The sequence below is a fragment of the Vigna angularis genome, chromosome 11 (assembly GCF_016808095.1).
Source record: "Vigna angularis cultivar LongXiaoDou No.4 chromosome 11, ASM1680809v1, whole genome shotgun sequence".
Lineage (NCBI taxonomy): Eukaryota > Viridiplantae > Streptophyta > Magnoliopsida > Fabales > Fabaceae > Vigna > Vigna angularis.
The window spans coordinates 18,281,638-18,353,039 of NC_068980.1; the positions used below are offsets into that span (position 1 = coordinate 18,281,638).

A 71,402-nucleotide genomic window follows, 5' to 3' on the forward strand; every position below is an offset into this window, starting at 1 on the left:
AAACTTAACGCCATCTATTTCTAAAGACTAATACTAAGAGTTTCAAAACTATGAAGATTAAAAACCATCAAAGTTTTGAATAGGGACTAAAACCAAAATCGTGTAATACTTAAGGACGAAAAACATATTTAACCCTATATATATATATATATATATATATATATATATATATATATATATATATATATAAAGTAGAATCTACAATTAAAATAAAATTCAAATCCTTTTTAAAATAAAGAGCATCTTTTATCCACCCTCAGCTTTATTGATGGAATGAGTTTTAATTAAAATAAAACTTCAATTGAAAAATTTATAATAACTTACAAACATATATCTTCTATTAACGTAATTTGTATTGGTTTCGAGCATATTTATCAATTCACTCAAATTCAATTAGATATGGCATAAAAACATCAAAAAAAGTTTTTTTTTTTTTATTGATTACGTGTTTATATATATATATATATATATATATATATATATATATATATATATATATATATATATATATATATATATATATATATATATATATATATATAAATACGCGTACATATTTAGAAAGTAAAATATATAATTTGAGTTACGATTACATTAGTTACGATTTTATGAACTCTTTAGGATTTTAATCATAATTTATATGTTATCTACCTTAATTATATATATTAACGCTGATTTTTATTTTAATAAACACATGACATTTATTAAATACCCAAACATATTATTAATTACATTAAGTGTTCACAAACCAAAACAAACAAAATCATTAAATTTGTTGTAATAAAACTGAAGTTTTATTATTTTATATCCAAAATAAAACATTGAAACATGCCTTACTTATTATATTAAACGAATTATTTAAAAATAAGAATATAAAAGGCTTAATAATATTTTTGATTTATATATTTATAATAATAATTCAATATTTTTCTTTTATTTATTTTTATTCAATATGATCTTTATATATATTTTTTTTAAATATGATCCCTTAATTTAACATTACTACTATTTTTGTCCATTTTATCTTTAAGACTAAAAAATAAATATATAAAATAAAATGAATGATTGTATTAACAAATATTATTTTATTATCTTTAAATGATATTAAAATTATCGAACAAAAGAGACCTAATTAAATTTTTTATATAAGAAACAAAAATGATATCAAGTATATAAAACTAACAAGAATTATGTTTAGAGATAATGTGTTCTTCTCAACACATTTTCTTATTATCGTCACCCTGACACACGAGACATGCACAGTAAGTTTACTGCACGTGTTCCTATGCTACCACACAGAGCATTGCCTATTTATCAGCCATTTTCCTCACTCTTCTTTGTACTCAGAAGCTCTGCCTCATTTTCCTCACTTTTTTCACTTGGAGCTTCTTCATCCACCTACTTTCTTGTGTCTTTCAAGCTTCAAGAATCAAGCACCCCACAAGGTAACCACAACAAGTTCTTCTTTTCATGCAAAGTTGTCGTCCTTTTTGTTTTAAGGATCCCGTGTTTGTTCTTTTCCCTTAGTGGCAGACTGTTTCGTATGTTTATTTTGAGTGAAAAATGCTTACTTAATCTCATTTTCTTTCTGGGTTTTATCTGCAAATATTTTTTCTTGAGATCCTTGTAAATGCATGTCCCTTGTTTGCACTTCTGCAGAAAATGATGAAACTTTTCAATTTGGGTTTTGAAATGAAGTAGTGACTTTGATAATTGTGTGTAGGGTGGACTGAAGGGAAAGAGAAACAAAGGCTAAGATGAATTATGTTTGAGGGTGAAAAGGGGGAAGTTTGTGAAAGAAAAGGGAGGAAATTTTCATCTAGTGAAGGTTGATTGAAAGGGGTTCTGTAATGGAAGGAGGGACAAGGCAGACTTCAGTTCCTCTTCATGGTTCCATTGATAAGTCTAGGATTCTGGATGTTAAACCTCTGAAGAGTTTGATTCCTATTTTCTCTATGTCTTCTCAAGCTTCACCTCCTGGCCAGTATCCTTCTGGGTTTTCACCATTTTCCCCCTTTGGTGCACCTCAGCAAACTCCAACTGAGGTGACACCAAATGGTGCTTCCATACCTACTCCAATAAGGGTATATAGCAGTTCACCAGGGGCAGGAGACTCCAGTTCAACAATGGAGGGGTTCAGTGATCAACGTACTTCTGGGAAGAAAAAACGTGGATCACCAAAGTCGAGCAGCGCCAAATCATCCTTAGATAAGCCTAAGAAAACTCAAGAGCCCCCTGTTGATTTAAGTGTTTTAGTTGGTATTACCCCTGCTCAAAAAGAAGATGGTAGCCGTGAAGTGGTTAATTTTGTGCTCATGGCGTTTGATGCTCTTAGAAGAAAGCTCTGCCAACTTGAAGGGGCCAGGGAATTGAGCTTGGGTCCGATCAAGCGTGCAGATTTGAAAGCCTGCAATACTTTGATGACCAAAGGAATCCGGACAAACATGAGGAAGAGAATAGGATCAGCTCCTGGGGTTGAGATTGGTGACATTTTCTTTTTCAGAACCGAAATGTGTGTTGTGGGTTTGCATGCTCAGTCCATGGGTGGAATTGATGCCTTGCATGTTAGGGGTGAGTTTGAGGAGGAAACTTTGGCTGTGAGCATTGTTTCATCAGGAGAATATGATGACGATGCTGAGGATATTGATGTTATAACGTATACTGGTCAGGGAGGGAACTTCTTCAAGAAAGATAAGCACGCCATTGACCAGAAGCTTAAAAGGGGCAATCTTGCTTTGGATAGGAGTTCGCGACAACTCAATGAAATAAGAGTCATCCGGGGGATTAGGGATGATGTGAATCCAAATTTAAAAGTCTATGTCTATGATGGTTTGTATAAAATTCAGGATTCATGGATTGGAAAAGCAAAAGGTGGTGGTGATGTATTTAAGTATAAGTTGGTTAGAATGCCTGGACAACCTAGTGCCTATGCTGTTTGGAAATCAGTTCAGAAGTGGAAATCTGGCACTTCAAGGATGGGACTTATTCTTGCAGACATTTCCAATGGAGCTGAGAATATTCCTGTATCACTTGTCAATGAAGTTGATAATGTGAAGGCGCCTACTTATTTCAATTATTTCCATTCTCTTAGACACCCTAAATCATTCAGTTTGATGCAGCCTTCAAATGGATGCACCTGTACTAAATCATGTGTTCCTGGTGATTTGAACTGCTCTTGCATTAGGAGAAATGAAGGTGATTTCCCTTATATTGGAAAAGGTGTTCTGGTGAGCCGGATGAAATTGGTTCATGAATGTGGCCCTACATGTCAGTGTTTTCCTAACTGCAAAAATAGAGTATCCCAAACCGGTTTAATGCACCCCATGGAAGTGTTCAAAACGAAGGATAGAGGGTGGGGTCTTCGGTCTCTGGATCCTATTCGCTCTGGTACCTTCGTTTGTGAATATGCTGGAGAAGTTGTTGATAGGGCCAAAGTAAGTCAGCTTGTGAGGGAAGGAAATGAGTATGTTTTTGATTCAACCCGGATTTATGGTCAATTCAAGTGGAATTATGAGCCTAAGCTTTTGGAAGAAGTCAATCCCAGTGAATCTAGTGAGCATTATGCCATGCCGTATCCTTTGACCATAAGTGCCAAGAATTTTGGGAATGTGGCTAGATTCATGAATCATAGTTGCTCCCCAAATGTTTTTTGGCAGCCTGTGGTATATGAAGAAAACAACCAATCGTACGTCCATGTTGCCTTCTTTGCGCTCAGACACATTCCACCAATGACAGAGTTAACGTATGACTATGGAGTTGCCCGATCTGATCATGCTGAGGGTATCCGTGCAGTCAAAGGGAGAAAGAAATGTTTATGCCGATCATCGAAATGCCGAGGTTCTTATGGTTAAAGTCGCTCAAGAACAGCATGGTAACAGGTAATACTTTTACATTTTTAGTTCTCTTTCATTTCAAAAGTTTGTCACCCAGATTCAACATTGTGATGTGTGACATTGTTGCCCTATATATATAACTTTTTAAAAAAATCACTTTTGAAATTTACCCTTGTTTTGTTTCTTTCTCTTGTTATCCTAAATTTGGTGTAAGCAAGAATTTTATGGTTTCTCAAACTTAGGTATGCAATATAGATTAGATATCTTAGCTTCCAGTTTACCAATACACTTGAGTTCTAAAACAGAAACATGCATCATGGTTCACGGTCAATTTTTGTTCCTCTTATTTTCTGGAATTTTTGCATAAAGCTACTATTACTTCAAATTTTTGTTGTGCTTCTCTGGTGTTGTTGGCAATCTACATTTCCTGTTTGACTTCAAATTCAATAGGCATGTAAGTTCATAATCTCTTGAATTCTCTTCAGGTGGTATGGGGTTTCTTTATATGATATTATATACATAATACATGTTGATTAATAGTGTTATGTATGTTTCCTCTATTTACATGTGTATATGTGTATACGTTATCTGACCCAGGAAAGCTAAATAACTAATTGTTATTTTCATCTTTCTTATTTTTTTTAACAGAGGATGATGTTATGTTGGGAGCCACTTTAGGAGTTCGAGTTTAGTGAATGTGTGGTTCTAAATCAAGTGTAAGTGTGTTTGACTATAAAAAATGTGACTCTGGACCTGGCCTTTTTTTGGATCCAATAATATCATGAATTATCGGTTATGTGTAATGTTAAAGTTGGAAATGGCCACAATGCACCAGACAAGTATATAACTAGCTATGAATTCACTTGTTTATCCCTGCCTTTTTCCTTTGGATGTGGGTATGTTTTGTTGTTAGTTATGTATAAGAAGATTAGAATTTTCTTCTGCATTTTTGATTGTAGAAGTAATGGCATGGATCATATCCTATGCTAATTGCATTTGTATGAAATCATCTTCCTCTAGTTATGTTATTTATTAATTATTAGGGACAGCTTGATATCTGCAATTGCTTGTTGGCTGAGGGGTATTTGGAATCTCTTTTTCCATCTATGGTTTCTACTCTAAGAACCTTCCCCATTAACTTGTGATTTTGGCAAGTTGGGTGGGTAGAATAAGGAGATTTTTGTCAATGTCAAACTGTATACTGTCACCTAATAAAACTTAACTCACTCACCCATGCAAACGTAGGAGAATCAAGATAGATCAATTGACAAAAGTTTCCATAGAAGTTTATTTAGATAAGGTCTTATTGAAGTAAACTTCTCTATAAGTACCTCTATTTGAAGTAACCCATAAGTTAACTTTTCCAAAAGTTGATTTTAACTTATACATAAGTTAATTTTAACTTGTTGGATAAGTTGATTTTTTTTTTTCTTTTCATATCTATTATTAAAAAGTTAACCAATCTGAGCCTAAGTCACCTCTTTACTTTGTTAACCCGTATGGTGTATCATATTGTTGAACTTTAGTTGACATTTACTAGCATATTGAATATCAATAGACCAAAAATGATTATGAGCAGTTACAATATTATTGGTTTCTTTCTCGACCAAATATTTAACCATCTAGAGCATGTTCATTTTAGCCCATGATAGTTTTAACTTATTTTAGATAAATAATTGTTTCTTACCAGTTTTTGGATAAGCCATGTAGAATGTCAAACAATATGCAAATCCAATACTTGATATCATCACTCTTTAACTTGGAGGAAACAATGATCTTTGAATTTGGTTCTTTAGTATCTGCTGGCATAGGTTCTGTGCAAATAGTTTGCATACTGGAATTCAATGTAATGACAGTTACCTCTAACTTGTCATTGGTTACTGCATAATGGTTTTTGGGGCTTGGTTCCTCTAATATGAGATCAGCTTCTAAGCATGTCTAAATGTATCATCAATCACATTTGTTCATTATCTCACTACTGCATTTCGAATAAAGCCATTGTGTTTGTAAATTGTTTCTCATTGCATTATGTAACTTTAAACTTTGAAAAATAGAAGAAGCAATTATATCCTATAAAACAATCACAACCAAACATATGCTTGGGATACCTGTTGGGTTGGGCTCCCAATTGTCTCTTAAAAATTCAAACTTGTCAAATTCATTTTTGTCTCACTTAACCCTAGTGGAGGGGGAGGTTTTTTTGGTCAATAGAGAGTGCTAATTTCTCAACCTTTGGGAGAGAGAAAGAGAGCACAAGAACTGGTTGGCATATTTATTGAGCAGTTTCGGTAGAACTATGATTCCTACTTTGTTTGGATGAGACTGAAAATTGGACATCAAGTTCGCGTCATATTGTTCTTTGTTTGGACGGTTGGAATCGTGGATTGGACACTGTGGTTGGAGAAATCAGTTCTGCATTGTTGTTCTGTTTTAGGTTTCTTTTTCTTTGTTCTTCATCTGGGAAAGCATTACTGCTGTGATGTATTGGCTAATTGTAAGCACTTGGTTGCCGTGAACCTCCTGTCCAATTTTCAGCCTCATCCAATAGTAAATAAAGCGGGAATCATAATTTGACCGAAGTGGCTTGGTAAAAAGTGAACCAATTTTTGTACTTTTTTTCCCCAAATGGTGCAAAATTAAGACTCTATTAACCCAGAAGACTCTTCTCCACTTGGGTTAAGTAGCACAACTTGTTAAGTTTAGACTTTTTAGATACACAGATAGGAGCTCAACCCAACAATACCATCTAAAAACCTGCCTTAGGGAGCAGTAAAGGCTAATAGTTTTTTTATTTAGAACTCATAAATATGATGTGTGAAGGACTATGCTTAAACACATCAATTGCTCTCACTCATGTTTTGAGTAATTTTTTTTTGTCCTACCACTGGTTTTTTCAAGTTCACTATGTTAGAGACTGATCTCACTTGAATCTTTGATTATACTTGATTTAACATAGATAGTCTGCTTAACCTGTAAGTGCAGGGTGTCTAATAACCATGTTATCTCATCATGTCATACTTTGAGTCTTTGATTACTCCTCTATTGTCCCTTGCAGGGTATTGAGTAGGTTGCTTGATGAAACTAATAAGGTTTTGTGTGTTTGAGTTAGATTGAGAAGGTTCTGTTTACAACCAATTTATTTTGTGGTTCTTTCTTCTTTAGCAAAATTCTGCATTCTGGAGACTAGTTTCTGCAATGTTATACTTTTTAGAAACCAGTTAGTTTGCAGTACATCTGCAACCAGCAAAAGAAAAAAGTGAAACTTCACAAGAACTGAAGAATATTGTGCTGGTGAAGAAGACTGGTATGCAAACAAGAGAAAAAGATGACAAATTTTGTCATATAGGTATATGGTATTATAATATTCATTCCTTTTTTATTTAAATTCTTCTTTTATATTTAATTATAATAATGAAAGCCATTATAACAAGTTTTCTTCTCTGATTAAATTCATCAAATGAACAAAAATATCTTAAAGAAGTTCTAATTTACAAATTTCATGGATCATCATCTCTTATGATTAGGAATCTCTTATGATTAGGAATGGAATTGATTTGAGTATTGGAATCTTCTTTTCTATGAAAGAGTTCTATAAAAAAATTATGAAGTGAATAGCATGTCTTGCAATAATTTCTGCCTCTACTGTATGACATGTTGTCAACTTTCAAAAGTGTGAAAATTACTATTCATAATACTTTATCAGTCAATTTTAACTGCTTTGTTTGTTTTTTTTTTTCATTTACTTTTTCTAACATTTGATTTCTTTCATGCAAAATGAGAAGGAAAGAAAGGAAGAGTCAAAATGAGAGGAATATAAAGCAAGTCATTATTTGTTGGAAGAGGAAGTAGAACACATGTTTTCAAGAAGTGAAATAGTGTGCTTTTTTTAATCTCATTTTTTATGTAATAATATTAGAAAATAATAAAAATCCTAATATATTAATTTTCTCTTAAAATCTTTTTCTGTTTTTCCATCTTTATTTATTATCTCTCAATTTCATCTTATGTCCAAGTGTATTGGAAGATAATGTTAAATATGTTCTAGCCTTTTCATTTTGCTAAAATCCTTTTTCAAAGTCTATTAATTTTTGAATTTAACATTTAAACTTGAAATATTTAATTTTAATATTTTGAATTTAAAAACTTTCTATTATAATAATTTGGGTTAAATATGTTTTTAATCCCTCAATTATTAAGTGTTTTTGGATTTAGTCTCTCTTTCAATTGTTTCATTATGATCATTTTTCTTAATGAAAATATAATATTTAGTCTTCCAAAAGTAACGATACTAAATTTTGTCTAAGGTGGCTAACAATCTGTCACGTTTCATGGTAACTGTGTCTCACAATCGAAGCAAAATTAGAGTTCTTTAATTTTATCTTCAACGAAGCAAAATTAGGATTCTTTAGTTTAATCTGCAATCAAGCAAAATTATGTTTATGTGAAGCAAAACTAAGTTTTTTCTTCCATAAATTGTGGTAGTAGTGCTTGATGTGGTTGCGGTGATTGTTGCGGTTGGTGTGAAAGAAACGCATAGGCAAGTAAGGTAATTTTTTCCTTTTGTTTTTCGTTTAAAGTTGGTGTTATTTGGGCGTAAAGTGTTGATGTTACAATGTAGGTGTACAAATGGTTTTTGACGTTTCTTTGCATTACATAGGAAAGCTTGTTAAGAATAATGTTGAAGGAGATGTACACATTATAAAAGGAGTTGATCTCGATTGGTGGTCGTACTTTGAAGTAGTGGGAATTATTAAAAAATTCAAATATGATGCAAGAGTTCAAGCTATGGTGGAAGGGGTCCAAACAAAGGCTGCTGAACAATATCAAAATACTTATTGATGATAGGGAAGCAATTTACTTGGCTAACTACGTAGAGGAAAATAACGAAGAGGTTGAAATCTATGTGCAACATGTTCGTAGTGAGACAATTGAAGTTAACTTTATTACTTTTAGTGAAGAGGCAAAGTTAGGACACATACATGACATGGAAGAAGAGGTAAATGTGGGTCACCAAGAGGTTAATGTGGATGAGGAAGAGGTCCAAATGGTCCATGAAGAGGCTTATGGTGCTAAGGAATAGGAAGAGGGGAATGTGGATGTAGAAGAGGTCTACATGGTTGAGGAAGAGGCTTATGTTGTTGATGAACAGGAAGAGGGGAATGTGGATGTAGAAGAGGTCCACATGGCTGAGGAAGATGCTTATGTTGCTGAGGAAGAGGAAAAGGGGAATGTGGTTGACAAAAACTATATGTTGATGACAAAGAGGGGAATGTGGTTGAGGGGGAAGTTGAAGCTTCAGCTGAAGAAATTTGGATGACAGTGAAGAAGAAAGAATGGAAAATGATGATGATGGGTTTGGGATTGAGAATGAGAGGGTGGAGCAAGATCGTAGAAATATCAATCTTGTATTGGATAGGTGAAGTAGAATGAAAAGGAAGAAGAAAATTGTGAGGAGAAGAAGCAATGTTGGTGAAGGGTCATTTATCATTAATGAAGAAGTTGGAGACCATGACATAAATGAAGAATACAATGAATTGTCTTCAGATGTAGATAATGATGACAATGTGAGTTTGAATAGGGGAAAGTTTCCGAAGTATAAAGCGGATGATATGAACAAGACCTTCAAATTTAAATTGGGGATGAAGTTATGTTCATTGAAAGATTTTAAAAATGCGCTAATGAAGCATAGCGTTTTAAATGGAAAAGAAGCTCAGTTTGTGAAGAATGATCCGAAGAGAGTTAGGGCACTGTGTAAAAAGAAATGTGGTTTTGTAATTATGGCCAAACGTTTTAGGTGAAAACTCTGGTTGGGCATCACAGATGTGGAAGAATTTTTGGAAACAAAAGTGTTGGAATAACTCCTGGAAAAGCAAAGCAAATTGCAATGGATTCTTTAGTGGGTGATGGAGAACGACAATATGCTCATCTATATGATTATGTGGCTGAATTTTTAAGACTTAAGGTTGGAACCTTCAAGATTAAGGTCAATCAACCCCAACCCACTTTGACACCAAGGTTTAGGTCATTTTACATGTGTTTAGAGGGTTGTAAAGAGGGTTGTAAAGAGGGCTTCTTAGGTAGTTGTAGGCCCTTCATTGGGGTAGATGGTTGTCATCTGAAGACAACATATAGTGATAAGCTGTTAGTGGCAGTGGCAGAGACCTTAATGACTAATATTTCCCACTAGCTTTTGTTGTAGTTGAAAATGAATGCAAAGACACCAGGAGGTGGTTTTTGACACTACTGCTGGCTGATATTGGGGATATAGATTGTCAACGTTGGGTATTTATTTTAGATCAACAAAAAGTAATTTGTTTTGTTTTATTACCTAATTTCATTTGGTATAATTTTCATTATTTAATAAAAGGTTAATATTCTTTTTATTAGGGATTAATGACAGTGTTTGAGGAGATTTTGAATGGAGTGGAGCACAAGTAGTATTTAAGGCATTTGTACAACAATTATAAGAAGAAATTTGGTGGAGTGCTGATTAGAGACCTTATAGTGAGGCTTGCGAAGGCAACATTTTTTTTAGGAGTGGGAAAAAAATGGGTGAGTTGAAGAAAGTTAATACTGATACTTATAATTGGTTACTTGCAATTCCAACTAAATGTTGGTGTAAACATGCATTTAGTAGTTATTGTAGATGTGATTTCTTGATCGATAATTTGTCTGAGTCATTTAATAGTACAATTTTACTAGCAAGAGACAAACCTATCATTACTATGATGGAATGAATTAGGTCATACATTATGAGTAGGTTTGCAACACTAAGAGAAAAAGTAAAGACATATCCAGGAGATGTTATGCCTAAACCAAGAAAAAGGCTTGACATGGAAGTTGAAAAGAGTGAGAATTGGATTCCTGTTTGGGCAGGGGCTGCAAAATTTGAAGTCACTCATGACTTTACGATGGACAAGTTGGTAGTTGACCTAAGTAACCATACATGTAGTTGTTACTTTTGGGATTTGATAGGAATACCTTGCAGGCATGTTGTGGCTGCCATTCATTATAAATTAGAGAACCCTGAAGATTATGTTCATCATTATTACAAGAAACATGCTTATGAAACTTGTTATGGCCCTCAAATTATTCCAATCAATGGACAACAACTATGGCCTACATCTGATTCTACAACACTACTACCACCCATTTATAAAACACCTCCTGGAGGCTTAAAAAGCTAAAAAGAAGAGAAGCTGATGAATATGTTAGTCATAGAAAGTTGTCAAAGAAAAATATTGTTATTAAGTGTAACAATTGTAATGAATATGGACATAATGTTAGAAGCTGTAGAAAGGGAAAGAAAACCAGAAAGGTACAATTTAGTATTATGTTATTTACAGCTTCAGTTATTTACACCATATGAATTCTAATTACCTTACTCCATTGACAAACCAAAAGGGGAACTGCAAGTGGAGGAGGATATGCATCAACAACACAAGCTGGAAGAACATTAAGAAAGGAAAGTTCCACCGAAGGAGGATCTGCATCAACATCACAAGCTGGAACAACTAACGAAGGGGAAAAAAGAACATCCACAAAAATACTGACTACACAAGTTTTAGAGTCTCAAGCTAGTATCAATTAAAGTTTTAGTGTAGGCATGTGATATTTTTAATGTATTTTGTAATGATTGTGACCCACTAAGGGAACATCTTAGTAGTGGGTATAATAATTTTGGATCTCTTTTTTATCATGTAGTAACACATGTAATGTTCAGTAAAGTGTTAAGGGAGCACTTCAACGATGTAACTAAATTACTTCTCTTATTTAAGGCTAAAGGACCACTTTTTATTTGTTTATCCCTACCTTTATTTATTTCTCCATTAAAGATACATTACCATGGGTATTCTGATCAACAAAAGTTGATGTTATTTACAAAGTTGATGCCTTTGCATAGTCTAAATCATCCATGTTATTGGTTCTATCATAATTTCCTATGCAAAGAAATTTACTTTAATGCCTTAAACATTCTGGTTTTGTGCAGTTTGGATTGTCATTGGATTATAGCAATATTGAAGAACAAATTTGTGAATTATGTTCAATTTCTATTCCATGAAAATAGCCATACACTGAGACAATTCTGTTGCTTTGTGAATTATGCTTAAATTTTGATCTAAGTTAAAGTAACTGGGAATAACTACATCATGTTTCCTTCCCTTTCTTTATAGCAAGGATATCATGGACTGCTATTTCTTTACAACAAGGATATCTTGCATCAGATTCCATTCAACTAAAGAATACCAATTCATATTTTGACATTCAATTGTATTTTCATCATGAAATTGCGTGTCCAACAACCAAACTTTTTCCAAATAAGCAATTCCTTACATGACACCAATTTTCGTTTTTTAACATTAGAACATTCTATTCATTGCCTTTTGTTAGAGTTAGATAGCAAAATTTAAAATCAACACTTTCTCACACTCAAAACTTATAATCACAACATTAAGAGGATAAACCATAAGTTGGAGTCAAACTCAAGTACCAAAATTTTATTCAATTAAACACTTAACAGTACTATAGCAACTCAAAATTACAATATTAATTAAATTTATCTTCGATAAAAACATAATATAAAACATAAAAGTTAATACCTATGACAAAACAAACAACAACAATATAATTTTTCCAATTTTTTTCTATTGCTCTAATTTCCTCTTCAACTTCTCGTTTTTCTTCTTTAGACCAGTACAACCTTTTCCTTTTCCAAAAAGACTTCAACTTCTTCAAGTTTTCTTTGTAAGGTTCCTTGAATTTCATATTCTCCTTCATCAACCATTCAAAGTAGTTACAATTTGAATGCAATATAAATTACAAACCATTAATAAAAACTTCATCACCATAAGTAAAGCATTTTCTCACTTATTGCCCAATTTCTACGTCTCAAAAATAGTATTCCTTTTGTCGCAACCGGGATCGCGACGGGACAGCGAGTCGAACACAAACGGGTTTGAGAAAAAGATTTTGGGGGTCGCCACCATAATTTATTATGGAAAAACTATGGAAACCCAACAAAATAACACATGGTCTGCGAAAACTAGATTTTATGTTCGGGAATTGGTTACGCGTAAGGAAGGTGTTACCATCCTATCGCGCCTGCCCAAAGGCAGTACCTTTAATTAAATGTATAAAGTGACGTGGTTTTGCAAAATGTTAATTTTCCCTAAACAAAATAATAAAAAAAACTATTAGGAAACTAAAAAATATTTTTTGTTTTATGAACCCGACAAGGATTGACCTTGCTCATACGTATATCCATTTATGATGGACAATCAAGGATCGCATAGTTCTTTATCTAGAAAAATGTTTGCGAGTTTGTTTGAAAATTATTATAGATTGATTTAGATTTTTGAAAAGCGAACCTGACAAATATTTGGTTTAACAAGATTGACTTTTTTTGGTTTTAAAGATCTTGTATTTTTTTATTTAAGAATGATGGGAAAAAGAAAGAAACTGGCCATAGGCCGACGCATACTTATAAAAAAAATTATGATTTAAAAAAAACATTATTTGTGTGTAGGAAAATAATACCTTTAGTAAAAACTTCAGAGTATAATAAAAAGAGAAAAAAGAATGGTGTAGAGGTGACATACCTTTTTAGCTTTCAGTACTCTCCTATTTCTTCTTTGGTGAGTGCCGTTGACAGAACCCTTATGGGTGAGAACCTATTTTTCTCTATACTCTCTTTCTCTCTTTTTATTATTTCTGCATGTTTCTCCTTCTCTCCTTTTTTTTTCGTCTCCTCCCCTTTTTCTATCACATGGTGCGTATTTATACACAGACATTGTAATATTATGGTAATTTTGCCCTTAATTGTGAATTAATTGACAATGAAGAAAATAGGGAAAGAAAATGTATTGGTAGCCAGAAAATAAAATAAATAATATTCAAAACATTGATTATCATTATTGTCAGAAAATTTGTTCATTTTTAAAAATCATATTTTCCTCTTTAAAAGCAACTGACGCAACAAATTATATTAATATACTATTTTAAGTATTGTTTATAATTATTAGGATAATATTAATTCAAATTATTACCATATTAAACTAACATTTCAAAAATATTGTGTCCGGTATTATAGTTATTATTTTATCACTTTTTACCCACCATTAATTATTATTCTCTTATTCTTTATTTTTAATTATTTACTTACCCGGACAAAATTGGGTGTTGACAACTGCCCCTCTTTATTTGGATTTTGCTAGATAACATGAACCTTAGAGTTTTTGTGTTATCATAGTAAAAGCTAAATAAAGATAAAGACACTAATTTCGTTTGGGTCCAAAGAAAAGGAAATAGATTACCTCGAAGCGTACCTGGTAGAGCATGTAGAAGGCTTGTGGACCTTGCTGAAGAACCGTGACACCTGTGGAGGGTGTGTCATACCCTATGAACTTTGCTGGAGAGGTGTATGAACCTCGTGAATTGAAACCCTTTTTTCTTTTTTTTAGAGGCGCACGAACCTCGTAATACTTGAAGGTGAGACGCACGAACCTCGTATAACTTGATGGTGAGGCGTACGAACCTCGTAAAATTTGGTGGAGAGGCGCACGAACCTCATAAAATTTGATGGAGAGGCGCACAAACCTCGTAAAATTTGATGGAGAGGCGCACGAACCTCGTATAACTTGATGGTGAGGCGCACGAACCTTGTATAACTTGATGGTGAGGCGCACGAACCTCGTAAAATTTGATGGTGAGGCGCATGAACCTCGTAAAATTAAATGGAGAGGCGCACGAACCTCGTAAAATTAAATGGAGAGGCACACGAACCTCGTAAAATTTGATGGAGAGGCGCACGAACCTCGTAAAATTAAATGGAGAGGCGCACGAACCTCGTAAAATTTGATGGAGAGGCGCACGAACCTCGTAATACTTGATGGTGAGGCGCACAAACCTCGTAAAACTTGATGGTGAGACGCACGAACCTCGTAAAATTAAATGGAGTGGCGCACGAACCTCGTATAACTTGATGAAGAGGCATACAAACCTCGTAATACTTTTTTTTTTGGTGCGAGAATGAAAACTGGGCTTTGGTGCCAGGATGAAAACTGAACTTTTTTTTAATTCCTTGGTGCCAGAATGAAAACTGGGCTTTGGTGCCAGGATGAAAACTAGGCTTGGGTGTCAGTATGAAAATTGGACTTTGGTGCCAGAATGAAAACTGGGCTTTTTTTTTTGAATTCTTTGGTGCCAGAATGAAAACTAGGCTTTGGTGCCAGGATGAAAACTGAGCTTTATTGCCAGAATGAAAACTGGGATATAGTGCCAGAATGAAAACTGGGCTTTGGTGCCAAGATGAAAACTGGGCTTTGGTGCCAGGATGAAACTGGGTTTTAGTGCCAGTATGAAAACTGAGCTTTTCTTGTCTTTTTGAATTCTTTGGTGCTAGAATGAAAACTGAGCTTTAGTGTCAGGATGAAAACTGGGCTTTTTTTTTGGTGTCAGAATGAAAACTGGGCTTTGGTGCCAAGATGAAAACTAGGCTTAGGTGCCAGGATGAAAACTGGGCTTTGGTGCCAAGATGAAAACTGAACTTCTTTTTTTGAATTCTTTGATGCTAGAGTGAAAATTAGGCTTTGGTGCCAGAATGAAAACTGGGTTTTCCTTTTTTTTTTTTTGAATTCTTTGGTGCCAGAATGAAAATTGGGCTTTGGTGCCAGGATGAAAACTGGGCTTTCCTTTTTTTTTTTGAATTCTTTAGTGCCAGGATGAAAACTGAGTTTTGGTGCTATGATGAAACTACGCTTTGGTGATAGTCATGAGTGGGCACATGACCTCCCCATATGGGTATTGCTGATGTTGCATGCACTCCCCTTTCCTTCTCTTTTTCCGAATTAAAACGAATATTTTGGAATAGTGGCCGAAGATGTAATTTTCACATTCTTCAGCCCAATCTCGATTCTTTCGGTCTATGATGATGATACCAGCGAAATTGAGAGTCACACTTTCGATCATATGCTCATGAAAAGGTGGTTGTAGTATGCTTACAAACATTGCAACCATCTCCTTGTTGTATAGAGTTGGCTCCACCTGTTCTGTCAATTTTCTCTATAGTTGCGCATACTCCTTAAAAGACTCCTCTTCTTTCTTTGCCATGTGGTGCAATTGTAACCTGTCTGGCGCGGCGTTCATGTGGTATTTGTAATGCCTTACAAAGACATCCGCCAAATCTTCCCAAGAATAGATATTAGAGAATTCCAGATGTGTATACCAACTCAATGATGATTCAGCCAAGCTATCTTGAAAGAAATGGATAAGCAAATTTTCGTCATGAGCGTAAGCAACCATTTTTCGACAATACATGGTCAATTGGTTTTTAGGGCATGTGCTACCCTTGTATTTCTCGAATTTTGGCACCTTAAACTTATGTGGGATTATCACACCTAGGGCTAGGCTCAACCTCGCCACATCACCAAACCCATAACTTTCAGACCCCTCTATGATTTTCAGCCTGTCTTCAAACACTTCAAGTTTACTTTTCGCTTCCTCTATGTTCGTGTGCATGGTGGCCTTAGTCGAAACATCATGTGCAACAACTGTGTGAGGAGACTTGGATATTTCATTCACCTTCGTCTCTATCGTGTGGATAGGCCCTTAAGCTCTAGTACGCTATTGGTTATGGGAAATGCCAAAGAAGTGTGTTCTGCCTCTGAGTGATCTCCAATGGGAGGCATGTAACCTGGAGGCAAACCATACAATGGAAACATGAATTGTGTGCCCACAACGTTATGTGCTAGAGGATGAGCCTTATCCTCAGCCTTTATAAACGAAGTCTCTCTTGCAACCCTCATGGCTTTCAAAGCTTCCAAGATTTGATCGATTTGATCCTTTAGTTGGCTAATATTAGCCTTTACAGCTTCACGTTGCTCTTCCAAAACTTCCATAGCTTTAGAATTTGCTCGAGTCCTATAAGGATGTCGTGGAAGTCCCGCCATATTCTTTTACTTCTTATGCTTTTTGGCTTTTAGTACTTCCCTGCATTCTACACCATGGTAATGCGTGCTTGATGTATGGGTGGGAATTCGCGTGAGATCCTCATTCACCCTTTTTTTAGTTTTGAAAATTCTGAACTTTTTCACTGATGTACTTTTTGAAATGATTTCCATCGAATCATGAATTCTCGCTGGAGTTGGCGATGCATGGTGTGTTATGTTTTTCTTTGGGCCCTTATGATGATGCATGAATGATGCTGAATGCATGAATGTATGGACCTATAATGAAAAACCTAGATGCATGTTGATCATTTTGTATTTTTGAATGAAAGAGGTTTGATAACCACATAAAAAAAGTTCCAAATAAAGCTTCTCATTGACGAAGATATATACATGATAGTTATTTATGCAGATAAATGGTTATGACTTTTTCATGATGCAATACTGTGCAAGTAGTTTTTTTTTTGAAAAAAAGTAATGTTCTGCGTTTGATTGATTTTTTTTGTAATATTATTTTATTTTTGCGGAGTCAATTTGAAACAATGGATGTCAAAAATTTTGAAGTCGGATATTCAAAACAATGCTTGGCATTTTCTTTTGACATTGATATGTGCATGCTTGAATTCACAGAAAAGTTGAAAGTGGTAAGGGTTTAAAACATTTAAAGGACACTAGGATAACCACGTTGGCGTGTAATATGTGTACATATGAAAATGAGTATGGAAATATAGATCCATGAATGTCAAAGCTGCCCTAGTTTTTAGGCATGGGTTTTGTTCAAGATAAGGAATGGGTTTGGAAAGGATTTATCGAAAAAAGATTGTCCCAATTGGTTTGATTTTCTTTTGCATGCTTTTGGTTAATTTGGGAGTTCCCAAATAGCACAAGCGAGAATAACTTTGGCAAGACCAATATGCTATAGTTTGTGGGTAGTATTAGTGTTTGTTAGAGCCAAACTCTTTTTCTTTTGGGGAAGGCTGGAGGATGAGTGTTTTCAAGCAATGCGCACACACATATCACAACAGAAAATACTATCAATTACTTAAAATGTTTGATCACAAAAACATATGATAATGAATTACTCAAAATGTAATGATTTCCTTTTCTATGTTTTTTTTTGCGAAATGAAAATGATAAAACTTTTTGAGAAATAATTTTTTTTTTATATTTTTCTCTTACCACATTTGTTTGTTTTTTTTTTCAAGAAATTGAATTTGAAGAAAACTATCAACTGGGCCTAATGGGCTTAAAAAATGTTCTTGTTATAGTGAATGAAAATTAAGTTTGTCATTTTCATTTTTTCCTTGTGTTTTGAAATTTTGATTTTTTTTTCAAAAACAAATCTTTCTTAAATAACATGATGTCAACCTAACCTGTTCAAAAACGTTTTTTTATTTTATTTTAAGACTCAAAATAGGTTACATTAAATTATGATCGCCTTATTTTCAAAAATCTTAGATAAGTTGTCCATGTTTTTTTTTCTTTTTTTTCATTTTCAATTTTTTTATTTTTTATTTTTTTGTTAAAAAGACTGTTTGCGATCACTTTGAGGTAGTGCCCCTCATAAACTAATTTTTTTATGGATAAAATAGATGATGGAAAATGATGAAGAAGAAAACTATTTTCGTGATTTCATGTTATAAATGGTTCAAAAAAATGAAAGTTTTATTAATTCATTTGACTAAAAAGTGTTTATCTCGCCTTATTAATTTATTCATTAAAATATGACATTTTTGTTTGTTTTTTAAAAAATTGTGACACATCCACTATTATGTAAAACGAAAAATTAAGGGAGAATGATAAAAATATTACTAATGCATATGATGCATGTGCCAAAAAATAATTAAAAGACAACATGCTTTTTTTTATGCTTTTAAGGTAGGTCACATGTCTTAAAAGGTTTGAGCATTGTATATGCAATCTCACAAGGATGACTTCCTAAACCTAAAATAAAGGCCACCAGAGCTATGGTCCTTTTCACAGCGTTTTCCACAACAGTTGAGACGCAACTAGGTGTGGAATTGCATGTTAAGAGAACATACACTGGCTGAGGTTCTCACGATAGCCAAACTGGAAGTAGTCCAGACGTAACACCGCTATGCAACCCCTCTAATTCTATGTTACACTCAGACCCAGGTATAGGGTCCCACTCATGATATGTACAGTAATAATTATTACAAAAAAACATATAAAAAATTACCAAAATGAATAAAGACCAATCATATAGATAAATAAAGGGAAAAATACAATAAAAAATAAAATAAAGAGAAATCACATCAATTTGCACATTTAATTAACAAGGCCTGATTCTCTAACGTTCCCGGTGGAGTCGCCATTTGTCGAAACCAGGATCGCGACGGGACGGTGAGCCGAACACAAACGGGTTTGAGAAAAAGATTTTGGGAGTCACCACCATAATTTATTATGGAAAAACTATGGAAAACCAACAAAATAACACATGGTCTGCGAAAATTAGATTTTATGTTCGGGAATTGGTTACGCTTAAGGAAGGTGTTAGCACCCTATCGCGCCTGCCCAAAGGCAGTACCTTTAATTAAATGTATAAAGTTGACGTGGTTTTGCAAAATGTTAATTTTCCCTAAACAAAATAATAAAAAAAAAATATTAGGAAACTAAAAAATATTTTTTGTTTTATGAACCCGACAAGGATTGACCTTGCTCATACGTATATCCATTTATGATGGACAATCAGGGATCACGTAGTTCTTTATCTAGAAAAAGGTTTGTGAGTTTGTTTGAAAATTATTATAGATTGATTTAGATTTTTGAAAAGCGAACCCGACAAATATTTGGTTTAACAAGATTGACTTTTTTTGGTTTTAAAGATCTTGTATTTTTTTATTTAAGAGTGATGGGAAAAAGAAAGAAACCGGCCATAGGCCGACGCATACTTATAAAAAAAATTATGATTTTGAAAAAACATTATTTGTGTGTAGGAAATTAATACCTTTAGTAAAAACTTCAGAGTATAATAAAAAGAGAAAAAAGAATGGTGTAGAGGTGACATACCTTTTTAGCTTTCAGTACTCTCCTATTTCTTCTTTGGTGATTGCCGTTGACATAACCCTTATGGGTGAGAACCTATTTTTCTCTATACTCTCTTTTTATTATTTCTGCATGTTTCTCCTTGTCTCCTTATTTTTTCGTCTCCTTTCCCTTTTTCTATCACATGGTGCGTATTTATACACACATTGTAATATTATGGTAATTTTGCCCTTAATTGTGAATTAATTGACAATGAAGAAAATAGTGAAAGAAAATGTTTTGGTTGCTAGAAAACAAATTAAATAATATTCAAAACATTGATTATCATTATTGTCAGAAAATTTGTTCATTTTTAAAAATCCTATTTTCCTCTTTAAAAGCAACTGACGCAACAAATTATATTAATATACTATTTTAATTATTGTTTATAATTATTAGCATAATATTAATTCAAATTATTACCATATTAAACTAACCTTTAAAAAATATTGTGTCCGATATTATAGTTATTATTTTATCACTTCTTACCCACCATTCATTATTATTCTCTTATTCTTTATTTTTAATTATTTACTTACCCGGACGAAATTGGGTGTTGACACCTTTGTTCTTTAAAGTAGTTGCCTTCAACAACAACAATCTTTCCCTACAACCACAAAATTTTGATACATTGAGAAGAAGATTCACATGTTCGTGACATTCTCGAACCAATGCTCCTTCACGTGCGACCAAATCCTCCATTTCCAAAGTAAATAACCTAAATCAACTTAGTTCCCTCTATTCCCACCAAAATCCTATATCCTCAATCCATCCCTCTATTCCCACGAAAATAAACTTACCTCCCAAAGAAGACCAACTCCAACCTTTTGCTCTTCAACTTTCTTTCAAGCTTAAAAGATGATTTTGTCTCTGGGCAACTGCATACAAAGTGTAAGGACCTGCACGTTCTTTTATTTTTTTAAAAAAAAGAAAGTGGTGGGGGCGGGGCAGTCACTCATGGCTTGCATAATTTTATAGAAGCAGTCATCATGCGTGGAAGCACCAGCCGCCCCAATATCAGAAGTGGGTTTTCTTTATTGCAAATGGAGAATAGCACTCAGAGGGCCCCTTTTCCTTCAATGTGCATCGTCCAGAGAGCACAGCAAGGGAAGCATTACTGGCTTTAATTTACTGAGAGGAGGATTTGGGTTGGGTAATGGTGAGAAGAGAAATTCTTGCTGCCATATTTGTGAGAGTGGAGTCCTTGCTGCAAGATCGTTCAGGGAGGTGAAGTGGAGATTTTCTGGAGTTGCTAGGAGACCTTGGTACTACAAGTCTTGGGGGAGATAGATTCAAGATTCACAAAGGAAGTCTTCAAGAGGTAAGGGGAGCTAGATCTGTTTTTATAGATTGTAGAAATATTAAACTGTGTTTGAAATCTGTTATATTCTGCTCTTTGATACAAATCTGGGAATTTGGGGATGAAAAACTGGGTTTCTGGAAAACCTGGTGCGATTCTGCAGAATTTTGCAGAAACGCGCGTTCGTCCAAACAGTGCACGACCAAATAGTGGTCGGCCAATTTTGTGAACCTTCGGTCTTGATTCTGAGCGTTCGTCCGTATGGTGCTCGACCAAATAGTGATCGGCTAAAGTGAGCGTTCACTTTCGTATTGTTAGCGAGCGTCAGCGTTCGTCCTTGGTGTGCAATAGTGATATTAACGTTCGGTCGTTAGTATAGGTTAAACCATGATTTTTCTACCGTTCGGTTAGGTGTTAATTTGTGTTGATCGGTCAAGGTTTATTTTCTACCGTTCGTTTGATTTTTGATTGGATAGTTTTCTGTTAAGTATTGATCTGTTACCGTTCGGTCTTGAATGTTTAGTACCGTTCGGTTAAGAATTTTTAGTACCGTTCGGTCAGGCTTTGATTTATTACGGTTCGGTTAAGTGTTCTTTCGGTCAAGATTCTATACGGTCGTCCACTTCTTTAGGTGTTCGACATAGTACTTTAGGTGTTCGATTAATACTCAAACGTTCGTTCTAAGCATGGTTAGTTTAATAATGTTTGATCTTGAATGATGAGTTTTGGTGTACTGTTGATTGTAAGCATTCGGTCTTAAATTGATATTTTTAGGTTTCAATCTCGAGCGTTCGGTTTTGGGGTTATAGTGATAAAATACATTCGTCCTTAATTGATATTATCGGGTTGTAATCTTGAGCGTCTCGGTCTTAATTTGATATTATTAAGTTTTGATCCTGAGCGTTCGGTTTTAATTATGTAGTTTCTACTGGTGATCTAGAGCGTTCGTCTGGGTGTATTATTATTTTGAGCGTTCATTGTTAACTTGATATACTTAGGTTTCAATCTTGAGCATTCGATCTTGTGAAATAGTGACCGTAGGCCTTCGTCTTTAAAGTGGTATTCTCAGAGAGTGATCTTTAGCGTTAGGTATTGATTGTAAACGTTCGGTTTCGAGGTATTCTCAGGTTTAGCTTGTAGCGTTCGGTCTTAAATTGAATTCTTATTCTCAAATCTTGAACGCTCGGTTTTGGCGTATTAGCAAGCGTTCGGTTTTCATTTGATATTCTGAGGTTTAGTTCTTATGCGTTCGGTCGTTATTTTCTACTTATCGGTCAAGTATTGATTTTTAACAACGTTCGAGTAGGTGTTGAATTTTCTAGTACCGATTGATGATGTTATTCAGTAGTGATCCTTCGTAGTGAGCGTTCGGCCTTAAATTGATATTCTTAAGTTTGATATTGAACGTTCGGTCTGAAAGTGTTAGAAATTGTAATGTTCGGTATAAATTAGTATTCTCAGGATTTGATTTAGTACCGAACGGTCAGATTGGATGTAGTAGCGTTCGGTCAGATTTTGATTTAATACGGTTTGGTTAAGTCGTGATCTTTCGGCCAGTACTTTACGTGTTCGGTAAGTGATCTAGGTATTCGACGCAGAAAATAGCGTTCGTTCTAATAGTTTCCATCATAGCCAGCGTTCGGTCTCGAGGAAGCTTTATCTTTGAGCGTTCGTCCAAATAGCTTCGAGTTAATAGTATTGGGTTTAATGATGTTTTGGGGTCTTAGTGTCGAGCCTAAGAGATTGATCTCAACGTTCGTCCAGCCAGTACCCGATTTAAGTGAGGTATTCGGTTTTAGTGTTCGGCCTAATCGGGTTTAATCCAGTGAGGCGTTCGGATAAAGCGTTCGGCCGAATAGTGTTAATCCAGGTGTTCGGTTTTAGCGTTCGGTCAAATTGTGTTGAATTAAATATGATCTTCGGTTTTAGCGTTCGTCCAAATAGTGTTGAATATGTTCTGATTTAAGCATTCGACCTGATAGTGTATGATTTAATAACGTTCGTACAATTGGCATTCGGCAAACAGTATTATGCCAAATAGTATTCAGTAAATAGTGTCTGTCCAAATAGTATTAGGTAAATAGTGTCCGTCCAAATAGCGTTCGTGCAAATAGCGTTCGGTGAATAGTATTCTACAAATAATGTTGTCTAAGTTTATTTTCTCTTGAATTGAATTATGTGTACAAATGTTTGGAATGTACACTGTGATGTGATATAGATGAAAGTATGTGAATGTATGAGATATGATAAATTACCGTGATAATATGATTGTGAAGGTAAATGATGAATTTGAGTATGATTTGGACATCTCGGGGAGATATGGATGAAAATGTTATGTGGTGTTGGGGTTGTTCTGTATAACTGTAGTGAACTTAGGATCGGTCTGTCTATCCCTACACTCAAAGCATTGTTCATGCTCACATAGAGAAGAACAATGTCAGTGGTGAGAGTAGAGGGAGGTCCTCGTCTATAGCCAGTAATGACAGAGATAGGCAGGTTGGGGATTTACGTTGCTAGTGTTGGAGAGAGCCAGCAGAACTATGCAAGTGCATCCTCGTCTATAGCCAGTAATGGCAGAGATAGGCAGGTTGGGGATTTATCTTGCTAGTGTTGGAGAGAGTCAGCAGAACTATGCAAGTGCATCCTCGTCTATAGCCAGTAATGGAAAAGATAGGCAGGTTGGGCATTTACCTTGCTAGTGTTGGAGAGGGCCAGCAGAACTAGGCAAGTGCAAAGACGACTGTTAGTTCAACAGTTATACGAATCCGGATGAGTCGTGTGAGGGTGTGAGTGATGGTTTAATGAGCATTCCTTAATTGTTCTTTTATATGAATCTATATATAATAACATGAATTAACTGTGCTATATGTATAACATGTTTTTATATCTAGCTCACCCTTGCATCGTTTGTGTTGTGTGTTGTTGGATATGTTTCTTGGGCGATGATCATCCACTTGGATGGGAGCAGATGTTGTCGAGGAGATTCCTTTGGGAGCCAGAGTTGGAAGATTCTGAGGTTGCGGTGTAGTCTTCTTAGGAATTTCCCATTTGAACACTTGTAGTGTTCAATCCTTTAAACTCTTTAAGTTTAAATTTCCTTTTCTTTTATTTCTGGATGACTGCAATTTCACATTTGATTATATGTCATACTCCGACTGTTCTCTTTATTTAGATGTTGACGTCTATATTATATAATATTGGTTATTATATAATCGGGATGTTACACAAAGCACACTTGTAATCTAAGATTTCACATTCGGTTCAAGTTAATAAACCCCTGTACTGAGTTTCCATTAAAAAATAGGAATGTGGCATAATGTTACCATGAAACGCAACATTAAACATGGCACAACGTTAGTCACCTCAGACAAAATTTAACGTTGTTGTTTTCGAAAAACTAAATTATATAGTTTCATTAAGGAAAATGATCAAAGTGAAGTAAAGTTTGAAAAAAAGATTAAACCCAAAAAAACACTTTATAGTTGAAAAACTAAACATATTTAACTCTAATAATTTTAAGTGATATGTAACAATTTTGTACTAGTGTTACATTGGTTTTTATCATTGTAATTTTTGGTAACAAATAATAAATAATAAGTAATAAGTAATAAATAATACTTTGATTAAAGTCATACTAAACTATAATGATATTAGTTAACATTCAAAAGGTAAAACGTCACACATATAGTATAAAATTTAATATAAATAAAATCAAATTCAAGTAACACATGATTTAGCTAATAAAATGTTTTCATTTGCTATTTTTAATATTGAAATAGAAAATAATACTGTATAAAGATAATATTTTACACTCCTAAATTTACCTTAACGTTGACAATAAAAATATTGTAGATTTAGGTAGAAATAACATATTTTTACTACCACTTTTTAATTCTGAAAAAAAAGAATAGTCTTTTACTTTTTAATTAATAACATAATTTTAATATATAATTAATAAGCTACCACATAATATCCAACTTTATTACCATTAAACATGAAAAATAAAGCCTTCAAAATTTAAAATAAAAAATACAAACAGATAAACACTACCATACTTTTTTCCTTTTTTTTTCAGAGAGTATTATATCAATGTATTAGATGATTTTGGCATTTAACTAATCAATTAAAAAACAATGTCTTTATGTTCTTATTGCTATTTGTCTATGTATTTTAACTTTTAAATCAACAAAATTATTTCACAAACATTTTCAAATACTCCATCTTTTAATAAATAAGATAACTTTTTGATTTCTTTTTATTCCTCATTTCTAATTGTCAGAACCCATTTAAAACCCACTAAAAATCCCATTTGAGTGGAAGCCAAATGTCAAGGAAGAGAGCTGAAAATCAGAGAGTGGAAAACAGGTGGCAGCAGGAGGTTGGTCGTTCGCTAATGACGATAGGAGTAAAATTCTGGGTTTTCAAAAGTTCACGCCACTTCTGCATGCACCCTTATTCCCCAAAGTTCTGAACATTCATTTTCTCCTACTTCTCTCTAAGATTTCTTCATCCTCCCTCTACAAAATCTTACTCTTTTCTTCCTCTGATCATCAAACAAACCACACTTGAGTACTCCCAGCGTCGAGGGCGTTCGTTTGAACCGATCAGTTTTTGATTCCGAGCTGGTAAGTTCATCTCTCCCTCAGCCATGTGTTTTCTGTCGCATGCAAACCCAGATTTTTGGTTGCATGAGTTGATCCTCTCATTCTGAGTATTTCTGGTCTTGTGTTTGATTTAGTTTCTTAAGGCGTGACTGTAGAACGCTAAGGTCTCTGGTAGAGGCGAACCATATGCTGCATTTGTGAACGTTCGGTTACGCTTAGAGGTAAGGGAAGCTTATATAATTTGATTTAGTTTCTTACTTTGAATGGATGCATGTTCGTTGATTGCTGAATGAATATGAAAAATGGATGTTACTGCATTGTTGACTGTATGAGTATATGAATATAAGATATGAGAAACTGGAATGAGATTGTGTTTGATGATTTGGTTGATGATGAAATATGGTATGTTGTTTAAAAGTATTGATGATTAATAAAAGACATGAAATGGGTAGGGATCTTGTCGAGAGTCAGTATTGACCATTCAATTATACAAGCATTCGTTCTCAGTAGCGTTCGTTCTTAATAAGTGTTTGGTATTAGACCAGCGCTCGTTCGATATAATGTTCCGTTTTCTTATGGATTTGATTGGAACTGGATTCTTTCATTTGGAGAGAGTTCTAGTTGAAGACTAGCATCTTCATTTTGTAATATTCGTACATGAGCGTTCGACCAAGGGTAGTCGTTCCTTGGTATTTGGTTATAAACTTCAGTATATCTATATGCATTTGTATATTTTGTTCGATCTTGAACACTAGTTAAATGATATCTTATATGTATTAAGCCTTTATTCTATAAGTTTAGTAGTGCTCGGTCTTACCCCAAGCGCTCGTATTAAGTAGTGCTCGGTCTTACACCAAGCGCTCGTACTAAGTAGTGCTCGGTCTTACACCAAGTACTCGTACTAAGTGGTGCTCAGTCTTAAACTAAGCGCTCGACCTTGATTCAGTAATATGATTTTTAAAATAAGAGCATTCGGCCAACCTCAATAGCGTTTGGTCTCTACAATGCTCGGTCTTCGACTAACACTCGTTCTCCTTTATGTTAAACTCATTAATAAAGCTAAGTATTTATATCGTTCGGTTTCTTCATATAATTACGTCCGTTACTATTATTTGATGTCCTACAGTATCAGTTTCTAATGGGGTTCGGCCTAGAGTGTTAGTACTCGGCCTAGGCTTTACGGTGTTCGGTTTGAACTATCAAGAGTCAGTTCATTAAATTGGCTCACTTGGTAAATAACGTTCGTTCTATTAGCCTCTCAGAACTATTATTGTATTCGGTCCCTTTCACAATAAGTGTGTAACTCTCTCGATTTGATCTGTTTTGAGTTGGAGACATCTTGGTCTCACTTCAAGTGTTCGGTCTTGTTCTGCATTAAAAACTAACGTTCGGTATTTGGTATCCTACGGGATCTTTATTCAAATTGGTTCAGTTGAGGTTTTAATAATGAAAGATGATGGAATATGATATGAATGAAATGACTTTGGTTATGAAAGAGTGTTCCGGGAAGGAATATCTCATGATTTGATATTGGAATGGTAAAGTATGAATGTGGTCAGACTAAGGTGTCGTTCATCCTGATATTCTAATGGTCACCGAGTCTCAAGTAGAGAATGATGGCGCATGTGGTGAGAATAGCAGGAGGCCTGGTTGCGTATAGCTTGGGGTTCCAGCTATCAGACTAAACTCATGTGTAGACTTGGGTTTCTAGCTACAGTGAGGGATGAAGGGCTAACCTCGTGTGGCGACTTCGGTTTCCAGCTATGGTAATTCTGATGGTTTTCAAGGTTACCTTTCCACGAGTTCATGAACTTAGTAGCTACACAGAATTCATACCGTCCGGACAGTCAGAGTAAAAAGAACAGTCTTTGCATGCATTGTTATATGATTATGGTTGGGAAAAGTATGATTTTTGTACATGATGGTTTTTATTATACTTGTGTGAAATATATGTTGATGTTTGAATTAAATTACATAAGCTTACCCTATTTCCTGTCATGTCATGAATTCCCAATCGTTCGTCCTTGTCATTGCGATCACCCTGTGGGTGGGAGCAGAAGGAGAAGAGATTGCTGGAAGAAGCATTGGAAGAGACGAACGTGAAGGTCGAAACTTAGGACGCTCGGTCAGTTATTGGCCTACTCTTTTGTAGGAGTGTTCGATCATTCGTTTACTTTATCTTTTGATTTGATCGTTCAGCATAGGAAGGGTTATAAGTCGTTCGTTCTATATTTGTATAGTTTTAATTCTCTGCTATTTTTGTAAGGTCGTTCGGCCATAACCGTACGTCCTATCTTTTTTGTAAAACTCGAGCTGTAATATTATTATATGTGATCTTTCTATTATATGGTTTTATACTGTATTTTTGGGATGTTACATTAATGGTATCAGAGCAGTTAGTTTCTAAACGACCTGCGAGTTGTGGGTTTGTCATGTTTTTCCTGTGGAAAGTTGAGTCTAAATGGTATGTTCTACTATTTTCCCCAAATTTAGATGCAAAATTTGTATATTCAACTAAAAGTTTTGAGAACAGAGAATGTCTTGATAGAAGTAATGAGGATGAACACTCATGACTTGTACCAGAGATGATTTTCTTTTCTCAATTCTGATTGAGATTAGACCCTTCTATTTATTGAATTCGACCGTTTGGTTTTTTGGTGATCGTTCGGTCTCTTACTGGCTTTCTTGTGACCGAACGTTCTATTAATTGTAACCGTTCGGTCATGCACTGTCTTTTTGACTATGCTGATTTGGTTTTTGGCTGTAGTCAACGTTCGGTTTAAATAGTGTCCCTGAGTTAGACTGATGGGTATTTCTGTCTGTATTTTCGGTAGATGGCATCTAGGTCTCCTCCTCCCTCACCTACTGATATGGATGTACCTAACTCCACGACATTGATGAAATCAATAATCACAAATATGCAGCAACAAAACGTCGCGTTAGTTCAGCAGAATTTGGTGGCTCTTCAACAATTGGATACCGCTCGGATTTCAACAGAGACGTCTCAGCAGTAGTATGTGGATTTGATGTTGAAGGATAGGACTACAGTTGGGTCATCTACTTCTTCTATTCACCAACAAGAGTGGAGCTTAGAGAGTTTTCTACAACATCATCCGGCAAAGTTTAGTGGGAAGTGTAGTCCAGATGAAGCTGACCAGTGGCTCAGTGATGTTGAGAAAATTTTTCATGCCAAGAAGTGTTCGGACGAGAACAGGCTGGCTTATTCAGAGTATTTGCTGACTGGGGAAGCAAGTCATTGGTGGAGTAACCCGAGGATGTTGTTGGAAGGAAACGATACGCTCATTTCCTAGGAAGTATTCAAGCAAAAGTTTTACGCTGAGTACTTTCCTAATAGCGTTCGGTTTGCAAAGGAAGAGGAGTTTCTGGAATTGGCTCAAGGGAATATGACTGTATATGAGTATGCCGATCAATTTAAGCATATTCTAAGGTTTTATACATTGTAAACAAATGAAGAATGACGGTGCAGAAAGTTTGAGAACGGGTTGAGGAGCGACATTAAATTGTGGATCAAGTGTTTGTGTATTCAGGAGTTACCAGTTTTGATTGATAGAGCGAGAGTATTTGAATTGACGTAGCACGAAGTGGACAGTCAGCAAACTCAGCAAAGGGGAGTGGATGAACCGAACGTATCTAGAGGTAATTCGGATTCCAGAATAACTCCTTATTCTCGGCCTTCTTGTTTTCCTTCTAAATCTCAAGGTTCTTCTACAAAGTCATCTGGTGCTTGTGGTCAATGTAGGCTGCAAAGACCAATAACTTTCTATAATTGTGGAGGGCCTCATTTGAAGTCAGTTTATCCTCAATTAAGAGGAAACAGGAGATGTTATAGGTGCAAGAGTGAAGGTCATTTGGTAGAAGACTGTCCTTTGAATAAGAGCACATTTACTCAAAACCGCTCGGTAGGACGGTTTCAACGGAACGGAGGTACCAGACCTTAGGCTACAAGAAGAGTGTATGTTTTGTTCTATGAAGAAACGATCGATACATGTAATATCATTTGTTTACTCTTCGATTAAAACCGTGCACTGTTTGAATTGTTTGTGAGAAGGGCAGTGTTTGATCTGGTGGTGTAAACACCATCGATTGGTTTAGTTTAGACATCTAACATGTGAGATAGATGTTCATTAGTAGGTTAGTGAGAGTGTGATTTCTGGTAATGACTAACTTGGAAGTTACTCCAAGTGAGTAGTGTATAGATCGCTTAGTATCTATTGGGTTAGACCGTTCGTTAGCAAGATGGTAGCTGAATGGTAATAGTAAACGTTTGGATTGTTAAGTCATCCTGAAGAGGCGCCAAGGTTATCAATCCAGAATGAAGTTGCGTCTCTTTTGCACTAATGCCAGATGTTAGATTAGCATCAGTAATTTCTTACAGAGTAGAATTAGCATAGTGGATGGAACTCAAGAATCAGTTTATTAGAATTGAACATTTCATTATGGAATACGCTTGTTTTGCTGGCATAAAAGAAGGATGAATCAGAGTGGAACATCCGAGAGCATTACTAGGAGTGTTAAGGATAAAGAGAGTTGTGTGTAGAATTGTTCGAAGGGTGAATTACTAGAGGAGGAAAGCGCAAATACTAGGGCGTGTGTAAGCAGTGATAAACCGAGAGTCGGGTTTAGTTGAGAGTTTCAGGGACTTATATTATAAGTGAGAATACGAACGTTATTAGGGGCCTCAGTTGGAGGTAGAAAGTGAGTCGTCCGGTAGAACCGATCGGAAGTGAGTAAAGAAAAGATTTTGAGTTAGGAACGGACGGTATCCTGAAGATTCAGCTAAAAGATTGTGTCCCTTATAATGAAGAATTAAGAGATTGAGTTTCTTAGAAAGGCCATCACAATCAATTTAGTAGTTGGGTTTATAAACAGAAGTAGCTCGGTTTATGTGTTATAGTGTAACATGTCGAAAGGTGAAGGAAGAGTGATTCAGACATTCGAAGATCTATACGAACGACTGTTTTGAATCAATTAGGGGTCAGAGATGAAGTCTCATTTTCTCCAATGACCAATAAATGCAGTCTCTGCCTAAACCTAAGATATTTGATGCTCTTCTTCAAAACACTCAGCAATTATCTATACTCTCTTCCTTAAACAGTAACAAACTTTCCTATTAATTTTTTTCCTCTTGAAAGACTTGTGACTCTTTATAATAGTAAATTTTCCCTTTCGGTATTTATGTTACCGTTCGATTCACCTTTCAGAATCATTACCTCTTTATTTAAACGCCACCATTCAGCTCCTTACTCAAATATAACTGTTCGGTAGAATTGAAACCGGTCAGCATTGAAGATTTGCTAAGAACGTGCGTGCGGGCAGAGCCGTTCGTCCTAAGAAGCTGTCTCCTAAATTCATTGGCCTTTATCAGATCCTAAGATGAATCGGACCAGTTGCGTACGAGATAGCCTTACCTCCTTAACTATCCAACCTTCACTATTGAGAGTTCGTATGAACGTTCGGGTCTTTTGGCTGTTCGGTCTCGTCCGGCCTCTTTTGCGGTCGTCCTTTCTGTTCTTTACTTGGATTGGCTATATATATATTGTAGCTTGTCTTGACTTTCTGTAATAATTCAATCCCGTAATATTCAGATAATTCCTCTCTGCGTTTTCTCTTCTCTCTTTTTCTGGTTTCTTTTGTTTCTCTATTTCACACTCGAATCCAACATATCCTCGTCTGTTTTCTGATGAGTCTTAATTTTCGAGGTCGAAAATTTTTGTAGTTAGGGGGATTGTCAGAACCCATTTAAAACCCACTAAAAACCCCATTTGAGTGGAAGCCAAATGTCAAGGAAGAGAGCTGAAAATTAGAGAGTGGAAAACAAGTGGCAGCAGGAGGTTGGCTGTTCGCTAATGACGATAGGAGTAAAATTCTGGGTTTTCAAAAGTTCACGCCACTTCTGCATGCACCCTTCTTCCCCAAAGTTCTGAACTTTCATTTTCTCCTCCTTCTCTCTAAGATTTCTTCATCCTCCCTCTACAAAATCTTACTCTTTTCTTCCTCCGATCATCAAACAAACCACACCTGAGTACTCCAAGCGTCGAGGGCGTTCGTTTGAACCGATCAGTTTTTGATTCCGAGCTGGTAAGTTCATCTCTCCCTCAGCCATGTATTTTTTGTCGCATGCAAACCTAGATTTTTGGTTGCATGAGTTGATCCTCTCATTCTGAGTATTTCTGGTCTTGTGTTTGATTTAGTTTCTTAAGGTGTGACTGTAGAACGCTAAGGTCTCTGGTAGAGGCGAACCATATGCTGCATTTGTGAACGTTCGGTTACGCTTAGAGGTAAGGAAAGCTTATATAATTTGATTTAGTTTCTTACTTTGAATGGATGCATGTTCGTTGATTGCTGAATGAATATGAAAAATGGATGTTACTGCATTGTTGACTGTATGAGTATATGAATATAAGAGATGAGAAACTGGAATGAGATTGTGTTTGATGATTTGGTTGATGATGAAATATGGTATGTTGTTTAAAAGTATTGATGATTAATGAAAGACATGAAATGGGTAGGGATGTTGTCGAGAGTCAGTATTGACCATTCAATTATACAAGCGTTCGTTCTTAATAAGTGTTTGCTATTAGACCAACGCTCGTTCGATATAGTGTTCGGTTTTCTTGTGGACTCGGTTGGAACTGGATTCTTTCATTTGGAGAGAGTTCTAGTTGAAGACTAGCGTCTTCGTTTTGTAATATTCGTACATGAGCGTTCGACCAAGGGTAGTCGTTCCTTGGTATTTGGTTATAAACTTCAGTATATCTATATGCATTTGTATATTTTGTTCGATCTTGAACACTAGTTAAATGATATCTTATATGTATTAAGCCTTTATTCTATAAGTTTAGTAGTGCTCAGTCTTACCCCAAGCGCTCGTACTAAGTAGTGCTCGGTCTTACACCAAGCGCTCGTACTAAGTAGTGCTCGGTCTTACACCAAGTACTCGTACTAAGTGGTGCTCAGTCTTAAACCAAGCGCTCAACCTTGATTCAGTAATATGATTTTTAAAATAAGAGCATTCGGCCAAACTCAATAGCATTTGGTCTCTACAATGCTCGGTCTTCGACTAGCACTCGTTCTCCTTGATGTTAAACTCATTAATAAAGCTAAGTATTTATATCGTTCGGTTTCTTCATATAATTACGTCCGTTACTATTATTTGATGTCCTACAATATCAATATCTAATGGTGTTCGGCCGAGAGTGTTAGTACTCGGCCTAGGCTTTACGGTGTTCGGTTTGAACTATCAAGAGTCAGTTCATTAAATTGGCTCACTTGGTAAATAACGTTTGATTCTATTAGCCTCTGAGAACTATTACTGTATTCGATCCCTTTCACAATAAGTGAGTAACTCTCTCGATTTGATCTGTTTTGAGTTGGAGACATCTCGGTCTCACTTCAAGTGTTCGGTCTTGTTCTGGATTAAAAACTAACGTTCGGTATTTGGTATCTTACGGGATCTTTATTCAAATTGGTTCAGTTGAGGTTTTAATAATGAAAGATGATGGAATATGATATGGATGAAATGACTTTGGTTATGAAAGAGTGTTCCGGGGAGGAATATCTCATGATTTGATATTGGAATGGTAAAGTATGAATGTGGTCAGACTAAGCTGTCGTTCATCCTGACATTCTAATGGTCATCGAGTCTCAAGTAGAGAATGCTGGCGCATGTGGTGAGAATAGCAGGAGGTCTGGTTGCGTATAGCTTGGGGTTCCAGCTATTGGACTAAACTCATGTGTAGACTTGGGTTTCCAGCTACAGTGAGGGATGAAGGGCTAACCTCGTGTGGCGGCTTGGGTTTCCAGCTATGGTAATTCTGATGGTTTTCCAGATTACTTTTCCACGAGTGCACGAACTTAGTAGCTACACAGAATTCATACCGTCCGGACAGTCAGAGTAAAAAGAACAGTCTTTGCATGCATTGTTATATGATTATGGTTGGGAAAAGTATGATTTTTGTACATGATGGTTTTTATTAGACTTGTGTGAAATATATGTTGATATTTGAATTAAATTACATAAGTTTACCCTATTTCCTGTCATGTCATGTATTCCTGTTCGTTCGTCCTTGTCATTGCGATGATCACCCTGTGGGTGGGAGTAGAAGGAGAATAGATTGCTGGAAGAAACATTGGAAGAGACGAATGTGAAGGTCGAAACTTAGGACACTCGGTTAGTTATTGGCCTACTCTTTTGTAGGAGTGTTCGATCATTCGTTTACTTTATCTTTTGATTTGACCGTTCAGTATAGGAAGAGTTATAAGCCGTTCGTTCTATATTTGTAGTCATTTGTCTGCTATTTTTGTAAGACAGTTCGGCCATAACCATACGTCCTATTTTTTTTAAAAACTGAGCTGTAATATTATTGTATGTGATGTTTCTATTATATGATTTTACACTATATTTTTGGGATGTTACACTAATTATCTTTCAATCAGTTATTTTTTTTAATTAAAGATACAGAGGAGATATAATATGCAACTTTTTGTTTCTTTCTAATAACTTGATCATATTAAAAAAAATTAATTCTTTTTTAAAAAAATTAATTGAAAACAAAGGGGGTAAATAATCAATTTGAGAGTTGCAAAGACCAGTTTTTATAGCGGGAAAATTCCCCAGAATTCAGAATTCAGAGTCATAATCTAAGAACTGGTTCATCTCAGATTTAATCATCATTCTCAAGCTTATTGCTTGATTCCAGAAATCTATCATGTGTTCCTGTCTCTCGGTGTCTTCCATGGTGGCACTGTTGCGCATAAGAAGAATCATCGTCACCTGCATCAACGCGCATGGCTTTCCGTTCTCTCCTCACTCTTCTCCAAAATCCAAACTTTTCTCAACATTGCCGCTCCAACTCCAATCCTTAGAGTGGGAACCTCTCACCAAATCCCAACTCAAGACCCTCGTTCTCAACCAGTACGCCCATGGAAGCTTCACCAACCTCATCAAAAACGTCGTCGCTTCACCCCTCGTCCTCTTCACCGCATGCCAAAATCTCGCAGCCGCTCCCTTACGCCCGGCCTCGATCCAGGGCCATTTCAGCATCGAGACCACGTCCCGGGAGCTCCGCGAAAACCGTTTCAACGTGGAAGCATGTTGCGTCACACTATCGCCCTCCAGTAAAACTGCTTCTTCTTTGCCTTTGGTTTTACCCAATTTGAAGCTCAAAGCTGTGGTTGAGGCCATTCGGATGGTGTTGGAAATCGTGTACGACGAACGCTTCGTCACATTTTGCTACGGTGGCCGCGTCGGAATGGGACGACACACTGCCATAAGGTACTTGAAAAACTCCGTCGAGAACCCTAGTTGGTGGTTCACCGTGAGGTTCAAGCCTCACGGGTTTGAACATTTCCATGTGGAGAAGCTGTGTTCTGTTATTGAACGCAAAGTGAAGGATGTCGTTTTCATTGATTTGATAAAGAGGTTGTTTCAATGCAAAGCTTTGGTGATTGAATTGGGTGGGGATTGGCTGGGAAGAGGGCTTCCTCAGGAATGTGGTTTGTGTTCTATTTTGATGAATGTTTACTTTGATGGCTTTGATAAAGACATTCAAGAGATGCGACTGCGGGAGAATCGAGAGAATCGGGAATTGGATCCGAAGATGATTGGTTCAGGTTTGGATTCTGATGTGTTTTACAAGCCTGTGAAGGTGTATGCGGTGAGGTACTTGGATGAGATACTTGTTGCCACATCAGGGTCGAAGATGTTGGCCATGGAGTTGAGGACGGCAGTTGTCAAGAGTTTGGAACTTGGTTTGGGTTTACGTGTTGATAAGGTGAATACTGCAATTCATAGCGCTGGGTCGGAGAAGATTGTGTTTCTTGGGATGGAGTTGCAAGCTGTTAGGCCTTCAGTTTTACGCCCACCTATGTCTGAGAAAGCAATCAGAGCACGAAAGAAGTACCTCAGGCAGAAAGAAGTTAGGGCTCTTGAATTGAGAAATGCCAGGGCTAGGAATCGAAGGAATTTGGGTTTAAAGATATTTAGTCATGTTTATAAAAAGATCAAGCAGAGTGATGGATTTAAATTTGATTTTAGTATTGAAAGCGAGGTCCGAGATATTTTTAGATCTTGGGCTGATGAAGTAGTGCAGGAGTTCTTGGGGAATATAGACGAGTGTCAAGAATGGCATCGAAGTCTATCTACTGGTGATTTTCTTAAGTTGAGACACATCAGAAATCAATTGCCACCTGAACTTGTTGATGCTTACGATAACTTTCAGGAGCAGGTTGATAAACATTTGAATCCTACAAAAGCTAGGAAGGCGATTGAGGAAGAGGAAAGAAGAGTAAAGGAAGAAGAAGAACAAAGTTATTCCAAAGGAACAGTTGAGGATTTGACAAGCCTCTGTATGAAAGTTGAGGCACCAGAGATACTCATAAGAAAGGCTGTGAAGTTGGTTGGGTTTACAAATCATATGGGTAGACCAAGGCCAATTGAATTTCTGGTTGCACTTGAAGATACTGATATTATCAAGTGGTATGCTGGCATAGCAAGAAGGTGGCTCGATTATTTCTGCTGCTGCCACAACTTCAAGATGGTCAAAACTGTTGTATCTTATCATTTGAGGTTCTCTTGTATCTTGACTTTAGCAGAGAAGCATGAATCCACCAAGCGTGAAGTGATAAAACATTTTAGCAAAGATTTGAAGGTCTATGATATGAATGGAAATTATGAAGTGCATTTTCCAACAGAAAGAGAGGTTAAGATGATGGGAGATAGAAATCTTTCTGATCCAAAACCAGTCGATGGGGCTTTATCTTTGGCTGTAGTAAGATTGGCATCCGATGAGCCTCCATCACAATGCATTGCCCATTTCTGTGACAAGACAACCACAATCTTATATCGGGTCTACTTGCTGCACAACAGATTGAATGTGAACTCATCAGAGAAAGAAAAATGGGTGCAAGGGATGGGTGTAATTCATGAAAGCCTAAACCGTAAGTGCCTCCCTCTCTGCACCGATCATGTAAATGATTTGTACATGGGGAGAATCACACTTCAAGATATTGACTTTCCTTATTGTGTGGATGTGGACTGACTTTTGCTGCTAATATATATTTACTTCAGCTAGAATCAATGATGAGTCCTTTATACCTTCATGAATTTAAAAAGTTTTGGCATGTTTACAGTTTGTCCTTCGGTTATTTTAATTCAATATGTTTACCTCCTTATGTGATTCAATTTGCAAGTAGTTCTATTGGTGGTGAATTGGTTTCAGCATGTGTTTGGAGGAGATAAAGTCTCATAGGTTTTGCAGCGGGATTGGTGGGGAAATTTTCATCTAGTGAAGGTTGATTGAAAGGGGATTTGTAATGGAAGGAGGGACAAGGCAGAACTCAGTTCCTCTTCATGGTTCCATTCATAAGTCTAGGATTCTGGATGTTAAACCTCTGAAAAGTTTGATTCCTATTTTCTCTATGTCTTCTCAAGCTCCACCTCCTGGCCAGTATCCTTCTGGGTTTCCACCATTTTTCCCCTTTTGTGAACCTCAGCAAACTCCAACGGTGACCCCAAAGGGTGTTTACATACCTATTCCAATAAGGGTATATAGGAGTCCACCAGGGCCAGGAGACTCCAGTTCAACAATGGAGGGGTTCAGTGATCAACGTACTTCTGGGAAGAAAAAACATGGATCACCAAAGTCGAGCAGTGCCAAATCATCCTTAGATAAGCCTAAGAAAACTCAAGAGCCCCCTGTTGATTTAGGTGTTTTAGTTGGTATTACCCCTGCTCAAAAAGATGTTAGCCGCGAAGTGGTTAATTTTGTGCTCATGGCGTTTGATGCTCTTAGAAGAAGGCTCTGCCAACTTGAAGAGGCCAAGGAATTGAGCTTGGGTCGATCAAGCGTGCAGATTTGAAAGCCTGCAATACTTTGATGACCAAAGGAATCCGGACAAACATGAGGAAGATAATAGGATCAGCTCCTGGGGTTGAGATTGGTGACATTTTCTTTTTCAGAACCGAAATGTGTGTTGTGGGTTTGCATGTTCACTCCATGGGTGGAATTGATGCCTTGCATATTAGGGGTGAGTTAGAGGAGGAAACTTTGGCTGTGAGCATTGTTTCATCAGGAGAATATGATGACGATGCTGAGGATATTGATGTTATAACGTATACTGGTCAGGGAGGGAACTTCTTCAAGAAAGATAAGCACACCATTGACAAGAAGCTTAAAAGGGGCAATGTTGCTTTGGATAGGAGTTCGCGAGAACTCAATGAAATAAGAGTCATCCGGGGGATTAGGGATGATGTGAATCCAAATTTAAAAGTCTCTGTCTATGATGATTTGTATAAAATTCAGGATTCATGGATTGGAAAAGCAAAAGGTGGTGGGAAAGAGAAAGAGAGCACAAGAATTGGTTGGCATATTTACTGAGCAGTTTCGGTAGAACTATGATTCCTACTTCGTTTGGTTGAGACTGAAAATTGGACACCAGGTTCGTGTCATATTGCTCTTTGTTTGGACTGTTGGGATCATGGATTGGACAGATTAGTTGGAGAAATCAGTTCTGCACTGTTGTTCTGTTTTAGATTTCTTTTTCTTTGTTCTTCGTCTGGGAAAGCATTACTACTTTGATGTATTGGCTAATGGTTAGCAGTTGGTTGCCGTGAACCTTGTGTCCAATTTTCAGCCTCATCCAATGGTAAATAAAGCGGGAATCATAATTTGACCGAAGTTACTTCGTAAATAAGTGAACCAATTTTTGTACCTTTTTTTTCCCCAAATGATGAAAAATTAAGACTCTATTAACCCAGAAGACTCCTCTCCACTTGGGTTCAGTAGCACAACTTGTTAAGTTTAGACTTTTTAGATACACAGATAGGAGCTCAACCCAACAATACCATCTAAAAACCTGCCTTAGGGAGCAGTAAAGGCTAATAGTTTTTTTTATTTAGAACTCATAAATATGATGTGTGAAGGACTATGCTTAAACACATCAATTGCTCTTGAACACATCAATTGCTCTCACTCATGTTTTGAGTTTTTTTTTTTGTCCTACCACTGGTTTTTTCAAGTTCACTATGTCAGAAACTGATCTCACTTGAATCTTTGATTATACTTGATTTAACATAGATAGTCTGCTTAACCTGTAAGTGCAGGGTGTCTAATAACCATGTTATCTCATCATGTCATACTTTGAGTCTTTGATTACTCCTCTATTGTCCCTTGCAGGGTATTGAGTAGGTTGCTTGATGAAACTAATAAGATTTTGTGTGTTTGAGTTAGATTGGGAAGGTTCTGTTTACAACCAATTTATTTTGTGGTTCTTTCTTTAACAAAATTCTGCTTTCTGGATACTAGTTTCTGCAATGTTATACTTTTTAGAAACCAGTTAGTTTCCAGTACATCTGCAACCAGCAAAAGAAAAAGGTGAACTTCACAAGAACTGGAGAATATTGTGCTGGTGCAGAAGACTGGTATGCAAACAAGAGAAAAAGATGACAAATTTTGTCATATAGGTATATGGTATTATAATATTCATTCCTTTTTTATTTAAATTTTTCTTTTCTATTTAATTACAATAATGAAAGCCATTATAACAAGTTTTTTTTTTCTGATTAAATTCATCAAATGAAGAAAAATATCTTGAAGAAGTTTCAATTTACAAATTTCATGGATCATTTTATATGATTAGGAATGTAATTGATTTGAGCATTGGAATCTTCTTTTCTACGAAAGAGTTCTATAAAAAATTTATGAAGTGTACTAGCATGTCTTGCAATAATTTCTTTCTCTACTGTATGACATGTCAACTTTGAAAATTGTGAAAATTATTATTCATAATACTTTATTATTCAATTCTATTGCTTTGTTTTGTAGTATGTTTGTTTTTTTCATTTTCTTTTTCTAACATTTGATTTCTTTCGTGCAAAATGAGAAGGAAAGAAATGAAGAGTCAAAATGAGAGGAATATAAAGCAGGTAATTATTTGTTGGAAGAGGAAGTAGAAGACATCTTTTGAAGAAGTGAAATAGTCTGTTTTTTTTATCTCATTTTTTATGTAATAATATTAGAAAATAATCAATCCTAATATATTAATTTTCTCTTAAAAATCTTTTTCTGTTTTTCCATCTTTATTTATTATCTCTCAATTTCATCTTATGTCCAATTATATTGTAAGATAATGTTCTAGCCTTTTCATTCTGCGCTAATCCTTTTTTAAAATCTATTTATTTTTTAATTTAACATTTAAACTTGAAATATTTAATTTTAATATTTTAAAATCATTCTATTATAATATTTTAAACTTATATATGTGTAAGATAATATTATAATATTATGTGGCTTTTTATCATTTTAATTCTTGGCAACAAAGAATAAGTAATAAATGATAAATAATACTTTGATTAAAGTCAGACTAAACTTTAATCATATTAACATTCAAAAGACAAACCGTCACACATTTAGAATAAAATTTAATATAAATAAAATAAAATTCAAGTAATAAATGATTTAGCTAATAAAATGTTGTCATTTCCTATTTTTAATATTGAAATGGAAAAAATACTGTAAAAAGATAATATTTTACACTCCTAAATTTACCTTAATGTTGGCATTAAAAAATTGTAGAGCTGGCAACATAATTTAACCCAAATATTGTATAGAATGAGTGCAACAAACTTTAAAAAATAATGACTTAGGTAGAAATATCCATATTTTTACTACCACTTTTTAATTCTGTAAAAAAAATAGTCTTTTACTTTTTAATTAATAAAAATTTTAATATATAATTAAAAAGCTATCACAGAAATCCAACTTTATTACCATTAAACATGAAAAATAAAGCCTTCAAAGTTTAAAATAAAAAATACAAACAGATAAACACTACCATACTTTTTTCCTCTTTTTTTTCAGAGTATTATATCAATGTAAAAGACAATGTCTTTATGTTCTTATTGATATTTGTATATGTATTTTAACTTAAATCAACAAAATTATTTCAAAAACATTTTCAAATACTCCATCTTTTAATAAATAAGATAAGATTTTTTTTATTCTTCATTTCTAATTACCTTTCAATAATTTTTTTTTAATTAAAGATATTTAAGAATGCAAGAGATATAATATGAAATTTTTGGTTTCTTTTTAATAATTTTACCCTTCAAAGATTTGGAGGTAAATTTTTTATTGTTTATTTAAGTAAATTTTCGAGGTGAGTAAGAATAGATTTAGAAGTAAAATCTGTGAGAATTAATATTAGAATTTGATTGATATGATACATTAAAAAAAATTTCTTTCAAATCTATTTTCATTTACGTCAAACTTTTACTCAAATAAACAACAAAATATTTACCTTCAAAACTTCTCAAATCCATTCAATATTCTTACTAAATTGTAAGTTGCAAGAGAGAGAAAGAGAAGAGATAAATCACATAAAAAAAATTGACAACTTTCGTAACTTTTTAAACTCTTTTTTAAAAAATTTATTGAAAACAAAGGGGGTAAATAATCAATTTTGAGAGTTGCAAAGACCAGTTTTTTATAGCGGGAAAATTCCCCAGAATTGTCATAACCTAAGAGGTGGATCATCTCAGAGAGAATCATCATTCTCAAGCTTCTTGCTTGATTCCAGAAAACTAAGGAAGCGTTTGTTTGCGATGGAGAGTGTGAAGAAGAAGAAGATGAAGAGAGGAGACATGGTGTGGGTCAGATTCCCCTTCTGCCCTCGCAAATGGCTTCCCGCGTTGGTTCTTTCTTCCGACAACCTTGGCCTCAATGTCACCTGTTCCTTCTCCTACACCAAAAAAGACACCGTTTTCCCCTCCTCCTACGTCTCCCACTCCGAGATTCTCCCCTTCGAGGAAGCGTTCCCCTTTATCGCTAAGCGCGACGAAGTTGATTTGCCGCTGCTTCATTCCGCGCTACGCTTCTTCGGCCGGAGAATCATTTCCGGGCTGCGTTGTCGGTGTCTGACGGGCCTTGATGGGCCGGACTGTTCTTCCGGGTTTGATCCGACTGAGGTTTTGGGCTTTGTTTTGGACGCCGCCGTTTCGCCGTCGGTCGAACTCCCATCTTTCGCACGTGCTGTTAGAGTCGTTGCTCAGGTTCACGCTTATCGGAGCTGTTGTTCTTTAAAGCACAAGAAACTTTACAAAGAAACTAAAATCGCAGGTAGTTCTGTTTAGGTTAATAGCAGTTTTGTTTCAATTTCGTCTCAGTATTTTAATAGTTCTTGGTCAAATTATACTTTAAAGGGGTGCATGTAAAATAAAAATTATTATAAAGAAAAAAAAATCTAGACTGTGGGTGTAATTTTCTTTAGTATTTTCAACAAATTTTATTGATTGTGCTAGAAGGAAGGTATGAAAAGGTGTGATGCTAAACTTTTTTGGCAGGGTTTGTTTTAATTTTGGTCTATTTTATTTTTGAAAAATTTCTAGTTGTTGATTTTAGTTCCTATTTCTGTGTTATTCTGTTGTATTTTGGACTAAGCTTTGAATGTACGAGCCAGGTTTCTGGCTGTAAATTGACGACTTCTCAATGTGGCTCTATTGATTATTGTGAGTTGAGAAAAAAATTTGTAGCATTTATACGCCTTGATAAGTTGAGGTTTACCATTTTTCTTGACATAACTAAGCTGCTGGTCCCGTATGGTGAATGGCATCTTGAATTTAGAAACTTCTGTTGAGATAACTATGTTGGATTTTCCAGTTTTGTTGTTATCTGGTACTCCAATGTCATGTTTCTGACTTTAGTATACATTGTAGTGAACTGCAGAGGCTGTGTATTGATTTTATCCCGTCATTTTATAATGTTTTTCAGTATGCTTTTTGTAGGTGATAAATTGAAGCTGATTCCAAGTTCAATTTTGGGTCAGAAGAGGCATTTAGTTACTCAAGAATCTGTTGCTTTGGAATCCCTGGTAAAATGTCAGATCGTATCCAAAAACCAACAGTCAAAGAAAGTTCTTGGTGCTATGAAGAGATTGATCTCAACGGTTCCAGTTTGGGAAGTAAAGTCTGCACAGTTGTTTTTTAATAGACATCCGATTATTTCAGAGAGTTTTATAGACTGTCCTTCTTTAGAGCCACTTTACATGCTGCTAGAAAGACTAAAATCTTCAAGGCAGAGCCTTCTGGGATTCAAAAAGATATCAGACCGGGGCTTAGTTGATATCTCCTTTGAAAACATTGATACTATGAGTAAAACTCACATCTTAGTTCCTTCCAATTTTATGATTCATTTGAGAAACTATATTGATGAAAGAGAAGACAATGGCCAGGAGCTTTGCTGGAGATTGCCTGACAAAGACATCATTGTATACCTTAACAGGAAAAGAAGGCGACTAGATAAATCAGCTTCATGTCATGTTTTGCCTCAAACTAGTGGAGTTCAAGAAAGTGAAAGGGATGCATACATTCTAAAACATACCAGACCACGGATCTCAGACATTAAGATGCCTGAACCAGAAGGAAGTATCCAGAAAGGCATTCAGGCCTCAACGTACGTTTGTGAAACAAATGTGAACTTCACTGACAAGGCTCGGAAAGTGGATTCTACAAGAAGTCAAAACTGTGAATCATTGTCTAACTTGGCGTTTGACTTCCATTCTGATAATTGTGAGGTTGATGCTGGTGCAGCAAAAGGTAAAGGTATTCTAGGATCTGACTCATCTCTTTACCAAGAAAGTCTGCAAATGAGTTGCAATAGTGTTACAACGACTCCCAGTTCAGAAAAGTCTGAAGGAACGGAATTATTTTCTGAGGGTTGTTTGGTAGAGGGTAAGGATCGCTTCCAAGGTGTTGCTTCTTCGAAATTCAATTCAAAAGCTGGACAGTTATCAAGAACGCATGTCCCCTCTTGTTGTAAATCCCTTCACATGAAGTTCCCCAAGAATTTCAACCTTCCATCCAAGGAAGAGTTACTAAAAAAGTTTAGTGTAGTTGGTTCGGTAGATTCCTCTAAAACGAGAGTCTTTTTCTACTGTGGCTCGGCTGAGGTGTGCTTTTTACAAGAAGGTGTTGCAGTTGCTGCATATAAATATGCCAAAAGGAAGGCCTTGTTTGGTACGGCTAAAGTCCAGTTTTGGCTTGACCCTTTTGAGCCCAAAAGAAGAGGGTTCCAGCGTTCTGCTCACGTGCCCTTACTGAAATCATGTCTGAAAAAATCCAATACATTGAGAAAGGAAAGCCGAAAGAAAGAACGCAGAGTAAGATTTGAGTGTTGTGCTCATGTGCCCCCATTAGCTAGTAAACAAACAGGACCACCACTGAAATCATGTCTGAAAAATTCCAGTACCTTAGGCAAGGATAGCAGAAAGAAACAACGCAGAGTAAGATTCACAATAGTTACTTAGTTGACATGAATTTACTGAATGAAGAATGTCATAACGTATTTAACTATCTTCTGTTGGCTCTTCTTTGTTTCTTCTTTCAACATGGCATTTCCTCATGGAAGTGACGAAAAAGAAAAAGAAAAACCGAGCATTTAAATGCAAGGCGAAAATGTTAATTTGGTAAATATCAAAGATCTGTATGTTGAATCTTTACGGCTGTAAAAATGTTATCAAATGGATTATCAAAAGGTGACTTAATGGTTGAATTTGTTCTTAACTAGAGATATTGTTTTATATACGCTGACATATAAATGTTCACATGATGTGATCAAGACCATTCTAAAACAACCAAAATCAAAATGAATAGGATTCTCAATCATAGGGTTGCTGTATGAATAAAAACTCAGATAAATGCAATATTTTTCATATTTCATGCACAATCAAATTTATGATGAAACTGCAACCATGCACCTCGCACATTTTGTTAGTTAGTTAGTTAGTAAAACTTGAAACATTTATATACATTTATGTATAAACTAAAAATTTATGTTTTCTTAATACTTTTACTATTATTTTTCTTTGTATTTTTGAAGTAAAATTGATCGCTAATTCTTTTTAATTAAGATCCGGTTAAAAAATATCTATTAATATGTAGGGAACATGATTCTAATAACTTACCAATGATTTGCATTGCCAAAGTCCCACATCGATAGAAATTGAAAGTTAAAATACGTTTATAATGTTTGACGCCTGATTCACTAGTACCTCTGGATTAGGGGAGATGTGATTGGGCCCATGCTTCTTGCTGGGCTCAGGAAAGTCCCCGGGCCCTTACTGCAGAAATGCAGGCCCTGCTAAAGGGTCACTACGAGCTCGAACTTGCGGCTGAGATTTGTGTGGAGCCTATGCTTGTTCTGCCGTAGTAATTGGCCAATTTCACAGTCATTCACATGGTCATCATGACTAACTGAACGGGGCTTACTCCCTCCTAATCCCTATTTTAATTTTTTATTTAAATTAACTTTTTTATCTTTTATAATATTTTATTTACATTTTAACTAATATTAAGGCATAAATATGTTAAATAAAATAAGAAGTAATATGCTAAATATAAGTGATATCTAACACAATTAGTTATTGTTATAGGTTGATTATATATATATATATATATATATATATATATATATATATATATATATATATATATATATATATATATATATATATAATTGTAGTTTTTTATGTTATTCTTTTTATATAAATCTATAATAGTTATAAAAATGGTTTTGATAATTTAATTAGAAAGTTTTGGATAATTTAATTAGAAAAGTGAGTTAGTTGAGATTTTATAAAATATATTATTTAGAGATTATCAAAATTAATTAAGATAAAAATAAGTTTATTTATAAAGATAATGGCCTTTATAAAAAAATTCATAAAAGTAAATGAAATAGAAATATGTATGTTTTCTATTTATATTATATTAAAATAGAAATTCTAACCATTAAAAGAAAAAAAAAGACAGAAAATTGTAAAATAAGTTTTGAGTGGAGAATATTAGGTTAGTTTGCTAATTTATTGAAAAGACTTATAAAATCTAGAACTCTAAATTAGAGGTAAGAGGAGCTAATTTATGTTTTGATTTAATTATTATGATATAGGAGGAATTAACTCTCTTTTCTTTGTTTTGTCATGTTTTGAGGAGAATGAATTGATGTTATTTATTTATTAATTGTTTTGGAAAAGAGTGGAGTTAATTGAATGGTGGACGTGGTAGCTGGGTGAACGTGAAGGTGGTGAAAGTGGTGATAAAACATGGGACAGGTGAGTCATAGGTGTTCGAAAAAATGTTACAAAAGATAATTGGGTATGTTGGCTTTTTCGGGTGATGTCGTAATATTTTTATAAGATGTGAAGTTATAATAATAGTGTTTTTATAGAAAATTATAGTATTTTTATTTGAGGTTTTGATGTTTCTCTATAAAGCTGTTCTATTTGTTCTAGTGTTATTTTATATGATGTCATGTGATATGAGTTGTGGTGGTGGATTGACATATTTGTTGTATAAACTTGGTTAGTTGTTGGTCGACTTATTATAAATGTTCTATGTGGTGTTTGATATGATTATCATGTTATTGTGATTAGGTGTTGAATTCTTTTAATATTTATCGTGTTAATTAGATTGTATTTTAAAGTTTATCATGAGATAAACATGTCATGAAATTGTGTATGAGAATGAGTTTTGGCCACAATGACGTTACAATGTGTAGTGTATATTGAATACACTTTTGAGTTTGGTCATATTTATCGTGTGTGTATATACACGAGACAAGAGACTTGTTTTGAATACAAATTAAACCATGCGTACTAAAATCTCAATAATCATTATCTAAATTAAGATGTTAACACACAATCATCCAGAATCATTTCATCATACATATATGATTTCTCAAAAATCAATTAATAGAATTTATCCCTAAATGTTTGACCCCTTATATAAAATTTATTAATATTAGGGTTACTACTCTGATGGTGTTTCATTCTTCACACTCAAGAACGGTTTGAACATTAACAGTATCCCAAGTCCTTCAACAACATTCAAGGCCAGGAACACTATATGGGTGCCTGTAGTTAAATGTAGAAAGTGAGTTTCTATTGCATTGTCGAAAAATACTAAGCACAAATAAAAATGTTAGAGTAGACTTTGCTTCTATGGCATATTATGTTGTTGCTTTAGTTAAGAAAAAAAAAATAAGTGAAACAAAAATAACCAAGGATTTCATATTTGACATTTGGAATAAGAAGCATACCTGGAAGAAAAGAACCATTAACATGCTTTTGTGACCAAGATAATCTACATTGACCAAAATCAAAATTAGAAATCTAGTAATTTATTTATAGAAGTATGTAACGCAGAAAACATGAATTTCAATCAATGGATGACAGAAGCATGTCTCATATGAACATAGGATTAAATTTGATATGCAAGAGAATTAGGATTTGAAATGAAATGGACACTCACAAGGCACCAGCACTAGCAGGACCAATTGTTTTGAATGCTGACATACCAGTCATGGCAATACTATTAGCTGTCCCTCTTTGATGTTGTTCCTGTTTTCCAAATCAAAGCATCCATAAAGAACAATCTTAACTTTTGGAAATAATTGAAAGAAAATGTGTCAAAGATTTACCACTGCTTTGTTTTGCAGAAGGAACAAACTAGTTGCAATTGTCTCCTAAATCCAGCAACAACAATACAATCAAAAACTTTGCAATGAAATAACCCAACCCCCAAAAACCAAAATGATTTCTTGAGGTTTGGTGAAGCCATTTCAGTTCACTTGCATCCTGATAAATGAGTTTTGCACTTACAATCATTACATTCTTCAGAATGGAGGCAACATTGATCACTAGTTGTAGAGTGAAGCCAGACAACATTGCCATCAAAGGATAACATTGCAAGAGAGGTATGGATAAAACCTAAAACATAATGCAAAATTTCAATGATCCAACCAAATTGAAGAAAGAGTTCAAGTTTTACATCCAATAACAAAAAAATTCATAAATCTATTATTTTAAGATTTTAGATTGAAAATAATATCACTATAATATCTTACCAGTTAGACTTATGTCGTTGGTATTATGTTTATAGTAATAATATTTTGACACAGTTTAATTTTTAATATTTATTTGATACGGACTCATTTTTGCTTATCATTACAAACGAGTGTCAAACGAGTGTTTTTGACAAGTTTGCATGTCAAGATACCTCTGCTCTTATGTTTATCTGAATATACTCAAGAACATGAAATAGAAATTCAAATTAGTTGACTGATAAAAGTTAAAAACTAACCCCAGTTATTTGCACCAGAGTAACAGGTCCACAAGCTTTCTGCACTAATCGATAGAGGCTAAGCTGGTAGATTGTAATAGCAACACCTAATGAAGTTAAAAGATGTTAGTAATTAAGCAAAATGTATGTTAAAAGATGTTAGTGACAGATATATATACATGAGGACTGTCATGATATATTTTTATATTTATTTTACACATTAAAAAAAATAAAATAGTCACATTTTTATATTTTTATAAAAAAGAAAAAAAATAATAATATCAAGTAAATGTAAAAAATTTATATTTCAAAGAATTATTTTTTATACATAAGAAGAAGAATGTACCTGAAATTGCGAGAACAATACCAACGTCATCACTTGTGAAGTTTAAACCACCTAATCTTGTAGGACTGAGTGCCCACAATGAGAAAACCTATGGGGTAGTAATGAATGGTATTAGTAGTATCATGGGAGAAGGTTAAAATGGTAAAATCCTATAGTGGAAATACTACTACCTCTTGATAAGCAACATCATGCAGTGAAAAAACACAATATACAATTATAGATGACATTAAGGGCCAATTTTGAAAGATGCTTTTATTTTTCTGCATCATCTTATCTTTGTCTGTCCCACAACTTTCTATTTCCAAAACTTCAGCACTGTTGCTGGATTCATTGTGATTATGAAGGGTCTCCTGCGATCATGCAAACATTTTACAATAAATAATAAATTCCTTCTTAATATATATATTAATTAATACTATATATATAAGATAATTTAATCGGTTTGACTTAATTCTAATGTGATTTAACTTATGAGTTAGCTTCAATTAATTATCTATATTTAATTTAACTCAACTTAACTTACTGTTTATCTAATCTTACTCGATTTGAGTTGGAATTTAGTCTAGCTTATCTTAATTTAATCAAAGTTTAATTTAACTTAATCTAACTTAAATTTCATCTTAAAATATGAATTTGGATAAATGTATGAAAAATATTTATTCCACTTGAAGTGATAATTTTTTTATCAGCATGTACATGTGACAAATGCAAATCCCAGCTAACACAGTTCGCAATTCTCCGACTAAAAAGTAGGAAGCAAAAATCCAGATTAATACTTGGATTAGTAACTTTGCAGCTGTCAACAATTTATATCTTATTGTTTTACTAATTCATTATTTATTTGATATTGTAACGATGTATTCTAAATCAAATAAAAAATAATACTTGTGTTAAAATATTGAAAAAAAAAATCTGTATTATCATATAATTGTTCTTTTAAAATTTTGAATTTATGTTAATTATTCGTTTAAATTAAAAATTAAATTTACTTAGATCATATTTTTTTTTTGTAAATTTAAAATTCTCAAAATATTTAAAATTAATTATATATTAATATTAATTTAAATAAAAATAATGAAATTAATTTTTTTATACCATAACTGTAATCTTTTTATTATATTAAAAATAAATATATTAATACTTATTCTTAGTATTTTAGTTTTTTTATGCAAAACATTCATTTTATAAGAAAAAAAATATTGAAGTAATTGATGAAGTTATATGGGATGATTTGCAATACTTACTGGCAGCCAAATAATGCAAGCAATTGCTGATGCAAACGCAAAAGCTGATATTATGAAGCACGGCAAGAAGTATGGAAACCTGCACAGAGATTCACGTTTTGCCAAAACAACCAAAATGAATAGACAGAAACATTAAATGTTCTACAAAATTACCAAACAACAAAAGTGAACATACCTATCCCAGAATGAATCCGCTGGAAATACATTTGGGTATTTCAACACTGGCTGTAATAAAACATAAACTTATTTTTTGTCCTTTTCATACCAAAGTATTAAAAAATTAAAATTTTTGCTATAGAGTTATTCATATAAATTAAAAAAAACATTAATTTATTACTATAAATGTTGGGAGATTCAATAAACATACACATAGATTTTCATACTGATAAAATATTGTCCACGATCAAGTTCTCACGGATTTACTTTTGGTATCACTTTAAAAAGTCTCGTATCAATAAAAGTATCTTATGTATATATAAATTCATATTGATATATTTTATTCAATGTGAAACTTTATACCCAATAATAAATACTGTGATGAAAAGAAGTATCAAGGATTTTACAATATTTTAAAAGCTCAACAAAAGTTACCTGAGCCAAATAACCTCCCAACGCTGGACCGATGACTAACCCTACACCCCAGGCAGCAACCACCTGAAATCAGATTACACTGAATAATTGCTCATTGAAAATCAAGAATTTCTTAAAGGAATATTGTACAAAAGTTTATGAGACTTGATTACTGTTGAGAGTCCTAGAGCTTGATCTTCTTCTCTAAAAATTTCAGTTGCATAAGCCTGTTGATAGAAAATGTTCTGTTAGATCATATACATATCTGACTTAATTATTTAGATGGTCGTAATCGTGTATCGATTGGATTATCACTTTTTAAAAAAAAAATTAATTTTATACACAAATTAGTTAATGTCTATTAATCAAGTTTTTATGATTAGTTTTTCACAAACTTTAAGAGTGTGATGAAGTCACAAAAGATAAAGATAAAATCAATTTAGAAGTACTTTTTGTATTTTTTATTTATTTTAAAAAATTAAATAAATATTTAAATTTTTTATTTTTTAAATAAGTGTGTTTTGATTTAATTTTTTTTAGAACAAACAGAATTGAGGCGTTCTCCCTGCACCTCACCACCCTCATCCTGCACCTCCAAAAAAAAAATATAATTCCAAAAGTGCCCTTTTACCAGTTAACGAGGAGAGAGGAGAGAGAGAAAAAAAAATTTAATTAAAAAGATTATAAAATTTGAAAAGCAGTCATCTTCTTCCCCTCCCCTGCCACAATTCACTCTGCCGCATTTCACAAACCCTAGATCTACACTCCTCCTTCCTCCCTCTTTTTCTCTCCGTCCTTTCGTCTGTCTGTGTCTCTGTGTCTCTGCCATCCGCTCCGCTGCTCTGCTCGGGTTCGTGGCTGGTGTCCAGGTTAGTATGTAATATATTTCTCTGTGTGGTTTGTCTGTTTTGTGCTTGGTTGGGTTGTGTTTGTCTGTTTGATTTGTCTGTGTTTTGTGCTTGGTTGGGTTTGGGTAGTGATTGGGGTTGTGGGTCGTGATCTGGAGGTCGCTGGAGTTCGCTGGTCGCTGGAGGTGGACGCCGCAGTTGGAAGTGCGCGTCGCAGGAGGTGCGCCGCAGTTGGATGTGCGGCACGAATTAGAGCCGCAGTTCGAGGTGCGGTTCGCTGGAGATGGTAGCCGGAATTGGAAGTGCGGCAGAGTACATAACCGGACTTCGAAGTGCGGTTCGCTGGGATATGCCGCAGTTCGATCTGCGACAAATACGAGTGGCGTTTGAATTGAATTGTTTAGGGTTTTATTATATTTTTTTTTTATTCTTTATATTTTTTTTGTTATGATTTTTGTTATGTTTTTTTATTGAAGTGTTTTTTATTTATATTATATCTAGAAGATATTAATGTAAAATAATTTTTTAATACTAGTATATACTAATTTAAAATGATTACGTAGTATTTACTACTAATGTAATATATTAATACTAGTAAATACTAATGTGAATCAGTACATATTAATTTAAAATGGGTTTTTTATACTAGTTAAAAAGATTTTTTTTATACTAGGTATTAAAATAATATAGAAATATAAAGCATTTACGTGTGACTCCCTTATTTTCGTATATTTAATTTTATATCATTTTTTTAATTTTTTTTAAAATTAAAATAATAATTAAATTTTTTATTGAAATAAATAATAATTATTAATTTGGAATGTTTTGTAATAATTTAATTATTATATATGTAATTTTTTTAGATTTTTATATTATTTTTTATTTGTTTGAATATTTTTGATTAAATTATTAATTATTTTTTTGTATATAATATGTTAATAATATAATTGGTTAATAGATATGGTTAAAACTAGAGGTGGATATCATGGTGAGGCTTCATCCTCTCATAGTGAGCCATCAGATGAAAGAAGACGACCTACGGCATCTGCTCGTAGAAGACGAGTAGAAGAATATCGCGCGGACGTTATTCATGAGCATGATAATGAGGAGCAGGAAGAGTTATTACAGCATGGACATAGTCAGGATGATTACGTTGAAGAGGAGGATATTCAGCAGCAGCATGACTGTAATCAACAAGAACATGAAGGTGAAGGTGAAGATGAAGATGAAGACCAAGCTGAAGATGATGGATTCCCAGGAGGTCCACATGACACCTCCTTACTTACTCACTATACCCAGCATGTTGCATTTGCCATATGGCAAGGCCGGGTTAGTCATGAATCTAAATTTTAATTGTTTAATAAATGTTACATTTTTTTTATATAATTATGTTTGTATTCAGGATCGAAGGGGGATAAAGGTTGTCACCCATGACAAAAAATTGAAGCATTTTGGAATGGCAAAAAATAACATAAAACAATAAATTTAAATTATAAATAATAACATAATAACAAAAACATTAAAAAATTAACATAAAACAATAAATTTAAATTATAAATAATAACATAATAACAAAAACATTAAAAAAAAATCAAAAAAACATGTAAAAAAAACTGCAGCAATTTCACTAAAAAAACCATGCATAACCGCACTTCGAAGTGCGGCGACAACATGAAAACGCACTTCGAAGTGCGACACCTACAAATTTCTAAACGCACTTCGAAGTGCGGCCTAAACCCTATTACTACCCACACCAACACCTCACTCAGAACTCACTGTCTTCTTCCTCTCCCTCACGCTCACATAAAAAAATCTCCCAAAACCTAGACCACCACCCCCACCCCAGCATTGTATAATTACAAAAACATTAAATAAAAAATTTGCATAAACCATAAACAAGAAAAAATTAAACAAAACATGAAAAAAAAAATAAAAAAACCACAACGCACTTCAAAGTGCGTCACCCTATTTTAGAAACGCACTACGAAGTGCGGCGGAGTCTTTCCGCACTTCGAAGTGCGGTTGCGTACCTTCGCCAGTGCAGTCTTCTTCCTCCTCTGCTCTGCTGGTGTACCTCCAAATCTCAATTTGCTTTAGAAATTTAACTTGCTACAGTAAACAAATATGAACAGTGCACAGTGGGTTTATAAAAAGCGAATGTGGTTGGGAGTTAGAAAAGTGGTTGGGGGTTAAAAAAATTAAATTTATTAATTACGGTTTTTATTTTTAATTAAACGAAGGGTATATAAGTAATTTTGGGGTGCAGGATGAGGTGAGGGAGGTGCAGGAAGATTCACTCAACAGAATTCAATGGTTCTAATTGAGAGCTGTTTGAAAAAAATGTGAAATGTGAAATGTGAGGCATCAACCTATGGATTTACTCATTTTTCTAATATCTTCTTAGTAAAATGTGAAATATTACTTTTTGATTTATTAGAAGTGGAAGAAGAACTAACAGCGGGTTATCAAATCCAATATTTCGGTATCAAATTTGGTTTATTGTCAAAATTTGTAATTGTACATTACAAATTACAAAGGTGAAACCATCCGAGTAACTAAGCCTATTTAGTAATTACTATATGCATATAGCTATAGAAAACAACACCTTTATTGGTCCAAGTAAGCCATTTAAACTTCCAAGAAGAAATCTCATGCTAATAGCCATCCAAAAACTGGTGCTGAGACCAAATAGTGTGTTGAAAATAACACTGAAATGAAGGAATAAGGATGAGAATAGTTAGCAGAAAAAAACATAATTGTAGAACAATAGCGTGATTCATGAAAGAAAGTATCTATCAACCTCAGTGAAATGCATACTTACACAGTGATGATCCCAATAATGATAACAGGTTTTCTACCATAGCGATCAGAAATCATACCCCACAATATTGATGTCAAAGCCCTACCAAACATCATTGATGATCCTACAACGTTTCCACCGTCACATGATGACCACCAACAATATCTAAGTATTTCATCACATGATTCAACTACAAACAAAAATCTTACCCACATAACCAGCATATGTACTTATATCTTCCTCTGTTTCTGCAATGTTAAAATCTTTCACCTGAAATTAAAGATTTTTTCTTGTTATCAATATAGGAATTCTCATTCTTTTACTCAAAATATATAATGAAAAATTACTGTTCTCTGAATTGGGGTCAGAGTTTATTCTTGAAATGGTAAAAAAGATCAACCTGAAGTTTATAGCAAATCAAACCAACAAAAGCTATTATTTTCAGAAAGTGATGCTCAAGCTGCATTTTTAGTCAAAGTTCAAATCATTATTAAGAGGCTGAAATTGAAAACAGAAACATGTCCTGCATAATCAGAGAAACTTCTTAGAAAAAACAGTATCATTAAAATCAGATCTTCATCATATGGGAGGAGGTAACAGTAATACTAATATCCTAGTCTTGGATTCAAATCACCACTTGCAAAACCTAATATATTGAAAAAATTAAGATTGATAGGAATTTAAACTCACCATGAAATAAACAAAGGGAAAGAGTGACGCCACAGGCAACGCTGTAATTGGTAAAAAAAGAGAAATATCAGTGAGAAATATAATCACTCCATTTTCTAACTAAGGCACACAGCTTCAGATATTCAAGAGAAAGATCAGAAACCATATCATTGAGTTCGACCAGTTTCTTCAAGAGAATGATTAACTCAGATCGTTTTGTCATCTTTCAAAATAGAATAATACAGTTTGAAAAACACTAACTAGAGTTTAAACTTGGGATGAAAAGGGTGAAAAATCTAACTTGTTGCAGAAAAGTTGAGTTTTGATAAATTTGTAGCCATTTTTATAGCACTCTGAAACAAAAGCAACCCAGAAGTGAAATTTAGAAGAGAAATAAAGTGCTTACTGCCACTCAACACAGCCAACCATATGAAAGAAAGATTTATAAAGGAAACATCCTTTTTGTTCTCCTTGGCTTGATCCACCTTACAACCAGGACAGTTCTCATGATACTTTTTCTTCAACAATGGTGAAGTTTGAAGTCTCTCCTCTTCCATCTTTGTGATACAACCTCACTTCTTCTTTCACACAGATCACTGCTACCACCCCAAATGATGAGTATATTATGCAGACAACATGATCCTGACAATGGCAATGATTAAGGGTGAGAGTTAAAGCCAAACACTACAGTGAATCACCACACAGTTGAGAAAATCTGCTCAAAATTTCTATGTTTTTACCTTACCCTACCACCTTGGAAAAAAAGACTATTTTTACATTTTCTTTCTATGCTATAAATTACGAAATGATATTTTACATATATTAATTTATTTAACAATAAATACTTTATATTTATTTGATATTATTTTTATTATTTTTTATTATTTTTTTAAAATATAAAATTTACTCTTTTATAACTATTTTATTTTTTTAATATATGTCAAAAATAATGTAAATATTTATCATCTTATTATTATTTTATAAATTATTTAACAAGTTTAAAAGATTGTCAAATGGAATATAATCTAAAGAGTATGAAAGTATCTTTTCTCTATCACTTTTTATAGTAATTTTTTGTAGATAAATTTTTAGACAACCATGCTCTAAATTTCGATAAGAACTAAATTATAGTTTTTCCGTTATATTAAAAATAAAATATGTTAATATTTATTATATTGATTTTAATTTTAGTCTTTTTATATTATTATTTAACAACCATGAATATTGTTATTTTATTTTAAGTTTTTGTTCAATTAAATATAATATTTTATTTTATTTTAAGTTTTTGTAAAATCACAATTTTTCATAAATAACAATGTTACCAACTATTTTAGAATTATCATTTCAATGGTTAAAGATCTCTAATATAAGGATAGATTATATAATATATAAATGGATGTGCTACAATTTTTTTTATAATCAAATTTGTTTTTCTTAATTACATTATTCATAATTATCTTTATACAAATTATTTCTTTCATTTCAACTTTAGTTGTATTTTAAAATGACAAAATTTTATTTTTACTGACCAACTATGTTTCACTTTCCAACATAACCTATAAAATTATCACAAAAGTGTATGAAGTTCGTAAAGACATTTTCCGTAATTAATCTTAATATTCTAATAACGAAGGATGACTGCCAGTATAAAATTAAAAAAAAATATTATGTTGAACATTAGTGACGAAAAAGAAATGAAAATAATCTAAAAAAAAGTAATTATACAGTCTACTTTATTTTTTTTACATGTTACAGTGATACATATACTTTATTTCAAAAGATATATAAAATTAAAATTAATATAAACAATATATTTTAACTATGAAACAAAAATTAGAAAAAAAAATGTTGAGCTACATTTCCAACAGTATTTATATTTTCTTTAGTTAGAAATAATGAATTTTAAAATTAGAAGGACAATAATAAAACAAAAACCTAACTTCGAAAATTTTCAGCAAAAACACACTTTAGCATGTAATAATTCTTCTTTCGTTCTCTTTCTCAAGAAACCATATAATTCTAATAACACTCATTATTTCTTTTAATATATTCATATGCCATAATTATATTGTAAAAAAACAAAATTGATGACGTGTCTTTGCCATGGAATCTACATATTTAAAATAATGAATGCATGAACGAAGACTTTGGCTTGGCTCCATATGTCATCTATAATGAAGCTAAAAGCACGTCAGAAAAGTGATTCCAATCATGATACACGAATCAAGGCAATCAACAAAATTTTAACCAACTTATGTGACGACAAAAAATAGGAAAAAGTCCATAATGTTTTGAATTTAACTTTTAGCCAATATAAAAATCTATATTCTAATTAATCAATTAAAAATTATATTTTGAAGTAACTTTTACAAAACGAAATAGTTTAACAAAAATGAAAATACATGACTAAGATAATAACTTACTTTTACAAAGTAATTAAGTGTACAAAATTGACCTAATTAAGAACATTGCATATAAGAATGTTTACAAAGTTTTCATATTTATAAGCCGTTGAAAATTTCATGCAGTGGATGATGAAGAAGGAAGAGTTTGAGAGGAGATCATATCACAAAATGACACCAATGGCAACAAGAAACAAAGAGAAAACTTTTTTTAGCGGTGTCAAAAGATCTTTTTCGTTATATGATTTGCATCGTTAAGTCCCACATCGATAGAAATTAGAAGTTTAAATATGTTTATATACCTATAGCCTCCATAACACGTTAGTTCTTGGATATGGGGTGATGTGATTTGGCCCATGCTAATAGCTGGGCTTAGGAAAGTCCCCGGGCCCTGCTCTGCAGAAATGCAGGCCCTTTATAGGGTAACTACGAGCTGGACTTGAGTTGGCTCCGCTGGGCCAAGGGGCTGAGACACGTGTGGAGCCTTTGCTTGTCCTGCCGTAGAATTTGGCCACTTTCACAGTCATTCACATGGTCTATCTTGACTAACAGAACGGGGCTTACTCTCCCATAATCCAATTTTTAATTTTTTCAGTTGATAAATTAATTTCTCACTTATAAATATTACCAATAAATCACCGCAAATTAAATATAATTTTTTTAAGACTTTAAAGTACAGTGGAAAAACTATTTCATTTGCTAAAGATAATTTCAATATAACAAAAATGTCCTAAGTTCACCAAGCAAGTTTTTTATTAGCTTAAAACATATATAACAACACATTTCAATGACAGAATGAGATATTAGAAATTATTAAAACAGTATATAAGTAAATTTCATACCAAGCATGGGACTTTCATATCTGGTTTTATTAAGCAATACATGAACATACTGGTTCTTAAGTGCATTAACAAATATTATTTCCAACAATATGTGCAAAAAAATCACTATATCAGAAACTCAGCATATACTTTATAAGAAATGCTACCTCATAAATTAAGCAAGAAACTCACGCCATCTTTTTAATAATTCAAATCAGCATACATTTTATCATAATTCTCCTGTACATACATATCCAAAACAAATTCTTAATCTAACATCCCAATTTAGTAATATAAAACTACTAAAATAAAACATTACATGAATAATGATATAACAAGAACTACAGATTTGGTGAATAAAAATTTCACCTGAAGAACAAAAATAACTACCTATTCTACAAGCTTTGCTTTTCCCCCCTTCAGCTGCTCCACTAAAAAGACCGCATCCCTAAACTCACACCATTAAGGTGATCATCGCAAAAGAGAAACAACATACAAAGATAAACCACAGAAAAACAAGGATAAGCTAGAGTAATTTAATTGATCATACTACTCATACTGATTAAACCAATTCATAAGCATGTAACAACAGAGTATTTCAAGCATGCAAGGAATAACCACACAATACAGGTAATGATCGAATACATCATACAATTAATGACTCGCCATGTGACTTGACCATCCGGATTGTATGAAATGTCAAGTTTCAGAGGTTTATGCACCGGTGTGGTGAAGTAATTGGAAACCCATCAGCTGCCACACCAGGTTAGTCCATTATAAATCACCTACGATATACCCTATAGGCTAGGACCTCTTGCTATTCTCACCACATGATTCATCACTCTTTACTTGAGCATGGATGATCATTAGAATGTCAGGATAAACCCATTAAGACACTCCGGCCATTCATACGGTCAATCACAACAAAAGGCACCACCATGTAACCTCTCCGTGAGGATCATGAAATTATGTCCATCAACCATACTTTTCCTTTTTACACTATTATGATAATGCATACATAAGCTATCAAAGCAATTGGATCAATTAATTAAAATAACACACTGGAATAACTAAGAATATAGGTCAAATAGAAATCATCAACATATAAGAACAAGACCGAACACCCTGTGAATGTTGGAGACCGAACGGTCAATAATAGCTACAGCTGAAGAGAAAATTGAGCGCTATTAATGACCGAAAACTAGAGGATTATGAGTACCACATCATGACCGAATACTACCACTAGTCCAAATACTAAATTTAGACCGAACGCTTATGGCTTAGGACGAACACATATAACTTAGGCCGAACGCATTTAAGACCGAATATAAGTACCAGGTCGAGCACTAGGACAAGAACGAGCACTACTAAGAGACCACACAATCCACTAAGACCGATCGCTACTAAGAGACCACACAACCCACTAAGACCGACCGCTACTAAGAGACCAACAACTCACTAAGACTGATCGCTACTAAGAGACCACACACCCACTAAGACCGATTGATACTAAGAGATCCCAGAACCCACTAAGACCGATCGCTAGTAAGAGACCACACACCTCACTAAGAACGATCGTTATGACTCAAACAGAATACGAGTACAAGACCGATCGGTCATTAACTAAAGCTCTACAGAAGTAGAACTCGGTTAAGACCGAACACAAGAAGAAAGCCGAATGGTCAATGAATGACACTCGGCGATCTGCATAATTCTGCAGAATAGTTGCAGAATTATGATCAACCACTATCTTCACCAATTCCTACCACTTCCCAACTTCTAATCCTCCAAACATGATTCATATACCAAATTACACCTATCCAAGGATACCTCAACCTTTCTAACATCATCCTAAAGAAATTCATATCATATTAAACTCCAAATTATGCAGAATTACCACTCAATGACCAAACATCCATTTTTCACTTTTGACACATTTTAGAGAGGCTTAATGGTTCTAACAGGTCTAAAGAAACTTGCCTAGATTTTCCCCTCTGACCAAATTCTCTCCCGACCCCAAAGTCTCCTTTTCACCTCTCCAGTTCCTTAAAACCAGAATCGAACAATGACATAATACACCTCAGAAGACTCCCAACCAGTTCACAGATTTCAGCAAGCATAAAATCAATGCAGAACAATCAATCATGCAATTTCCCACACATGTAACCATCCAAACAACAATCTCATATACAGAAAATCATAATTAAATTAACTAGCTTCCCTTACTTCTTAGCCGAACCGAACAACTTCTATCCTTCTAGAAAATTTGCTCACAACAAAGAAAATCTTAAAAACACTTATAGCTCACTGATTTGTGAGAAGAGACCAACCAAAGGACCAAGAAAGAAGTCAGAATTGAGGAGAGAAAGCTGATGAACACATGCAAACCGAAATGTTGCTTGCATGTGCTAACAATTTCAGAATTTCACAAGACTCTAGGGAAACGAAACTTACCAGCTCTAAACACGAAATTGATCGATGGGATAGAAAGCTCTTGACGACTGGATCGTTTAGGAAGCTTCTAATCGTCGATCAGATGAATCTCCAGTGAGAAAAATCTAGAGGGAAGGGAGAGGAAGAGTAGAGAATAATGTTTTTAGAGAGATAAAAAGTATTAATGAACCGAGTGTTTTAAATTTCTATTTATACGGTTGGCTTATTTTAACACAAATTCTCAGTCTCATTACTTTAATACATCTATCTACTCTTAAGAGGCTATTTTCTGAGTTCTTACACTTACTCCTGATTCTTTTTCTGTAACTTCTCAGTTTGCACCAAAATATCACAATAAGTTATTTGAAAATTAGTTTAGACTATATCAAGAATCCCCATAAAATCACAATCAAATAATGGTGGAGAACCTTTGAAAGAAAAGATGCTTCTGCACATGCAAGATACAAGTAGGAGAACCACTGGTTGGAGCAAAGAAAAGCTATGTCAGTTTCAAAGAGAGTACTACTGTATTGAGGGAACTTTAAACAAACTTCAAAAAGGAAAATGATTTGGATGTGAAGACAAGGCAATGCATCTTCATTGGCTTTGGTCAGGTTGAATTTGGCTACAAGTTGTATGATCCCGTTGAAAAGAAAGTTGTTAGAAGTCGTGATGTGCAATTCATGGGAGATCAAACCATTGAAGATATTGATAAGGTGGAAAAGTCTACACCTAAGGAAGATGGTAGTGTGGCTGATTTTGATCCAATTCGGTTGTCTATTAATGATTTGGATATTGATGTTCATGATGATGAACAACATGGTGATACTAATCAGCAGATTGGAGATGACTTGGATGTTCCTATTGATAATGTTGATGAAGAGGAACATGATGTGTCACTAGATGAGAGTCTTGGTGATGTACTTGAGTTATCAGAAGCTCAACCTTCTAAGAAGTACTCTACCAATGAGTATGTGATGTTGATTGATGACGGAGAACCTGAATGTTATGAGGAGGCCATTGAAAGTGAAAAAAAAGCAAAAGTGGTTGGATGCAATGCAGGATGAGATGAAATCTCTGCATGATAATCACACTTATGACTTGGTGAAGTTACCTAAGGGTAAGAGAGCCTTAGAGAACAGGTGGATTTTCAGGGTGAAGCAAGAGAGCAATTCTACATCTACCAGATATAAAGCCAGATTAGTCGTGAAAGGCTTCAGACAAAGAAAGGGTGTTGACTTCAATGAGATTTTCTCAGCTGTGGTGAGGATGACAGAACTGTGTTAAGTTTAGCTGCTACTCTAGATTTGGAGGTTGAGCAGATGGATGTGAAGACAACTTTCCTTCATGGTGATTTGGAGGAAGAGATTTACATGAAGCAACCAGATGGTTTTCTTGTTGAAGGCAAGGAAGACTATGTGTGTAGGCTACGAAAAAGCCTATATGGTTTGAAGCAGGCTCCGAGGCAATGGTATAAGAAGTTTGAGTCTGTTATGTGTGAGCAAGGCTACAAGAAAACTACTTCTGACCATTGTGTTTTTGTCAGGAAATTTTCTGAGAATGATTTCATTATATTGTTGTTATATGTTGATGACATGCTTATTGTTGGGAAAGATGTATCCAAAATTGACAGGTTGAAGAAGCAACTGGGCGAGTCATTTGCCATGAAAGACATGGGAGCTGCTAAGAAGATTCTTGGTATAAGTATCACTCGTGATAGAAAAGAGAAGAAACTTTGGCTGTCACAGGAGCACTACATTCAGAAGGTGTTGCAAAGATTCCAAATGGAAAATGCTAAAGTTGTAAGTACTCCTCTTGCTACTCATTTTAAGTTGAGTGTTAAACAAAGTCCTTCAAATGAAGCTGAGAAGATGGATATGAGCAAATTTCCTTATGCTTCTGTGGTGGGTAGTTTGATGTATGTAATGATATGTACAAGGCCTGATATTGCACATGTTATTGGTACAGTTAGTAGATTTCTGTCAAATCCAGGTAGAGAGCATTGGAATGCTGTGAAATGGATTTTGAGGTATCTTCGTGGTACTAGTGGTTTGAGGCTTTGTTTTGGAGGTGATAAGCCTACTTTGGTGGCTTACTCAGATTCAGATATGGCTGGAGACATTGATTCCAGAAAGTCTACTTCAGGGTATTTGATTCATTTTGTAGGGGAGCCTTGGCTTGGCAATCAAAGTTGCAAAAGTGTGTAGCGTTGTCTACTACTGAGGCAGAATTCATTGCACTTACTGAAGCATGTAAGGAGTTGTTATGGGTGAAGAAATTCTTGCAGGAGCTTGGTTTTGTGCAAGGGAAATACTTGTTGTATTATGACAATCAAAGTGCTATTCATCTTGGTAAGAATCCAACTTTTCATTCTAAATCCAAACATATTGATGTGAGGTACCATTGGATACGTGATGTTTTGGATGCTAGGTTGTTGGAATTAGCTAAAGTTCATACAGATGATAATGGTGCTGATATGATAACCAAGGCATTGCCAAGAGGAAAGTTTGAAATTTGTTGTGAGATCGTCGGTTTGGCGAATATCTCCACATAGTCGTGAGGGGGATATTTGTTGGGTTATTGGGCTCCCTTCCTATGTGGAGAATAAGCCCAAATAATGTGGACCTTTAGGTCCCACTAGGTCAAATTGAGAAGGGTCAGATTAGTAGAGCACATTAGAGTCATTTGAAGAGAGGCAAAAGCCAAGTGAGAGAAAAAGAAAGAGAGAAAGTCATTCCCGCATAACCCTAAACCTGCACTGGTGTTTTATTTGTTGTGAACTCGTTCACCGTTGGATCGAGCTGAGTTTTGGACAGTAGGTTCCAGACATATGGTTCTTCATTCTGACTGTTCGGATCGTGAATCAGAGGTCTAGATTGGGAGAAATCGGTCCCGCACCAGCAGCCTTGTTTTGTGGAACTTTCATCTTCTTGGTTCTCATTTGTAAGCATTTGTGCTTATTTAAATTGGCTTATTGAACACCTCATTTGGTGTTATTATTGGAGACCCTTTTTGTACCCTATTATTGATCATAGTGGATTTTTCTTTGGTCTGGACGACTCGTGGTTTTTACCCTTGCATTGAGGGGTTTTCCGCGCTAAAAATTGTTGTTGTCTCTTTGTGCTTTGGATTCTATTTTTGTTCTATTTGTTTGGTGCTCCTCACAGATTCTCGCAAGAAGGGGGATTGAATTTCCGCTGCGTTATTACTGTTTGATAAGTTGTTATATTTTTTGGCCCTTTCCCCATCTAAGCGACCATTCATGGAATTTATACCGTTCATCGGACCGTCGTCGTTCATCGGAGTCTTGTCTGTTGTCATTCCACCGTCATTCCGCGGTTTCAAAGCCAACGAAAGTGCTCTGTATTAGGACACGGTAGATAATGCTTCTTAAGATAAGCATTATGACTATCGTGTTTCTTTTTTGTTTCGCTTTTTAGTGCTTCTTTTTCATTTCGCTCCTTTGTGTTTCTTTTTCGTTTTGCTCATTCATGCTTCTCTTTGCTCCTTCGTGCTCTTTTCAGCGGCATTGCCTCAAGCACTAGATGTATAGTGTTTCGTTCGTCTATTGGAATTCAGGTATCCATGTTCCTTCGTTCCCTCCTTCTCTTCTTTGTTTCTCCTTTGTCCTTTTTCATACCCTAAAAACGCATTTTTCCTAAGTTTTCGAAGGTTAATTCAATTATTCTCTTCTTCTCTCTTCATTCTTTATTTTTCTTTTCTTTTTGCCCAAAATCGAAAATACCTAAGGTTAGCCAAATTGGGGGAAATAGCGTTGTGAACATGAGAGAGAGAAGGAGGGATCCTTCAATACCAAATCCCTAACAAGCGTGTTTGAGTCTTAGTTTAGCACCAAAGGAAGATTTACTCACTTATACTTCAATCTGATGTGATATTAAGGGTTGATGAAGCCAAAACAGATCCATTGATCTCAATCAGAAATTACAAAATCATTGGCAACAAGGAATGTAATTGTTCTTTTAAAATCCTCATTCTCTTTAGATTTTTCTAGTTTTTCCTTGATGGTTAGTTTACCTATATGATGTAGTGGTTGTGGAAAATGAAGAAGTAAGTGATTGTTTGTAATAAAACCGTGAGTCACTCTTGAGAAGCACACCGTACAATTGTGTAGATGAGTTTTCCTTTTGTATCGCTGAACTTTATGATGCTGCTATCATGTCTTGTTGTTAAGATTATATGATGCATGTAACATATATAAGTTAAGACTATAATCGGTTAAAAGAGAATTGTGCATATGGTGTACATGATGCATTGTTCCTATATACTCAACAAATGATCTTAAATATATTTTTCATTGACTTTCGGTGATATTTGATTTTAGTAATGAATTCAAATTGATCTGTAACCATTTTCACAGTCAAGTTTATTCCTAAACTGTAATTGAGTTGTCTAAGGGTAAGGGTTAGACTTTTGTAAGTTTTCTTTAAATTAAAAGATTGATAGATAGTCTTGGTTGCATCTATTATTTCATGAGGGGTTAACTTTAGTTGGAGGGAGATTTGTCTTATTTTAGATGCAGTATTACGTAAAATAGAAGGTGCAAGTCAAATGTCTTGATCAAGTATTACCGCAGTACTTATCAATTACTATGGGTACACATTAATAGAGTTTGGAGCTACTTGATGGTATACATTAGAAATAAGGAAAAATTTGTTTGATGTCACCAGTATTATTATATTTACTAATTTTGGAAAGTCATCTTAATATATATTATATTTTGGTTTTCTTTGCAAGAAATGAAACGTAATAAAAAATAATAATATAATAATTAATGTTTTAAAATGGATTTGGTGCAATCTTAATTAAAACTATGCTATATGTATAAGTGTCTGATCCAAAAGTAATTGTTAAGAAGTAAAATAGGGGTCTTTATTTAATTTATAAGGATAACAATATTCAAGTGTTCTTAATTAAATGATGATATTATTTTTAAATTTTAGATGAATGATATTAATTTTAATGCTTTAATTATTGTATTTTGATATGGTATATATGCTTTGTGTATAGGCGGTAAACGTTAACTCACCGATACTTTTCTGTTTGTTTATCTAGAGATGGAATCAAAACCCCTCATACTCACACCACGGAGCTTAGGCCTTGTATTGAGGAGCCCATTTCAAATGATGCAGCATCTTTAAACTTTATGTCTCTTGATCTTCGACCAAGAGTCATACATGATTTTACTCTGTCTAATAGAGATGCAGTCAATTGGAAAACATTGGAGTATCACTATGCTACTACTGATCGGAAAGTTGTTTCATATGCATTTATTGGATCCGTGGTCCATGAGGCAACCTACAAGTTTATCTTCGGTGCACAATTTCAATATTTCTCAATTTTAATGCCTTATTTCTTAACCAATATTATATTTTGACATCATGGTATCAGTTCAAACTTTAAATACAGTAATTGTTTATTGTTAGAGAGAATGATCTATTTGCTACTGTTAACTATCTTAGAGAGAGAAAAATTATGGTAAGGTGTTCTAAATCTCATTGACACTCTAATTGATGTGTACTTTGTATTTATAAATTGATTTAGTAGTTTGGAAAGTAAAGTTCATTTTGGCTTTTTGCAGGCCCATAATCTTGAATTTTTTGTTGGACATTTGTTTTGCAGGTCCAACAGGTGCATACTCTAATCCAACCAAACGGGTAAGTTTTTAATCTTGTTTTTTTTAATTATAATATTTGTTTGGTTCATAGAAGTAGCATTTCATTATTTGTATTTTGGACTTTGTTTGATCTAGATATAATTGTAGAGTTATTGTTTTGAAATTTATGGAGTTGTGGGATGGTGTTCAGAAATATGAAGGCAAAACAATGTCCAATTACACTAGTGTAAGTTATCAAAATTTTGATGGTGTGTCCCTTTCATTGAACATTGGCATTATATTGATATTGTGTGCAATTTTTTTCTTTGCAAGAGGAACTACAAGAGGTTAGGGAGAAGTATGTTTGTGATTGGATTTTGAATGTTGACAATGTGTGGAGGAATGAAGTGTTGCAACATTTAGGGTTGTTACAAAACGGATTGTACGAATGTCATTTATGGTTTTTTTATCACTATTTGAAATTGTAATGATTATGTTTGAATGTACATATTTTTTGTTACAAATCATCAAAGAAATGTATTCCTTACATTTATTCATAATGAAATTTGAAGTTAAGAATGATCAATGTGTTATATTTGGTGTTCATTATGACAGGGTTGAATAGAACAATGACCATTTATTGTGTAGGAAGTTTGTACTGCAGTCCTCATGAAATGTATCTCATTATGTGTGTTTAATGTGGTATGTACAGGGTTGTGTGTTGATTAAATGTTTAATTATTTTTTTGAACTTAATCACTAAATGGCATGGACTATGTTGATGAACATGTGCAAAATATTTGCCTTAAGTGTCATATTAATTGGGTCAATAGGACTTGAATGTCCAGTAAGTCGTAACAAATAATTAAACTATGCACTTGAAAATGAATGGCAATTTCAAAGTTTTACAAAAAATGGTTCATTGGGGATGGAGTTGGATATAAATGTCATAATCAATGGTTGAAGATCATTTGCATGTCCAATAAGTGTTAAAAAAAATTGTTCATTAAAAAATCAATGTCATTTTGAAAGTTGACATGTCTATGCAAAAACTTTGTATGAACTCATTTGGCCTTTGCTACCAATGTTGTTTCTACACAATGAGTTTTACAAAGAATGGTATCTTGGGGATGAAGTTCGATATAAATGTGATAATCAATGCCTGAACATCACTTGTATGTCCAATAAGTCTTAAAAAAAATTGGTTCACTTAAAAATCAATGTCATTTTCACAGTTGACCCCTGTGTGCAGAACCTGTGCCTGAACTCCCCACTTATTTGGCCTTTACTCCCGGTGTTGTTTCTACACAATGAGTTTTACAAAGAATGGTTCCTTGGGCATGGAGTTCGATATAAATGTGATAATAAAAAAACAATGTCATTTTCACTGTTGACTCCTATGTGCAAAACCTTTTACCTAAACTCCCCACTTATTTGGCCTTTGCTCTCCCAATGTTGTTTCTTCACAATGAGTTTTACAAATAATGGTTCTTTGGGCATGAAGTTCGACATAAATGTGAAAATCAATGTCTGAACATCATTTATATGTCCAATAAGTCTTTAAAAAAAATTGGTTCACTTAAAATCAATGTTATTTTCACATGTGCAGAACCTTTGCCTGAACTCCCCACTTATTTGGCCTTTGCTTTTAGTGTTGTTTATGCACAATGAGTTTTACAAAGAATGGTTCCTTGGGCATGGAGTTCGATATAAATGTGATAATCAATGCCTGAACATCACTTTTATGTCCAATAAGTCTTAAAAAAAATTGGTGCACTTAAAAATCAATGTCATTTTCAAAGTTGACCCCTATGTGCATAACCTTTGCCTGAACTCCCCACTTATTTGGCCTTTGCTCCAGTGTTGTTTTTGCACAATGAGTTTTACAAAGAATGGTTCCTTGGACATGAAGTTTGATATAAATGTGATAATCAATGCATGAACAACACTTGTATGTCCAATAAGTCTTAAAAAAAATTGGTTCACTTAAAAATTAATGTCATAATCAATGTGATATTCAATGCCTGAACATCAGTTGTATGTCCAATGCCTGAACATCACTTACAAAGAATGGTTCCTTGGGCATGAAGTTCGATATAAATGTGATAATCAATGCCTGAACATCACTTGTATGTCCAATAAGTCTTAAAAAAAATTGGTGCACTTAAAAATCAATGTGAGTTTCAAAGTTGACCCCTATGTGCAGAACCTTTGCCTGAACTCCCCACTTATTTGGCCTTTGCTCCAGTGTTGTTTCTGCACAATGAGTTTTACAAAGAATGGTTCCTTGGGCATGAAGTTTGATATAAATGTGATAATCAATGCATGAACAACACTTGTATGTCCAATAAGTCTTAAAAAAAATTGGTTCACTTAAAAATTAATGTCATTTTCACAGTTGACCCCGTGTGCAGAACCTTTTCTTGAACTCCCCACTTATTTGGCCTTTGCTCCAGTGTTGTTTCTGCACAACGAGTTTTACAAAGAATAGTTCCTTGGGCATAGAGTTCGATATAAATGTCATAATTATTGCTTGAACATCACTTGTATGTCCAATAACGATTAAAAAAAATTTGCACTTAAAAATTAACGACATTTTCTTTGTTGACCTAACTGTGCAAAACCTTTGCCTTATGTCCCTAGTTATTTAGCCTTTGGTACCAATGTAATTTTGCATGAAGAGTTCTGCAAAATAATGGTTCTTTGGGGATGAACTTCGATATAAATGTCATAATTCTTCCCTAATATTCGTTATCATGTGTATATTTGTGCTTCCATTAACTTTATTTGGATCATGTGCCCAGTGCAATGTGTTTTCCTCAATCTTCGTTTGGAAGTTATAATATTATGTTTTCTGCATATGATCCAAACACCCCTTAAATTGTGACAATTTTTTCTCTAATATTAATTTTATATTTTTAGGTATAACAAGTTGAAGCAGCACTGTATCAAATCCAAATTTTAAACAATTTAAGATAGGATATTTTAAATCTATTTAAAGTGATAATAAAAAAATATAATTACAAATTGTAATTTTTTAAACAAAAGTAAAAACACTTTTGAAAAAAAAAATTGGTTAAGGTTAAATTATAACAAATTTAAAAATTTGTATCCAGATTTGACAATTATAACTACTATGAAAACAAAATTTTAATATGATATATTAGATAACTAAGAAAAATTCAATATTTTACCAACTAGAATAGATAAACAATACATACAAGAAGTGTTAATACAATGTATTTTAGATATTTAAGATATTTTAGTGAGTAAATAAAAAAGTCAAAAAAAATTATATAATTTCACAAAGCCTCAATGCTTAATTATAACTAATTATTACACATTACTTTGTAGTCCATTACATACATAAATATATGTACCCACAAAAACTAATCACTAAAAGACAAAAATTGTAAGCGATATCAAGAACATGGTACATCTATAGTTGAAAATTTCTGCTACAAAAATGATTTTAAGACCTCATTTATTAGATTAATTTTTGCTGCAACAGGACTGTAATACAAGTGTTGATCCATGAAACAAAGAATTCAAAGAGTGCCAGACAATCATTAATCAACCAGCACTGGCTCAGTTCTTTTCATCCCTATTCTGAAGCACTTTGAACAGCTCGTTATATGGTAGGTCTAGTTTTCAAAACTCTAATAAATAATCTCAGATTCAGAGAGCAATAATTTAGATCATCAATAACAGAAGAAATTTTTATGGAAATGTAGGAAATTGAGCACACAATATTGGTAGAGTTCCCTACAAAAAGTTCACAATAAAACTACTTACTAAGCATGAGGGAGAATGTCAAATCAAAATATTGATAAATTCGGTAGGACTTGAGTTTCAAACTTGATTTATTGGTACAGTTCAGAGAAAAAAATAAATAAAATAAATAATAAGCCAAGTGAACAAACAAAGCCAATATCCTAGGAACAGTGACTGCTTGATGAAGTTAAAGAAGTTAACAACAACTTGGGAATAGTGATTGCCTGATGGTTGTTATGAGGACGAAGAAGCAATATCCTTTAGCCTTTTTTTGAAGCGGGTGTATTGCCGAATCCTTCGCAGCAGAAACAGAACGAGTGCAGCAAGAGAGACAACACCACATGAAAGATACAGGCCCCAAAAGCTAAATCAAGTGAAGTTGATAAGGCTTGGAGTTGCTTGTCCTTTCTTCAGGATAACCCATTTTACAGAACCACCTCTCCTGTATCCTATGATGACCTTGAGAAAGAAAAAGAAAACAAAGGAACTATTAGACTTTGGAGTAAGTTGTTTCATTACGATTTTTATTAAACAGGGTTAAGAGGCTGAACTTGAAAAACAACAAAATAACATGGAGTTAGAATCTACAACAAAAGATGAACATTGGGGCACCTATTGCTGCACCAAATTCAATAAACTGGCCGTAAAAGGTTATCATATGACGCTACAAAGGCGTAGATTAACATAATTACAATTTGCTTCTTAGGAGACGAAAGTCATTATTGACTCGGTTCTCAAGAATCCATATAACAATTCCAATCACCAAAAATGAGGCAGTCGTAGCACACCACATATCTGTTATAAATGGTTTGAGGAACACCCAAGCACTTGATCCTAATTTGTTGATAGGAGCCACTATGACAAGGCTAGATGATGCAAAAGGCTGAGAAAAATCCACAATCCTTGTACGGTTTGTTACAATTGCAATGTCTCCAACAACAACATCATATACCTAAACAATTTTCAAGGATTACATGTTAACAAAATTAAGACAACACTGAACAAAAACCAATGCTGATTACAAATTTTTCAATTTTTGTTCCCCTCTTTTCTCACTACGATTCTACCCAAAAATATTATAAGGAAGAAGAAAAATAAAGAACAGGTAAATTTTTTTACAAACTTTGGAGTAAGAAAAAACATAATATTATTTCATCCATCAAAATTTTTACGTATAACACAGCTGCCTTTTAGTAAAAACATTGTATGTAAACTAAAAAACAATCGTAACAAATTGAGTAGATATATATGAATTAACCAACGTTGACTATGTTTCTTTTTTCATCATGGGTATCACTTACAAGCCACACATAATCCTTGGCCATCATTTGAAGTTTATGGGCAATAGAAAAAATTATCAAGCTCGGATTAGGGTTGGCATGAATAACATACACATGAGGACCAAACAATTTAGATTGATTAAGTTGGTGATTTCATCCATATCAAACTTAATACTCAAAGGAATTTTATAAGAAATTTTCAAACTCCTTTTTTCAAGTTCATCACTCAAAGCAGATACTCCATTTCTTCCATAATCAAGCTCAAAAATATGGTTTCTATTTAAATACATAAAAACCCTAAATTTATGGAAATATAATATAACTTAACATACTTCTCCTGTCTTAATAAACTTCATCTTCTTGACCAACTTCCTCCATTGCAACAATACCTACACTACCAAATAAGATCCAAAAATATCAAAATAACACCAAAAAAACACAACAACCCCTAAATGGTAAAAAATATTAAAAAAAGAAATCAAACCCACCAAACAACAACAAAGGATTGACAAAAGGAACGACTGGAAGCTTAAAAACCACTGTCAATGGTGGTTTCGCCCTTTGTTGGTGCTTCAGAATGGCGGACGGCGCAGACAAGGTTTCGGTTAACAGCGGGAGTCTGGTGAACGGTGAAAAGTTGGCCAACATCCGGTTCTGCTCAAGCGACACTTGTGGCTGGGAAGACGCTCTTTCTAGGGTTCTCTCATGAAAATGAGATTTCTAATTTTTGAAATCTCAAAATGA

The 71,402-nt window shown here is 34.2% G+C and overlaps 7 protein-coding genes across 9 annotated transcripts; 6 read left to right on the forward strand and 1 right to left on the reverse strand.

Moving 5' to 3' along the window:
- The first annotated feature begins 1,286 nt into the window (after positions 1-1,286).
- On the forward strand, positions 1,287-4,779 carry LOC108332488 (histone-lysine N-methyltransferase, H3 lysine-9 specific SUVH1). 2 transcript variants are annotated; one of them, XM_017567776.2, is made up of 3 exons: positions 1,287-1,445; positions 1,660-3,878; positions 4,482-4,779. In XM_017567776.2, exon 2 carries the CDS (start codon positions 1,851-1,853, stop codon positions 3,849-3,851), a length of 2,001 nt encoding a protein of 666 aa, XP_017423265.1. In that variant the 5' UTR covers positions 1,287-1,445; positions 1,660-1,850; the 3' UTR covers positions 3,852-3,878; positions 4,482-4,779. The 2 variants fall into 2 exon arrangements, with proteins under 2 accessions (XP_017423265.1, XP_017423264.1); XM_017567775.2 differs by having other exon boundaries at positions 1,724-3,878.
- A 4,480-nt stretch (positions 4,780-9,259) lies between these two features.
- LOC108332682 (uncharacterized) lies at positions 9,260-11,020 on the forward strand. The gene is made up of 3 exons (XM_017567996.1): positions 9,260-9,571; positions 9,628-9,974; positions 10,594-11,020. Exons 1-3 carry the CDS (start codon positions 9,260-9,262, stop codon positions 11,018-11,020), a joined length of 1,086 nt encoding a protein of 361 aa, XP_017423485.1.
- Positions 11,021-34,361: 23,341 nt separating this feature from the next.
- Positions 34,362-36,786, forward strand: LOC108332416 (nuclear intron maturase 3, mitochondrial). The gene has a single exon (XM_017567671.2). It carries the CDS (start codon positions 34,456-34,458, stop codon positions 36,784-36,786), a length of 2,331 nt encoding a protein of 776 aa, XP_017423160.1. The 5' UTR covers positions 34,362-34,455.
- Positions 36,787-37,060: 274 nt separating this feature from the next.
- LOC108332683 (histone-lysine N-methyltransferase, H3 lysine-9 specific SUVH3-like) lies at positions 37,061-37,606 on the forward strand. The gene has a single exon (XM_017567997.1). The coding sequence runs from the start codon at positions 37,061-37,063 to the stop codon at positions 37,604-37,606; it is 546 nt and encodes a 181-aa protein (XP_017423486.1).
- Positions 37,607-41,211: 3,605 nt separating this feature from the next.
- LOC108333184 (uncharacterized) lies at positions 41,212-44,093 on the forward strand. Its single transcript, XM_017568549.2, has 2 exons — positions 41,212-41,862; positions 42,528-44,093. The coding sequence occupies exons 1-2, from the start codon at positions 41,349-41,351 to the stop codon at positions 44,045-44,047; spliced, it is 2,034 nt and encodes a 677-aa protein (XP_017424038.1). The 5' UTR covers positions 41,212-41,348; the 3' UTR covers positions 44,048-44,093.
- A 2,298-nt stretch (positions 44,094-46,391) lies between these two features.
- On the reverse strand, positions 46,392-54,991 carry LOC108332535 (protein ZINC INDUCED FACILITATOR-LIKE 1). Its single transcript, XM_017567843.2, has 17 exons — positions 54,742-54,991; positions 54,357-54,397; positions 53,876-53,936; positions 53,688-53,790; positions 53,472-53,574; positions 50,192-50,245; positions 50,040-50,102; positions 49,624-49,673; positions 49,449-49,527; positions 48,375-48,554; positions 48,205-48,292; positions 47,880-47,965; positions 47,399-47,506; positions 47,218-47,262; positions 47,049-47,137; positions 46,837-46,880; positions 46,392-46,651 (listed from the first exon to the last, which is right to left on the reverse strand). Exons 1-17 carry the CDS (start codon positions 54,890-54,892, stop codon positions 46,548-46,550), a joined length of 1,449 nt encoding a protein of 482 aa, XP_017423332.2. The 5' UTR covers positions 54,893-54,991; the 3' UTR covers positions 46,392-46,547.
- On the forward strand, positions 50,253-55,028 carry LOC128194731 (uncharacterized). Of its 2 annotated transcripts, none has more exons than XM_052870683.1 (3): positions 50,253-50,887; positions 51,825-52,195; positions 54,928-55,028. In XM_052870683.1, exons 2-3 carry the CDS (start codon positions 51,827-51,829, stop codon positions 54,973-54,975), a joined length of 417 nt encoding a protein of 138 aa, XP_052726643.1. In that variant the 5' UTR covers positions 50,253-50,887; positions 51,825-51,826; the 3' UTR covers positions 54,976-55,028. The 2 variants fall into 2 exon arrangements, with proteins under 2 accessions (XP_052726643.1, XP_052726642.1); XM_052870682.1 differs by lacking the exon at positions 54,928-55,028 and adding an exon at positions 52,269-52,828.
- The last annotated feature ends 16,374 nt before the right edge of the window (positions 55,029-71,402 follow it).

Bases quoted from the DNA above. Each gene is read 5' to 3' on its own strand.
- LOC128194731 (XM_052870682.1), top strand. From the start codon at position 51,827: ATGGTTAAAACTAGAGGTGGATATCATGGTGAGGCTTCATCCTCTCAT. The intron at 52,196-52,268 runs GTTAGTCATGAA...GTTTGTATTCAG, and splicing joins TTGCCATATGGCAAGGCCGG to GATCGAAGGGGGATAAAGGT.
- LOC108332682 (XM_017567996.1), top strand. From the start codon at position 9,260: ATGAAAAGGAAGAAGAAAATTGTGAGGAGAAGAAGCAATGTTGGTGAA. The intron at 9,572-9,627 runs GTTAGGGCACTG...CAAACGTTTTAG, and splicing joins TGAAGAATGATCCGAAGAGA to GTGAAAACTCTGGTTGGGCA. The intron at 9,975-10,593 runs GTTAGTGGCAGT...CATTATGAGTAG, and splicing joins ACAACATATAGTGATAAGCT to GTTTGCAACACTAAGAGAAA.
- LOC108332683 (XM_017567997.1), top strand. From the start codon at position 37,061: ATGGAAGGAGGGACAAGGCAGAACTCAGTTCCTCTTCATGGTTCCATT.
- LOC108333184 (XM_017568549.2), top strand. From the start codon at position 41,349: ATGGAGAGTGTGAAGAAGAAGAAGATGAAGAGAGGAGACATGGTGTGG. The intron at 41,863-42,527 runs GTAGTTCTGTTT...TGCTTTTTGTAG, and splicing joins CAAAGAAACTAAAATCGCAG to GTGATAAATTGAAGCTGATT.
- LOC108332535 (XM_017567843.2), bottom strand. From the start codon at position 54,892: ATGGAAGAGGAGAGACTTCAAACTTCACCATTGTTGAAGAAAAAGTAT. The intron at 47,138-47,217 runs GTAAATCTTTGA...TTTGGAAAACAG, and splicing joins TTCTGCAAAACAAAGCAGTG to GAACAACATCAAAGAGGGAC. The intron at 46,652-46,836 runs GTATGCTTCTTA...ATTTAACTACAG, and splicing joins TAATGGTTCTTTTCTTCCAG to GCACCCATATAGTGTTCCTG.
- LOC108332416 (XM_017567671.2), top strand. From the start codon at position 34,456: ATGTGTTCCTGTCTCTCGGTGTCTTCCATGGTGGCACTGTTGCGCATA.
- LOC108332488 (XM_017567776.2), top strand. From the start codon at position 1,851: ATGGAAGGAGGGACAAGGCAGACTTCAGTTCCTCTTCATGGTTCCATT.